The sequence below is a fragment of the Oncorhynchus clarkii genome, chromosome 2 (assembly GCF_045791955.1).
Source record: "Oncorhynchus clarkii lewisi isolate Uvic-CL-2024 chromosome 2, UVic_Ocla_1.0, whole genome shotgun sequence".
NCBI lineage: Eukaryota > Metazoa > Chordata > Actinopteri > Salmoniformes > Salmonidae > Oncorhynchus > Oncorhynchus clarkii.
In genome coordinates, this window is record NC_092148.1 from 28,735,324 (window position 1) to 28,790,484 (window position 55,161).

Below are 55,161 nucleotides of genomic sequence, written 5' to 3' on the forward strand. Positions count from 1 at the left end.
CAGTCTGCTTCTGAGCCTGCTAACCTTTCTCCTGTCAGAGCTCACACCTCAACCTCTATTACATGCAACACACTCACTCCCTCTACTTCTCAATGAGTGTTCCAGCAGTAAATCCCTTCCTCTCGCCACCCCTCTCTGCTTTTCACACTCTGTACTTTCCTCCAAGTGATTTAGCGGTACCCTCCCTCTCCCCCCTCCTCCTCCCTCATTAGCCAGTGAGCATTGTGTGTGTGTATATTCAGAAGAAAAAAACAGACAGATGAAAACAAATGAACCGCGTGGGTAAAAAGATCTCTAAAGCGCTCCAATTGGGCGACAAATTAAAATCATCCATATACGTTCGGCAGAGCTCGCAATGAGCAGAAGCAACAGAGGAGATCATCAGAGAGAAATGAGACGGGGAAGACAATTCGAAGGGGAAAACATATATGCTTCATCATTAATGCGTAAACGGGGATAGCAATGGATGAGGGCAGGCAGTATGAGATGGGCAGTGTTATCGAACTCACTTGAAAACGCAGTGAGAGTAAGACTCATATCTCATAATTATAAAAGATAGTTCAGTGAAGTTGGTTAGTGCCCAAGTACTGAATGAAGCCTATCCGCTCAGTTTGTTTTTCATCGTACAGACAAAGACACCTTCGGCCTACGAGTAATTTATTTTGGCCCCTCAAAGTTTTTTTTTGTCAAAAAGGACTGTAAAAATCAGCAGGAATTCAGATAAAAAATTATGTCAATTTAGGAAATCTGTTCAAGTATTCCCACAAATAAAAAGAGAGCCATACAGTATGTGATCGTATCTCAATGGAATCAAGGTATGAAATAATGACTTAATTTAAAAATCTATATTTTTGGGCTTACTTGGTCAATTTGCAGTGTACAAATTATTATAATTATGTAGTCCATCAGCTCTGACATCTAGTTGCCCACCCCTGCCTTAGAAGTTAAGATAAGACAGCACACTATCTGGAAAGGTTATTAAACCATCTCAAATGAAGCAGACCTTTAAGCCTCTCTGTGTCCATCAAAACCCCTTCATCCAACAGCAGTATCTCAGTAAATGACTCACTCAAAATGATCATGACTGCCAGTTTGTTCCGTTCCCAAAGCTCTCACCAATGTCCCTCATTGGGAGGATAATGTGATCTACACAGTATAGCTGAGCCCCAATTCTTCACCATTCTTCCAAAGTGTGCACACACTTTCTCTCATGGATTTTTACAATGGTGTAAACTCCTTCCAGCCAATGCTTACACTCCTATGCTTTAAAAAGGGCGAAGAATCGGGACATAGTCAATGAGAAAGCAAGCTTAGAAACTGTGGAAAAGGTACCTCAGGTGGTCCAGACAATGGTTCAGTCTACACATTGACAACTTGAGGAAGTAGAGCTGGATAAAAAGACTGTGAGAACTTTGATACACACAGCTCACTAACAGGAATTCTTAACTACGGTATGATACTCATAAAGTACATCAGAATGTAACCATTGAGCTATAAAATGTCAATATTTGACAAAGAAATTGCCTATCAGACTAAAGAAAAACAGTATAGACAACACTATGAAGTGAAAAGGGCCTTACTTTGCACAATTCTAAACTCTCAGATCTACCGGTCTCTCGATTTCGAGAACATGCCAAATATGTTAAAGGAATATGAGACCATAAAATGAATAAAAGCTTTTGAAACATCTATGAATCCATCTGGGGCTCCAAATGGAATTAAGTATACACTCCTAAAAGGCTTGTGAAAAATATTATAAATTGCATTTCAACTTTAACAATGTTGTGTCAGGTCAGGTAATGAATGTCTAAAACGGTATGCATTAATCTTACACCACTGACATACCCCCACCCAAAATTAAAATGATTTCTATTCAAAATAATCATGGCATAGAATTCAAACATTTGATCATAATTTCTCTTCTCCCTCTTGCTCTTCTTCCATTACTCTAATCCCCTTGACTGGAGAGGGAAACATGGGGAGAACTGAATTAGGGGGGGATGATAGAGAATGGAGGGATGGAAACAGAATATGAATAGAGGAAAGAAGGATGGGTTCCATTCAAATCCGCTTAAATCTGTCTAGTTGATCAATAAAAACACGCAGGGGGGTGTGCAATTCATTTAAAAATCAATTATTTTAATTGATCAAATATTTATTTTTGGGGGGGTAAATCTGAAAGCAAAGCTAAGATACTGTAATAAACAAGTCGAATCTAGACGGGATAAACAAGGATAATGAACACACATCATATACTTCCAGAAATAACCAAGCAAAAACAGGACTTATTGGATCCTCACACTTTTGCACACAATAGTCTCTGTGTACAGTTCAAACAGCATACAACATGAATAAAACAAAAGTACACGTAATTGTACAGCACTACATGCTACAAATTACACTACAATCCCATGTATTACGCCAAAGTGGACTTAATAAATAATAAGATGAGGAATACCAACCAATCCTTGAAGTCCATTTCCTATTCCTACCGAGCAACAAGGACAAAGGCCTTATTTTCTATTCATATTTCGTGGTCGTTGGCATCGAGTGTCAGTGACCTTAAAAAACGAACAAACACCTTTACGTCAGTAAACGGCACCCTCTTCCCTACGTAGTACACTACTATTGACCAGGGCACATAGGGCTCTTTAAGAGAATAGGGTGCCATTCCGGCTACACCTAGGACCCTCTATGTTGCTCCTAACACTAATACACCCTCCTCTATCAAAGCCAGTGGCCTTTCAGGACATGAGTTGTAACTGAAGTTTCCACATAGACCCTGAGGTAGTGGAGGTGAAGCAGAGAAATATAGTTTTAAAAGCCCTGAAAGAGAGGCAGATGGGGGAGTTATTTTTGTGCACCGGTAATGATAAGTCTACGAAGATATGCCATCTCTGGTAAGGAAACCATTTCATCCAGCTCTCTGGATGGCCTCAGGTAAAGTTAAGGCATTTGTACCAAAATGGCACAGGCTTGGTTTCATTTACCTGAGGATCTGAGAAGAGCTAGTGTCTATGGCTTCAATGTAAACCTCTCCTACCCTTTGGACAGGTACAATACTGTTGTGTGTGTGTTTGTGTGTGTGAGCACGTTAGCAAATGCAAGTCTCAAGGGACAACAGTGTAGGGCTGATATGGCAGCATCTTCTGTCGATCGTTGATGGCAAAAATCCATGTGGGTTTGACAAAGCTTAAATTACCATTCTCCATCAGTGCCTGTGGCAGAGAGGGAGAGAGAAAGCGAGAGGAAAATATGTCAGGAGGTGGGAATCTGTTTAATAATAAAGGGCTACAGAGACTGAACCAATATTTAAAATGGTACACCAAATAGGTCAACAACATATATACTGTATTTCAATAGCTCGTGACTTGGCAGAAGCACTTTCCATTGCAAATGAGCTGGCGTGGAACACAGATGTCTGTGTAACAGACCTACATCAAAAGGCAGCTAACCACGCATGTCCAATATCAAATCAAACATCAGTGATGCACAAAAAAGGCCCTGAGGTAGGTAAACAGCACATCAAAAGTATTCTTAACATAATCCATGTCCTAGAATCCGTCCTTTTGGGATATATTTTCTAAATATAAATAATACTTAGGCCGAACAAAGTTGAATTACTGTTTAACGGATGCCACGCCTCACTTTTCTCCACAACCCGAAAAAAATCAAACATAATAATAATCAGATGTGCTGTTTTTTGGACAATATACGCAGCTCTTTGTTAATCATGCACTGTCCGCTCTGCCTTGAGGCTTTTTTTGATGCCCAAGAGACCAAACAGACTCAGATCACGCGCTCAGATCATGTTCGAGCCTCATATTGGACAGTGGAACACACACGCTGGCACCTGCAGGCGACGTGCAGATGTTTCATTTCTCTCTCATGCGGTCATGGCTGAAGCCGGCGCAAATTCCTACTATTTGTGTGTCCAGGTTAAACATGGGACGTCCCGCATTATAAACAAACAGACGGTTAAATTCATGGTTATTGCATAATTTTCAGATCTATTAGAAGCGATTAATAGACAAAACAACAATGTCATTTAACCAATTAACTGGTAGTAGGCCAAACGATAACACCACGAAGGAATGTGTTTGAAGTGATGACGCGCCGCCTAGAACAGCTAGCGTGTCCAGCAAAGTACATCGCCAGTGGCACGCACATGCTTGTCGTGGCAGCCAGACGAGGCAGTCGAAGGAGGATGCGGTGAGCAAAGTTACTGGGCTCGAATTGAGTCACACTTCATCTATATAGATTGATGCTTCTAATTGTTGCATGTTATATGGATGATGATGAAAGGTTATACTCTATGGCTGGATTGATGTATTATTTTCCAGTCCCACATTCATTTGGCAGACCTAACTTGATTGACTCTTTCTACCAGGCCTATGAGAGGGTCTAATCGTATTTGTATGAATATTTTGTTAACGCCTGGGCTATAGAGATGCATTCAGATAATGAACTCATTATGCATCAACATTTCAATTTGATTACATTTATTTATTGTTAATCATTCCTGAATTTGGTAGGATATACAATTAAGTAGATTAATGAACTGATAATACATTCATACATTACTTTGTTTTCAATCATTTTTGAAAATGATAGAAAAATGCATTCTATTATACATCCGATGTGAATAATGTTAATTCATGTTAAATTGTGTATTTAATAATAATAATCTGAAAATCAGTCTGAAATGGAATATTTTGCCTATTGTTCATGTCCATATAGCCTATGTGTGGTAAAGTACTGTTATACCTTATCCACCTAATGATTATTATTTTTTTATTTTTTTACCCCACTCGCTCGCCTCACTTTTCTGGGGGGGAAATACGTTAAAACAGTGAATCAATTTTGTCTGGCCTCATTAGGAAAAATGTACTACTTATTTCACTTAAGATGATCACGTGATAGCTAGAGTGGCACCTCTATTTAATTCCAAGCCTTTCAAAAGGGGAAAATATCATTATACATGTCTCTGTCTCTTTTTTGGGCGCAGACTATGAATTGAGCACTTTACATAGATGACTAGCATTCTAACTCCCTGGAGTCATTACCTTTTAACAAAGAGATGAGACCTTTATAAGTGTGTGTGTTCCACAAATCATGTTCGTGGTGTGCGAGTGTGTGCCTGCCTGCTTGTGTATCGCACTCTCATATGTGTGTTTAACATCAATCAAGAGGTCTTTCGAAGGAAACAAAAGGGAGGTCACACTCACGTCTTCAAAGGAGTCGTGCCATCCCTCGCCGGTGACGACAAACTGGACCTTTTCACTCATGTAGTCCTCCACCTCCCTAAAGAGAGGGAGAGGAACAAAGAAGGAGAGCGAGAGATATGGGGAGGGGAAGAGGAGGAAGAGAGTGAGAAAGCTACACGTCTCGCCGGAGATCCCAAACACTGTACCTTTATAAAACAATGACACACAAGCCCTCATCCGCTGATCACTTGTATTACCTCTAAAAGTACTAGTAAAGTACTACTGTTACAGGAAAATCTGCCCTACTCTCATTCTGGAGTCGGTCTCTCTACTCCCTACCCGTTGAAGGCGATGATGTACCGCAGGAGTAGGCGCCTGTCATTGTTGGGGAACTTGCCATAGAGGAAGAATCGCTTTCCAGTTAGGAAATCTAAAGGGTCGTAAGAAAATGATAGATCAGCATGAGTGCAAGACTCCCTGTAAGAGCATTACAGTAATCCTCATTGTTCATCACTGATGGGAAAAAAAGAGAAGAAATGGTGTGCAATTTGACAACTTAACGTTTGCGAGTGTCGTGAAAAACCAGCGTGGCTTACAGAAAAGTTCTTTATTGATGTTGAATAACATGAACAATTAGCAAGAACAAACTGACACACACAGCCAGCACAGACCACACAGAGAGAGGCAGACAAGGTCAGACAGACAGAGACAGACCTGGTAACTCAGGGATGGGCTTGTCCTCCTCGGCCTCAGCGTCAGTGTTCTCGTCAGTCGACCCCCCAAAAGGGTCCTCCTCCTTCACTCCTTTTCTCTCCTTCTCTCCTTCCTTCTGCCGACTCGCGCTCTCCACCCTGCCGACGAGAGAGAAAAAAACTGTTTATGTAATGGGGGTTATGAAACTACTGATTGATGCTCTGCTGGTGTCCTTGAATGAAGAGACACCACACCTGTTCATTCTGTTGTGATGCAGCACAACAAATACAACTGACAGAACCAGACATTTCAGCCCACATACAAAAACCCACGCACTCTTCAGATTACTGAAAGAGCTCAAGAGCGAGGGGAATGTTTGATGCAAGACCATTTCAGTATGGCGGAGTTTAAGACTTGTATTGATGCTCTACAACAAAAATACTTTCCAACAACAAGCTCGGCAATTCATTTACATTCACGACGACAGCGCAATCCGACAACTAATTAATCAAAATGAGAACGGATGGAAAAATTATATGGCGAGTTGGTAACCACAGTAAAATAACAAATATGTGTAATAATAACCATGATGAGCAACAAGAGGATCAAGGTATCATGGACCCAGACCTTTGTGCTGTCTTGCCAACTCCTATGGTCATTGGGCAACTCCTATGGTCATTGGGCAACTCCTATGGTCATTGGGCAACTCCTATGGTCATTGGGCAACTCCTATGGTCATTGGGCAACTCCTATGGTCATTGGGCAACTCCTATGGTCATTGGGCAACTCCTATGGTCATTGGGCAACTCCTATGGTCATTGGGCAACTCCTATGGTCATTGGGCAACTCCTATGGTCATTGGGCAACTCCTATGGTCAAACCAGGCTAGGGCAGAGGCACTGTCAACCCAGAGGTCCTGCAGTAGGACATGGCTTCGACCCCCGCTACAGTCAAATATGAACACTATCCCATTCGTGTTCATTGGTGATGTTAGTTACCTCTTTAGCTCGTCCTCCGTGTCCATGCCAGACTCATCTTCTGTAGGAGACAGGAGAATAACAACATTATTACATCAGAAGAACATAACCTACATCAGAAGCATTCCATCTTACTAATCTACATTGGGTCATAACTTAAGTCTATACTACGCTGTAGAAACATGTAAGTGCTTCACCCATACCTCTCTAAGCTTTGCTCTTCCAAAATTAAAAGGCCTTGTACTTAGGCCCTAGTTAAAGGCTAGGTTTCCTTAATACTGTTCATATGTATTTTCCAACCAGTGCAGATGAAGGAGACAAGGAAAATAAGCTACTTCTAGACTATTGAGATCCACCCAGTCGCGATTCATTCTTCTTCCCTCTTTCCAGGCATGTGATGCGTTAGTAAAGACGTTCTCGGGCGCACTAATGCGCCCAGACCACTTACTCCTGGCCTTGCATTACCATAGAAATTAGAATCATGCACAAGTCTCTCGGCAGCGATTGCTCTACGCAAGTGCTTCTTTCACTCTCCTTGTCCTCTTGACACGCATCCCTCTCTTCCTGTCCTTTTTAATGGCGGCGTTGTCAATCCGTCCATCCCTCCACACAATTCATTAAAGCAGTCTTTTCCCAACTTCTCTCCCTCTGTCCATTTTACCCTCTTTCATGTCCATCCTCTTCAGTCTTTGTGGGGTTAGTATTTCTTTCTTCCTCGGCTAGCTACTAGAGCAAATGTATTAAGCCCATTGAGCGATTTCATTCACTACATGGCCATAGAAATACATTTACGGCAATAATGGCTGTCAGGTGATGAAACGAGTCTCTGGAAACGAGTATGGCCAGAGAGTATGTTCCTTTCTCCTATCCTTTCCAACACCATGTCAGGGTCCTTCTATTCTGACACATGTGATTCAGCTGCTATCAAAAGTGTGTAGTTGTCTGTTGTGAGAAAACTGGCAGCAATGATTTACACATAAATAAGTGGAGATAATAATGTCCGCTACGCAAATTAGTATCTGTTCTGTTGTTCGTTTCAAAAGCAATGCTGCACTGAATATCTGAAGTGATCCTGACTGGTTTAACTACAGCCTCAATGTTTAGGATGATAAACATGTCACCCTCAGAATCCTCTATCCCGCCCATCAGTCAAAATAACTCTTAGCTCATCTCTCCATTTCCTCTATCCTGGTTGTCCACTTACATTTACATTTGAGTCATTTAGCAGACACTCTTATGCAGAGCAACTTAATGTAGTGAGTTCATACATTTCCACACTTCCCCCTCCTTCCCAATCTGTTCATCCTTCCTCTCACCTCTGTCTCAGGTGTAGCAGGAATCTCTCTTAAGTAGTGATATATTTACACATTTTTTCTCTAACGATAAATAAGTGATAAATTACAGTAAAAAAACATTTGGGGAGGTGCTAGATAGAGCTGGGCTAAATGGACCAAAAAATATATTGCGATAAGGGAGTTTGCAAATCGCATGTTGAGTGCAGGAATGTCCACCAGAGCTATTGCCAGAAAATGTTATGTTCATTTCTGTAATATAAGCCATCTCCAACGTTGTTTTAGAGAATTTGGCAGTACGTCCAACCGGCATCACAACCGCAGACCATGTGTATGGCGTCGTGTGGGCGAGTTATTTGCAGATGTCAAAGTTGTAAACAGAGTGCCCCATGGTGGCAGGGGAGTTATGGCATGGGCAGGCATAAGCTACGGACAAAAAAAACGTGACGAGATCACGAGGCCCATTTTTTTAAGGCATATTAAAAAAAGTAATGTGAAATCCATAGATTAGGACCTAATGAATTTATTTAAATTGACTGATTTCCTCATACCAACTATAACTCAGTAAGATCAATTAAATGGTTGCATGGTGTGTTTACATTTTTGCAGTATAGAACAGTAGTATAGAACAGTAGTTCCTTTGAAAACTGTTGTTTCCGTATTAGCATTTTGAGCAATATGCTTGTGCTTCTCAGAATTCATCTCTCGCTCCTCCGTGCGCACAGTGGGGAGAGGGAGTGAGAGTCAGCAGCTGACAGCGAAACAAGGACAGGCAGATACTTTTATAACAGGAATTAAGATAATACATAGGGTATTACTGTTGACCAAATTATTTTAGAACAATCTACAGGAACACTGTGTAGCAAAATCAGTCATTTTAGGTTTATCGTCCCAGCTCCAATGGAGGTGTGTATAATGGAAACCTGGTTCATCTGCGTCTGTGGAGCCACCATACAGATCTTCCTCCTCTTTCTTGATGGGGGTCTTTTTGGGAGTGGGTTGCCTTTCTTCTTCTCTCCTCTTTTGTGGAGTCTGCCAACGACGGAGAGTGCAGTACCGGGGTGGGAAGAAAACAAATGCAATGCAATGTAAATCAGAACAATTACAGTTACTTGAAGCAGAATTGTGTTTTTTTTCTTTATTGGGTCATCATTTCATGTCATACTGCTAGGTCGTGGAACGGTTTAAGAAGCCCTTACCCTTCTCTCTTTTTCCTCCTCACTCTCTTCATCCTCCTCTACGTCGCTCCCCTCCGAGCTGGACGCCGCTCCGTGCATCAGGTACCTGGCAGTAAGAGGAATGCGGGAAAGAAGAGAAAGATCGCATTAAATAAAGAAATACAAAAAAAAGGGGGTGAAGGGAAAAGAAGCAAAACATCTGACTGGATAAACAAGAAGATTCCTACTAGATGGGCAGCAAAGGGATGATCACACTGGCTGGAATTCTGCGCAAAGGTTCCAATGTTGGAACAACACAAAATCCGAAGGGCGCAAAAAAGTTCCAGATGGACACAAAGGCTAGCCAGACACAGAACAGTAACAGAGTGCACACACGTCTCACACACAGTACCATAAATCAGCACCATGGACAGCACAGTCAATGCATCCACATACTTCCCTCTTCCTGTTAAGTGGATTTGTTTGACACCTGGGGGTGGTTCTGTCGCCTACAATTATGTATTTGCAGAATGTACATTTAACTGGGTGATATGGACAAAAAAAAATTAACTGATGCGATACGATAAATAGATTGATAAGTTTATAACATTAATGCGCACCAGTTTTTTGTATTACCCTTTAAACTACTACTACTAGTTTGATGGTTGTAGCATCACGTGTCCCATTAACAATCACACATATTAACAAAACGTATTACATTTCAAACTTCACATTTCTCTAGTATAGGCTACTTATCGTTATGAACGATATCAGCAAAATGCCTGCGATAAGTGATCGCTATGGTCGGTGTCGATCATTTTCGGTTTACCGTTCCAGCTCTAATGTAAAATATACATTTGACACACTACTGTAAATGTAATTGTACATGTCGTTTTGCAAACATTAGAAGTGCTACTACGCAAAGAAGAGAGGAAACACAAACATTTATGCACTACCTTGATTTCGATGTTTCGAGCTATGTTCTGTGAGGAATTCAAAGGCGGTCGAACTAAGTAAGTGTGTGGACGTTACGTTATTTTACTGGGCCTACATCTGCCTCCGTACCATCAATAGAACGTGACATACTGTCTACTGCAGTATCAAAGTCCTTTACTGACAAGACAAATGCCCTTGTTGGAATGGAACCAGGCCATTCACAACAGTAAATGGGTTTTGAGACACCTATCAAGGGGCGCCGGTGTGTCCGTGCCCTCCGAGCCACCCCACAGAGAGGGACTGAGAGGGTCCTATGACGGGCGAGCCTGGTGGCAGTGCCCTCTGAGCCACCCCACAGAGAGGGACTGAGAGGGTCCTATGACGGGCGAGCCTGGTGGCAGTGCCCTCTGAGCCACCCCACAGAGAGGGACTGAGAGGGTCCTATGATGGGCGAGCCTGGTGGCGGTGCCCTCTGAGCCACCCCACAGAGAGGGACTGAGAGGGTCCTATGACGGGCGAGCCTGGTGGCGGTGCCCTCCGAGCCACCCCACAGAGAGTGACTGAGAGGGTCCTATGACGGGCGAGCCTGGTGGCAGTGCCCTCTAAGCCACCCCACAGAGAGGGACTGAGAGGGTCCTATGATGGGCGAGCCTGGTGGCAGTGCCCTCTGAGCCACCCCACAGAGAGGGACTGAGAGGGTCCTATGACGGGCGAGCCTGGTGGCAGTGCCCTCTGAGCCACCCCACAGAGAGGGACTGAGAGGGTCCTATGACGGGTGAGCCTGGTGGCAGTGCCCTCTGAGCCACCCCACAGAGAGGGACTGAGAGGGTCCTATGACGGGCGAGCCTGGTGGCAGTGCCCTCTAAGCCACCCCACAGAGAGGGACTGAGAGGGTCCTATGACGGGCGAGCCTGGTGGCAGTGCCTTCTGAGCCACCCCACAGAGAGGGACTGAGAGGGTCCTATGACGGGCGAGCCTGGTGGCAGTGCCCTCTGAGCCACCCCACAGAGAGGGACTGAGAGGGTCCTATGACGGGTGAGCCTGGTGGCAGTGCCCTCTGAGCCACCCCACAGAGAGGGACTGAGAGGGTCCTATGACGGGCGAGCCTGGTGGCAGTGCCCTCTGAGCCACCCCACACAGAGGGACTGAGAGGGTCCTATGACGGGCGAGCCTGGTGGCAGTGCCCTCTGAGCCACCCCACAGAGAGGGACTGACAGGGTCCTATGACGGGCGAGCCTGGTGGCAGTGCCCTTGAGGAAAGTCCTTAACCTGGTCCACTCAGGCACGACTGAACGGCTAACGTTCACTATGAAAAATGTAAGTGGTTTAAATCGCATTAGTTTAGGCTGTCCGTGAAGCGAATATATGACAGAATAAAACAATACGTCTGGATGAGGAGAAAGAGGTGCGGCGGAAAAGCGTCTGGCTGTGGCACCCAGGTGAAACGAAGTTTCAGCCTCGACAGCGACAGTGCTAACCCTCTCACACACACACGCCACTTCATTCTCAATCAAAGATGCATTACCTTTTCCACACACACTCTCCAGCCCCTCAAGTCACCAAAACGACCGCTAAGATGAAATACGGCTATCAAGGGTCATCACTACTCACACTGTTACCGCACTATTCTGTGCATCGATTCCTCATATCCTACAGCACGGTTTAGATTGGAAAATGAAAAAGTAGAGGGTTTCCTAATGTAGTGTAGCAGGTGCACACAGGACTGGCTATATGCTTAGCTTACAGAGACGGGGTCTGAGACTCTAAGCTTCTCAATCCTCTTAGGGACACTTCACTTCATATGCAGTATGGCGAATTACCCAAAGAAATGTATTGAATTGAGTTAAGGAATAGAATTCTCAATGCTCTACCAGAGGGTAGGTCCTAAAGGAAAACGTATCCTCCCTCTATGGAGAGCAGTGCGCAAGAGTGATTTGTTTCCCTCTGCACTCAGAGGTCCCTGGAAGGCCATGTATTTAATCTGAATTGTGTGGGAAAATGAATATTAGTCTCGACTTCAGGGCCAAAAAAGAATGAATTACTTCTACAATACATCAGATTGAACAATATATCCAATTGTTGATTCGGGTAAGTTACGAGCCAAGGGCAGTCTAAATATCAAACAATAAAAGTAGAAAAATGATAGAGGACTAGCATTGTGGTTTTGAATAGGTAGCCACTGTGTTCCCTAGGCTACTGCATTCAAATGCACCTTTATTGGCGCCGTAACAATGACGACAGCACTGTAACCCGTTCATGGTCAATACGATCAGAATCGCTTCAATATTTTCTTATTTATTTAACTAGGCAAGTCAGTTAAGATCAAATTCTCATTTACAATGACGGCCTACCAAAAGGCCTCCTGGGGGGGACAGGGAATTACGCACAATCTGAGGGGAGGAATAAAGTTGTATTGGATCAGTTAAATTTGTCCTTTCATACGACAAATCCAATTATGAAAAGGTCAAGGGCTTTACTGGAGGAAAATGGTTATTTGCACAACACCAGTTCTTCATCACGATTTGTTGTCTCAGGTAATAATTGTAAAGAGAAAAAAAACTATTTAGGGAATAGAGTGCAATTTGCGACGCAACCTAGGTCTGTGATAACTAAAAGGGAATCTAAAAAGGTTTCCGAGGCACTTCAGATGTTACCAACGGACGGAACCTTCAATAATCTACACTAACGCAAAGTTTACTCATTTATTCCCCATTCATTCCATTGTGTTGCCGGTTTATCTTGATGCCACTTGAGGGAAGCGTGCGCCCCTCCTCTCCTCTTCTCTGTTCCTCCTTTCATTTTGAAGTGTTCTCTAAAGGACAAAAGGCCCAAAACATTTAGATGCATAGCAGTGTTCGTCTGGTTTGAGTTGGCCTGTGTGTTTGTGTACGAGCGTGCGACGACCGTCTCTCTGCGTTTGAGTATGTGTGTGTCTACGTCTCTCTCTGTGTGTGTGTGTGTGTGTGTGTGTGTGTGTATGAGCACTAGTGTTCTTCAAAGGAAGTGGACCCTTCAATTACCCATAGCAGATGCAGCTTTTAAATAAGGAATAAATCATTAGAGCTCCGCACTCCAAACAAGAGCTGCACAATAGAGACGAGATGGCTTGGATGGATGGATGGATGAGGAACGAGGGATGAGAGTGAGGATAGACGAGGAGGAGAGAGGGATTCTCTATACAAAAAGGAGAGTGGTTGAGGGAGATGGAGAGCAGTCTACAGCAGAAGGGGGTCAGTAAACACAGCCAAATAACGGCGGTAGTGGGTGTGTGTGTGTGTGTGCGCGTCCCAATGTAGAATTATGATGCCAACGCAGAGAAAAATACACACAATTAGTGTGTTAATACCTCAACAGTGTTAATTGGACTTATTTCCGCAACACCCCTTACAATAGTACTTTATAATTTCGCACACCGCTTTCAAATTAGATAAGCGGATATTCATTTGTTTCTGAGGGCCAATTACACAGACATGATGTCAATTCTGACTAAAGAAAATGAGCGCATTGTACAGGAGTAGGGAAATGTGTAGAAAAACATAGGTGACTGATGCAGGCAGCAATCACTGAGACCTGACCTAGCCTAGAAAGTACCAGACCTGCGTTCAAATACATGCATATTTTCACTGAACAAAAATATAAAACGCAACATGTAGTGTTGGTCCCATGTTTCATGAGCTGAAATAAAATAACCCCAAAAATGTTCAGACCCACAAAAAGCTTGTCTCTCTCAAATGTTGTGCATTTGTTTACATCCCTGTTAATGAGCATTTCTCCTTTGCCAAGGTAATCCATCCACCTGGCAGGTGTGGTATATTAAGAAGCTGATTAAACAGCATGATCATTACACAGGTGCACCAGTTGTGTCACACAACTACGCCAGCGCAGGACGTCCACATATGGCATCTTCACCTGCGAGATTGTCTGAGGGGGGTGCCGAGTTGTATTTATGTCTGTAATGAAGCACTTTTTGGGGATAAACTCATTCTGATTGGCTGGTCCTGGCTCCCAAGTGGGTGGGCCTAAGTCCGCCCAGGCACATCAATGGCTGCACCCCTGTCCAGTCGTGAAATCCATAGATTAGGGCCTAATGAATGTATTTTAATTGACAGATTTCCTTATATGAACTGTAACTCAGTAAAAGTATTTAAATTGTTGCATGTTTCGCTTATAAGTATTTTAAAATACACTTTTCTGTGTATTTGAGTAGTTTGAAATACACAGCCCAAAACAACAACTTTAAATATAAGTAGTTGTAAATGCATGTCAATACTTTCCAAAATTCAACTTGTATTTAAAAAAAACATTTTTTTTTGTCTAAACACATCGTTCAAAACGTATTTGAAATGAGGTCTTATTGATCTACAAATAGTATTTGAAACCAGGTCTTATTGATCTACAAATAGTATTTGAAACCAGGTCTCGAAACTACCCGTGGAAGCAGTGATTTCACCTCAGGTGACAGACGAGAAGTGAAGCCTTATGTGAAAGACATTTTCACTTTGAAGAAAGGTGCGGTAAGAAACCCTTTTCATATTATCTGAGGCCTTGCTTTGACTAACTCGAGATTCAGCCATATTCTTCAATGCACAGTTTTGATTGAAGAGAGATCTTCAATGAGTCCGCTTGTAGCGACAAGAATCATTAGTAGAAGTTAGACTGAATACATCTTCAGTGAGCTGCATGGGTACAGGTAAAGTCTTGGCAATAGGTGCTTATAAACACCATTAACTGCCAACTTCACTTAATTCACTGAATTCAAAGAAGCTTTCTGATAGAGAATGGGTGGCAATGAGTCAAAGGACCCATTTATTTGAAGCAGACTTAACAACACAGTCTAACTTCCTCCCCTCTCTCTCTGCCACCCTCCCCCTCGTTCTGCCTCCCTCAGTCTCCCCCTCGTTCTGCCACCCACAGTCTCCCCCTCCCTCCCCCTCGTTCTGCCACCCACAGTCTCCCCCTCCCTCCCCCCGTTCTGCCACCCACAGTCTCCCCCTCCCTCCCCCTCGTTCTGCCACCCACAGTCTCCCCCTCCCTCCCCCTCGTTCTGCCACCCAGTCTCCCCCTCCCTCCCCCCCACACACCCCCCCCCCCGTTCTGCCTTCTGCCACCCACAGCCTCCCCCTCCCTCGTTCTGCTTCCCACAGCCTCCCCCTCCCTCCCCTTACCGTTTGAAGGAGATCTTCTGCTTCCTCTTGTGACAGTCTAGCACCCACTCCTTCCGGACGATGACGCCCCCTGCTGACTTCACCTGGCTGTACTTGGGGGTGTTGGAGAAGGCACAGCTGGATAAAGCAGATGATAAACCCTTGGTTAGCACCGCTGCGTCCCAGATGGCATTCTATATCGTGCACTACTTTTGACCAGGGTCGAACGTGACCATGGCTACATCCAAAATATGGCACACTATTCCCTGTATAGTGCAATAAATAGGGTGCCATATGGGATGCAGGCACAGGAAGGAAGCCAGGGACAGCCCACTGCTACTATGGCAGAGTGTGATTAGGGTGATATGGTCTGCTTTGCTTTGCATGCTGTTATCGTGATACTCCTCTAGTTACACTAGTCTTGGTTGTATATGAGATGGAGAATATACTTGATAATATTACTCCTACAAACATTACTACCACTATAATACTAGCCCCATTGTTGGTTGTACTCCACACAATTCTTTTTGACCTGTTTCCAATATGTTCTTACCTCACTCTATTACCATTTTCATGCATCTTTAAATTACCAATAAGATTTCAGATTACAATGAGAACTCAACTTAAGAGTACTTCCCAAACTACTACCTCCCAGTATCTCCATCTCCTCCACTCACATGAGGTGTGTGGCGTCAGGGGTCCAGTCCGAGCGGTACTTGGCCCCCATGGCCAGGGCCTTGTCCCTCAGGTCCCCCCGAAAGGGGTTCTGGAAGCCACTCAGCACAAACACCACACCCTCCATGATCTTGTTGAGGGGAACGGTGGCCTCAGAGGAGCTGGACTGGGCTTTGGAGGGTTTGGCTCTGGGCTTGGCTTGTGGTTTGGACAGGCTCTCCTTCTTCTTGGTGTCTGGGGTTTTCTGGGCAGGGGAGACTGGGGTGAAAAGAATGACAGAGATGAGGAGAGGGGAAAATAAGAATATATAACTATCATGGTATTTGCATCGATTTATTAAACTTACTTTATTCACACAAGCATAGGTGAAAAATGTGTAGAGTGAGTCAGTGAGTGGCTAGCTGGATAGCTGACTGACTTGCAGGGTGTCTTTACCTTTGGCAGCGATGGGGCTGGGAGTACTGGCTGTGCTGGGTTTGGCCTTGGGTTTGGGGGTGGTAGTGCCCCGTTCAGGAGAGCCCATAGGGCTGGGTTTCTTTGAGGGGGGCGGAGCGAGGGCAGTCTGGCGCTCTTTAGTGAACTCAAACTTCCTCTTCACTGCTGCCTAGGAAAAAGGAGAGAGGATGGATAAAGCAATTTGTCCTTACGGTAAAACAATGAGAGAAATGCGTACTCAAAGAGCAAAGCAGATGAGAACACTCACTTTTCAATTAAGAAAACAATAAATTTAGAATGAAAACTGCTTATAATTTCTATAAGTGGGATAACTGACAGAAATGAGTAGAGAAAACAAACAAGCAAACAAATCGCAGGTCCTAATTATGTTTACACTTATGTAAATTAATGTGTAAGTGAGTAACATCGCCTCTCACTTGAAAGAATGTTCCATCTCCGAGCCTCTGGAAAAATGTACCACAAGCAAACATATGCCTCCATACTGTCATCTCTTTTCACTATCGATGATTTACAATGTTTACATTAAATCTATACTACATTAGCTACGAGGGCGCAGTCTACCGAACACAGCTGCAGGGCTAAAAAACAATCACCTTGTACCTCTTTTTAAAGAAATCAATATGGTGTCTGCCTCTCAAATGGCACCATATTCCCTATATTGTGCACTACTTTTGACCAAGGCCCATAAGGCGCTTGGCAAAACTAGTGCAATATATAGGAATAGAATAAGGTGCCATTTGGGACATAACTAGTATCATAGCCTGGAGATTCAGGTCAGTCCGCACTAGCATGGAAGGACTTAATGAATGATTCACCATCAGTTCTGGTCTTAGAGAAGCCAATGATGCATCACTATGGGCTCTGATCAAAAGTAGTGCACTATATAGGGATTACGGTGCCATTTGGGATGCAAACCAAGCCTTGGTCTTTACCTGTGGTGGGGGAGAGTTGGAGGACGGTGGGGCTGAGGAGTGGCCAGACCCTGATCCAGATTGCAGGGCGGCAGCTGCATAGCTGAGCTTCTCAGTCTGTGGCGAAACTGTGGGGGGAGAAGAGGTGACGAGACAGAGAGAGAAGTTGGTAAATATTGTTTCACATTTCTCACCCCACCAGCAGACCCTATGGTGCTTTTCGCTCACTCAATCACATCACATTAATGCGCACTAATAAACATGCAATCTGAAATTAGCTGTAACTAGGCCTTTAGCTTGAGTACAGTAGTAATACCCTTGAGCGCTGGGCTGGCTTTGGAGGTGCTCTCTCTGTTGAAGAAGAGGCTGCCTGGCTGTAGACTGGGGCAAGCCGATGGGGACTCATCCTTCACCCGGAACTGGCCCAGCTTGGTCAACTTCTGTCAGGGGGCAAGAAAGACAGTGTTGTGAGAGAGTCTGATCAGTCAGTCATGTTAGGAAAGCACAGGACAGTGCACATAAATATCATTTTTGATGGTATAAATTCCAGTTCACTCAAAATCAAAGAAAGTTTAGAAAAAAAGTTGTCTACTCTCTAGACTTAATCTAAAATTTATTTTTTGAATTGTATTCCTCAATCTATACACAATACCTCATAATGACAAAGCGAAAAACAGATTTTTGGAATTTTTTGCAGACATATTAAAAATTTAAAATAGAAATACCTTATTTACATAAGTATTCAGACCCTTTGCTATGAGACTTGAAATTGAGCTCAGGTGCATCCTGTTTCCATTGTGATCATCCTTGAGATTTTTCTACAACTTGCAGTCCAACTGCGGTAAATTCAATTGATTGGACATGATTTGGTAAGGCACACACCTAGTCTATATAGGTGTGTGCATGTCAGAGCAAAAACCGAGCCATGAGGTCAAAGGAATTGCCCGTAGAGCTCCGAGACAGGATTGTGTCTGCAGCATTAAAGGTCCCCAAGAAAACAGTGGCCTCCATCATTCTTAAACAAAAAGAGTTTGGAACCACCAAGACTTTTCCTGGGCTGGCTGCTGGGCCAAACTGATCATTCGGGGGGAGAAGGGCCTTGGTCAGGGAGATGACCAAGAACCCGATGTTCACTCTGACCGAGCTCCAGATTTCCTCTGTGGAGATGGGAGAACCTTCCAGATGGACAACCATCTCTTCAGCACTCCACCAATCAGGCCTTTATGGTAGAGTGTCCAGACGGAAGCCACTCCTCAGTAAAAGGCACAACAGCCTGCATGGAGTTCGATTTAAAAAAGAGACACCTAAAGGACTCAAACCATGAGAAACAAGATTCCCTTGTCTGATGAAACCAAGATTGAACTCTTTGGCCTGAATGCCAAGCATCACATCTGGAGGAAACCTGGCACCATCCCTACAGTGAAGCATAGTGAACAGGTCCCAGACGTGCTCAATGGGATTGAGATCCGGGCTCTTCGCTGGCCATGGCAGAACACTGACATTCCTGTCTTGCAGGAAATCACGCACAGAACGAGCAGTATGGCTGGTGGCATTGTCATGCTGGAGGGTCATGTCAGGATGAGCCTGCAGGAAGGGTACCACATGAGGGAGGAGGATGTCTTCCCTGTAACGCACAGCGTTGAGATTGCCTGCAATGACAACAAGCTCAGTCCGATGATGCTGTGACACACTGCCCCAGACCATGACAGACACTCCACCTCCAAATCGATAACGCTCCAGAGTACAGGCCTTGGTGTAACACTCATTCCTTCGACGATAAAAGCGTATCCGACCATCACCCCTGGTGAGACAAAACCGAGACTCTTCAGTGAAGAGCACTTTTTGCGAGTCCTGTCTGGTCCAGCGACTGTGGGTTTGTGCCCATAGGCAACGTTGTTGTCGGTGATGTCTGGTGAGGACCTGCCTTACAACAAACCTAATAGACCTCAGTCCAGCCTCTCTCAGCCTATTGCGGACAGTCTGAGCACTGATGGAGGGATTGTGCGTTCCTGGTGTAACTCGGGCAGTTGTTGTTGCCTTCCTGTACCTGTCCCGCAGGTGTGATGTTTGGATGTACCGATCCTGTGCAGGTGTTGTTACACGTGGTCTGCCACTGCGAGGACGATCAGCTGTCCGTCCGGTCTCCCTGAGGCGCTGTCTGAGGTGTCTCACAGTACAGACATCGCAATTTATTGCCCTGGCCACATCTGCAGTCCTCATGCCTCCTTGCAACATGCCTAAGGCACGTTCACGCAGATGAGCAGGGACCCTGGGCATCTTTCTTTTGGTGTTTTCCAGAGTCAGTAGAAAGGCCTCTTTAGTGTCCTAAGTTTTCAAAACTGTAGCCTTAATTGCCTACTGTCTGTAAGCTGTTAGTGTCTTAATGATTGTTCCACATGTGCATGTTGATTAATTGTTTATGGTTCATTGAACAAGCATGGGAAACAGTGTTTTAACCCTTTACAATGAAGATCCATGAAGTTATTATTTGGATTTTATTATTTGGATTTTTACAAATGATCTTTGAAAGACAGGGTCCTGAAACAGGGACGTTTCTTTTTTTGCTGAGTTTAGTTATATACTGAATGAGTCTATTGAGACTTAGTCTCAGTGGAGAGTGGGTGTCGTGGCAGAATCAGAATTATTTAGGTAACATTGATAAATAAGTATGCTTATGTGGGTGAAGTTACTTGGGCCCCAGAGAGGGGAGAGATCAGGCTTGTCTTCTTATGGGAATGTGTCTGTAACTATTGTATGTCCCCTCTGAGGTTGCCCTTATCTTGATCTACACTGCTCAAAAAAATAAACAACACAATGTAACTCCAAGTCAATCACACTTCTGTGAAATCAAACTGTCCACTTATGAAGCAACACTGATTGACAATAAATGTCACATGCTGTTGTGCAAATGGAATAGACAACAGGTGGAAATGATAGGCAATTAGCAAGACACCCTCAATAAGGGAGTGGTTCTGCAGGTGGGGACCACAGACCACTTCTCAGTTCCTATGCTTCCTGGCTGATGTTTTGGTCACTTCTGAATGCTGGCGGTGCTTTCACTCTAGTGGTAGCATGAGACGGAGTCTACAACCAACACAAGTGGCTCAGGAAGTGCAGCTCATCCAGGATGGCACATCAATGCGAGCTGTGGCAAGAAGGTTTGCTGTGTCTGTCAGCGTAGTGTCCAGAGCATGGAGGCGCTACCAGGAGACAGGTGCTCAAACGGTCAGAAACAGACTTCATGAGGGTGGTAATGAGGGCCCGACGTCCACAGGTGGGGGTTGTGCTTACAGCCCAACACTGTGCAGGACGTTTGGCATTTGCCAGAGAACACCAAGATTGGCAAATTCGTCACTGGCGCCCTTTGCTCTTCACAGATGAAAGCAGGTTCACACTGAGCACATGTGACAGACGTGACAGTCTGGAGACGCCATGGAGAACGTTCTGCTGCCTGCAACATCCTCCAGCATGACCGGTTTGGCGGTGGTTCAGTCTTGGTGTGGGGTGGCATTTCTTTGCGGGGCCGCACAGCCCTCCATGTGCTCGCCAGCGGTAGCCTGACTGCCATTAGGTACCGAGATGAGATCCTCAGACCCCTTGTGAGACCATATGCTGGTGCGGTTGGCCCTGGGTTCCTCCTAATACAAGACAATGCTAGACCTCATGTGGCTCGAGTGGAAGGCATTGATGCTATGGACTGGCCCGCCCGTTCCCCAGACCTGAATCCAATTGAGCACATCTGAGACATGATGTCTCGCTCCATCCACCAACGCCACGTTGCACCACAGACTGTCCAGGAGTTGGCGGATGCTTTAGTCCAGGTCTGGGAGGAGATCCCTAAGGAAGACCATCCGACACCTCATCAGGAGCATGCCCAGGCATTGTAGGGAGGTCATACAGGCACGGAGGCCACACACACTACTGAGCCTCATTTTGGCTTGTTTTAAGGACATTACATCAATGTTGGATCAGCCTGTAGTGTGGTTTTCCACTTTAATTTTGAGTATGACTCCAAATCCAGACCTCCATGGGTTGATAAATTTGATTTCCATTGATAATGTGTGATTTTGTTGTCAGCACATTCAACTATGTAAAGAAAAAATTATTTAATAAGAATATTTCATTCATTCAGATCTAGGATGTGTTATTTTAGTGTTCCCTTTATTTTTTTGATCAGTGTAGTATATGACCTAAGAGGCTCACTGTCTTTTCTTATCTTGTCCAGGAGGAAGTGTATTTGAGATGGGCGTATCTAGAATTGACAATTGATATATGCCATTGGATGAGGTAATGTTTTGGTCCTAAGTGGTACCAAGAACGACATAAGAACTTCGTTTAGGAGACCAAACTGAACGATAATTTATAGCTAAAGCTATCTGGCTATGGGATACTCCTCTTTCAAGTAAAATGTTCTTTGTGAACTGTTCCTAAGATCTGTGTTTCGTCATGTGAGTTGAGATGGGTGTGTCTTGGCTATAAATTATACTAAGAACTGTTTTGTAAGCACTCTCAGAGAATTCATTTATAGACACTGAATTGATCTAAGAGTCACAGGGCTATGGTGAAGCTCATATATAATTAAATATGGATTTTATAATATACTCTGACTTGTGTGTGGTTTGCTCTCTCAATGTTTAGTAATACAGGAAATTACCACGACATTGGCTATGTAGAAGAAGGTTAAAGATTGCGGCTGAGCTTCTCTTACCGGTGTTGTTGTGGTTGGTGGATCACTTTTGTCTGGTGGTGAATGGAACTTCACGAAGGCCACTCCGTATGCTATGTTCTGAGGGTGGAAAATGCCATTTGTCGTCATGTCGCTCCAACCTGAATCATTTTCATAAGTGTATACAATAGGAACTGTGCTGAGACTAGGGCTGTGACAGTCACTGAATAACTGTGTAGCTGACGGTTAAGGATGAAGACTGTCATCGACATTCATTTTTAGGATTTATAAAATGCAGATAAACTTTACCTAATAGCGGGAGTGTTCACTAATGATTCTAAGCAAATATTTTGCTAACGGTGTCTACAAAATGTTCTACATCTCCTCTTTCCAACTGTCCTTTGATGTTTGAGCAGCTAATCCCTAGAATAGTGGGGGTGTAGAGCGCTATAGGCTATGACACTTCAGTAAAAAAGCTTTGATGTGTTGACTTTCTTTTATACAATGCACATTTTCATTGCTTGCTAGTAAATAAATACATTGTTATTTAAAAAAAAAAAAATTGGATGTGTCTGACTATTCATTAATTATTCAACAGCGGTCGACAAGGTTGTTCTGGCTCCGAGGCCTACAATACACTCATGTGTCCAATGGACAATGCGCCAATCCTCTCCAACCTGACATGGTATAACTTCACATGTAATCTTTCCTTAATTTATAGACTAATCAATGCTGATCAGGCCCGTCCCTGGCCGATATGCTGCCCTAGGCGAGACTAAAAAAATTGCTGCCCCCCTATCCCACCAAAGTAGAATAGTAACCTGGGCAATATATACACACCGTGTCGTCCGAAATGCACTTTTATGAATACATATGTAGTAGCCTTCCATTTTTAAAACAAGCAATTTACCGTCAAACCCTGTCATTGTTACATTCATTTCTGTTAATGCATCTACTAATCACAGTAATTTACCGTTCACATTCCCGGAATAGAAACGTTTGCGGAGATCACAACTTGCTACACTTGTGAGAAATACGTTTTGGTTTATTTCATACGATCACATACACTCTCCATCTTAGAAATGAGCATGCGTCTGGTTTCTGTCCTGTTAATGTTGACGGAGCAAGCACGCCTGAGCACTGATAGAAAAACACTACATGACCAAAAGTATGTGGACACCTTTTCATTGAACATCTCATTCCAAAATCATGGGCATTAATATGTAGCCGGTCCCCCCTTTGCTGCTATAACAACCTCCACTCTTCTGGGAAGGCTTTCCATTAGATGTTGGAACATTGCTGCGGGGACTTGCTTCCATTCAGCCACAAGAGCATTAGTGAGGTCGGGCGACTAGGCCTGGCTCGCAGTCGGTGTTCCAATTCATCCCAAAGATGTTCGATGGGGTTGAGGTCAGGGCTCTGTGCAGGCCAGTCAGGTTATTCAACATAAATCTCAACAAAGCATCTCTGTATGGACCTCGCTTTGAGCACAGTGGCATTGCCATGCTGAAACAGGAAAGGGCCTGACCCAAACTGTTGCAACAAAGTTGGATGCACAGAATCGTCTAGAATGTCGTATTTCCCTTCACTGGAACTAAAAGAGCCTAGTCTGAACCATGAAAAACAGCCCCAGACCATTATTCCTCCTCCACCAAACTTTACAGATGGCACTATGCATTGGGGCAGGTAGCGTTCACCTGGCATCCGCCAAACCCAGATTCGTCCGTCGGACTGCCAGATGGTGAAGCTTGATTCATCACTCCAGAGAACTGCTCTAAAGTTCAATGGTGGCGAGCTTTACACCACTCCAGCTGACGCTTGGCATTACGCATGGTGATCATAGGCTTGTGTGTGGCTGCTCAGCCATGGAAACCCATTTCATGACGCTCCTGACGAACAGTTATTGTGCTGACATTGCTTCCAGAGGCAGTTTTTAACTCGCTAGTGAGTGTATCAGCACTCGTGGTCCTGTTCTGAGAGCTTGTGTTGGCCTACCACTTCGTGGCTGAGCCGTTGTTGCTCCTAGACGTTTTCACTTCACAATAACAGCACTTACAGTTGCCCAGGGCAGCTCTAGCAGGGCAGACATTTTACGAACAGATTTGTTGGAAAGGTGGCATTCTATGGCGGTGCCACGTTGAAAGTCACAGATCTTTTCAGTAAGGCCATTCTTCTGCCAATGTTTGTCTATGGAGATTGCATGCCTATGTGCTCGATTTCATACATCTGTCAACAACGGGTGTGGCTGAAATAGCCGAATCCTCTAAGGGGGTGTTCACATACTTTTGCATATATTGTGTACATGTCCTGCTTCTTGTAAATGTCAAATGTAGGTAAGTGCCCAGCTGGGCTTCTCAGTAATTTTTTCTTCACCTCCCACAGTAGGAAGTCAACAAAGTATTTTTTTTCTTTACATCCATTCAAATTATAATAGTTCCTCGCAATATTTGAGAAATCTTTCCAACTCTCCCCCTCGATAATCAGCTTTGTTGATAAATAGGCTGTTGTGTGTATTTGTTTCTATTTTAAGGATTGTCAATTTAATCGTCATATTATAGGATAGCTGTCCCCTTCATACTTCCCTTCATTCACTAGACAGGTAGCCTAATGTTTAGAGCGTTGGACTAGTAACCGAAAGGTTGCAAGATCAAATCCCGAGCTGACAAGGTAAAAACCTGTTATTCTGCCCCTGAACAAGGCAGGTAAACCCACTGTTCCTAGGCCGTCACTGGAAATAAGAACTTGTTCTTAACTGGCTTGCCTAGTTAAATAAAAGTAAATTAAAAAATATTATAGCCTACGTTTTAAGGCCAAGGTTATTTTATACGTTTTAAGTAAAGGAGAAATATTGTCTTGTGTCTGACATACACTGGTGGCTTTGAGTGACAGGTGCTTTTATGGGGGGGGGGGGGGGTATCACAGAATGAGTATAATATGAATGAGTCATAATACCCTTAAAACCTAGCGGTCAATGGTGGGAACATGAGAACATATGAAAGTTGGTGGTTCCTTTTAACATGAGACTTCAATATTCCAAGGTAAGAGGTTTTAGGTTGTAGTTAATATAGTATTTATAGGACTATTTCTCTCTGTACCATTTGTATTTCATATACCTTTGACTATTGAATGTTCTTATAGTATTGCCAGTGTAACAGTATAGCTTCCGTCCCCCTCCTCGCCCCTACCTGGGCTCGAACAAGGAACACATCGACAACAGCCACACTCGAAGCATCGTTACCCATCGCTCCACAAAAGCCGCGGCCCTTGCAGCACAATAGGAATAACTACTCCAAATCTAAAAGCGAGTGACTTTTGAAACAGTATTAGCGCAAACTTAGCTAACTAGCTAGCCATTTCACATTGGTTACACCAGCCATTAGGCTGATAGGCTTGAAGTCATAAACAGCGCTGTGCTTGCGAAGAGCTGCTGGCCAAACGCACGAAAGTGCTGTTTGAATGAATGATTACGGGCCTGCTGCTCTCAGTCAGACTGCTCTATCAAATCAAACTTAATTATAACATAATAACACACAGAAATACGAGCCTTTGGTCATTAATATGATCGAATCCGGAAACTATCATTTTGAAAACAAAACGTTTATTATTTCAGTGAAATACGGAACCGTTCGGTATTTTATCTAACGGGTGGCATCCCTAAGTCTAAATATTCTTGTTACATTGCACAACCTTCAATGTATGTCATAATTACGTAAAATTCTGGCAAATTAGTTCGCAATGAGCCAGGCAGCCCAAACTGTTGCATATACCCTGACTCTGCGTGCAATGAAAGCAAGAGAAGTGACAATTTCACCTGGTTAATATTGCCTGCTAAACTAGATTAGTAGTTATAACTAGTGATTATGATTGATTGTTTTTTATAAGATAAATTGAGCTGACAAGGTGAAAATCTGTCGTTCTGCCCCTGAACAAGGCAGTTAACCCACAGTTCCTAGGCAGACATTGAAAATAACAATGTGTTCTTAACTGACTTGCCTAGTTAAATAAAAAGGTATAAAAATAAATAATAAATAAAACATGCCCAAAAATACCGATTTCCGATTGTTATGAAAACTTGAAATAGGCCATTCCGATGAATCGGTCGACCTCTAGTTTTGATACCCGTGTAAATCTCTCTAGGACAAGGTGACTTATCAATATATTTGACAGTACTTCCCCCACTAAAAATGAAACGCTAATTAGTTGCTAATGTGGCTGTCATAAAGAACTACAAATGCCATGATGATCTGGACGAGAATGACAAATTGAGGCAAAGGTAAAAATCTCAGGATTAACTATATATTGTTAGCTAAATGTAGCAATGAATAAATTGGCTACATTTCTCAAAAAAATGTCAATTCTGTGAACTGTCTTGTGCAAGTTTCAAATTAACACAATAACTGTTAGCAAATGTGTCAGCTAGAGATGACATGTAGGAGCTTGGTAGTATAACATAACGGCAATTTTGAAATTAGAGAGTAAATAGAGCGGAATATATTGGAAAAAGTCCGAGAGAGATTTACATGGTTATCAAAACGTCACGCCAGGGTAAGCCTACACGAAACATAGCCCCTATTCTAAGTGTTTATAAAAAAAAAAACCTATGGGGAAAATGAATGGTGGAAAAACGATTGGAACAATTTCCCTGTTTGACCCCAAGTTTTTATGGGTATTATGGACACCGCCCCTGGGGGGGTTCTATAGGGCTATATGACCACTCAGAAAATGTCCTAAAGCAGCCTGTCTGGACTCCATCACTTTAATAAAATCAAACACTTCTGTCATGATGTAATCTTGTCAAGGCCTATTTTCAGTAGCTTAGGCTACATTATTTCTCTCATTACAGCGTCCTCTCTTTGAAGAACATATGCCAATGCCATCGAATGACAGCAGCACGGATTGTGACGTTATGCGACTATTTTGAGGGGAAAGTGGTAGAAAACCCACCAGACTTAATTTCAATGATTTTGTGTCGAAATAGGATCTGTATAGAATTTTATTATATGCAACAAAAACCAACAGCAACAAAAACCAACAGAAAAGGACACACATCTTTATTTTGACTCCGTTAATAAGTAATAACCTGAATAATAACAATGAAACGTCATGATAATAATGAAGTGTAATGGATTTTTTCAAATAGGTTTTATTAAGAAGCAGACCCCCCTTATGCCAGTGACCTTGGCCTGGCCAATTACCTTAACCTCAAATTCAATGACGTCAAAATCCTAGCTGAGACACTGAATGTAAGACATGTCAAAGGAAAACAAAAATGGACGTTTCTTATTGGACAAGTGTTGTTAGTCCCACCCTGTTTCAGTCTGTTTCCTGCCTAATGAATACGACCCTGGTTTACATTGATTTAGGTGGCATCACATAGACACACAATGCTCTCTGTCCACTAATGTTCGCTTTTAGTGCTGTGCAGCTCACCTTGTTGTACGGCTGGCTACACACAATCTTCACGCGGTCCCATTTCTCCTGGGCGTGAGCCTTCACCAGCTGGTTAGGGCCAAAGAAGCGCACGCGGTTGATGTTGGTGCCGTTACGGCTCTCCATGGGGGACATGAAGGAGGACGTGACCAGCAAAACCTGGGAGAGACAGTGAGAAGTTCTCTTAGGAATTAAGCAGCACACTATACCTGATGGTAGTAAAGCCACAACTATGCATTGTCCATAATAAAGAGCACACTCAGTGCATTCAGTGTGGTAGATATCAGCAAGGTATACAGGTGCTACAATACACAGTAAGGGGGTGGCATACCTCATAGTCCTGGTCTTTGACAGAGGTTGAGTGTCCCACAAGCACCTCGATAAAAGCAGACCCTTCATTTCCTATGTCTATGCTGTACACCTGCTCTTCTTTCTCAAACTGAAACGATGGGGGAAAGAGCATGGGTTATTTAGTACAAACTAGGGAAAAAAACAAACAGGGCAATGCAGTGTTACAATACATACAGTGCCTTCAGAAAAGTATTCAAAATGGATTACATAGATGTATTTCACATCCAACTACACACAATAACTCATAATGACAAAGTGAAAACATGATTTTAGAAATGTTTGCTAATTAAATACAGAAATATCTAATTTTCAATTAGATAATAATTAGTAATTAGTCATTCCTATTGGAATCAATCTTTAGGGAGTAGGGATGTGACAATTGGACATTTCTTGTCAGTTAACAGACATTTTTTATTGGTTTCCATTAAAACTATAAGAAACATTCCTCTAATTCCAAGTGAATTCACAATGTAGATGGTCTACATCGTGCTTCCTGCGGAGAGAAAGTTGTATCGCTACTGCTGCTCTTGCTTTTCACGTGTCGCATGTTGCTTGTTTTTGTCGTCCAATCACAAGTCATCATACCGGCACTAGGCTAAAGTCAGAGCTAGAACCTCCATGTGGCAAGTTATTAGCCACTGGGCTACCGAGTGGCGCAGCGGTCTAAAGCTCTGCGTCTCAGTGCTTGAGGTGTCTCTAAAGACACCCTGGACGTGATTGGGAGTCGTATAGGGTGGCGCACAATTGGCCCAGCATCGTCAGGTGTAGGCTGTAATTGTAAATAAGAATTTGTTCTTAACTGACTTGCCAAGTTAATGGTAAAAAAAAATATATATATCTATGGAAGAATTAAGATTACAGAATAAGAAATTAAATGAGAAGGACAGGCTACAACACCAAGAGCCAACAGGTAGGCTTCTACATAATAATCTGAATTGTTAGTGTAAGATTGAGAAGGGGAGAAAGTGTATAGTTAAAGTTAAATAGTTTCAATTAGCCTAGCTAACATTAGCTAGCTGGCTTAACTAGCTTCCCTTGGTTTGATGCAGTCAATACAGGTACTATGTAATCCAGGGCTCTCCAAAACTGTTCCTGGAGAGCTACTGTCCTGTAGGTTTTCGCTCTAACTATAATCTAGAGCACCTGATTATAATAATTATCTGGTTGATAAACCAAATCAGGTTAGATACAACTGGGGTTGGACCGAAAACCTATAGGAGGGTAGCTCTCCAACTGGGGTTGAAGAGCCCTGATGTAATCAGATGAGATGATAAATAACTAGCAATACGTAGTCTACCAGCACAAGTTGACATGGTCGCTATCCCCCCCCTCCCCTTGTCACTCACATTTGAGCTGCTGCTCTGATTTTTCCCTCCTACTAACGTTACAGCATTGGTTAGGGGCTCAGAAGTAAGCATTTCACTGTAAGGTCTACACTTGTTATAATATTTGATTTGATTTTTGTTGCGTTAGGTATTTATTCAACTTTTATTTTCCCTTTATGATGACGGCGATCGGGACCTGTTAGTGATAGTTATTCAGTTAGGTTTTTTTCTCTTAAGGTTGAAAATCACAATTTATTTTTAAAATGTTAACGTTTACTTACACCCCTAGTAGGGAAGATATTCAAAAATTGATTATCTACAATCTGCATTCAGAATAACTGCTATGGTGAAGAACTCATCAAACAAGACTACCTAAAACACCTAAACTGGAACAACTATCTCAGTACGGGTGCAATAAGTCCAACCACTTACAGATTGGAATATTTTAGGAAAGTGCACATTATTTGTCTCAGATCAATTAATTAATGTGCATGCAGAAATATACAGGATATATTAAAACAAACTATTCAAAAAAATCTACCTGCAAAAAAGCATGCCAAAGTATTTTTCATTCAGGGAATTAACAGAAATTAACTCAGTCGAGTAAAGACACCTGTAAATCCCACTGGTGTTAACCCCACTAGAATCAACACTAAGATATAACACTCACAACACTTTTGACCTCAAAATCGAGAATTTAACACCCACAAATTTTCTGTATGAATTGGAGTCAGTGAATTGTTACACAATCCCATGAAAACACAGAGCAGAGGAAAAGTAGCCTATTACCTGTATAATGACTGAGGTTTGTTTCTCCCCTGGCCTTGCTGCTTTCCATTTTCTGTATGTGTCTGAGCTCAGCAGGTTGTCAGCCTTGTGAGTCTGCAAGGAAACAACAAGAATAGCTAGGACCCCATGATCTTCAATTACCATCTGGTGTTGTCACCACTGGAAATGAGTGTTACTGTTTGCATTCAAGAAGATACATTTTTGACAACAAGAAATGACTGGGAAGTGTACTGTAGCTAGCTAGCTACTTCGAATGGAGCATGCAAATATTGTTCAGTACTATCACAATGATTTTGTTCTGGTGGGCTTAAAAAATAGCCATGGTCAGACTGTACTTATATACAGTAGAGGGCTAGACAGTCGACATTATCTATCAATCAGACAACAAGCAAACTTAGCTAGCTAACACGTTAGGAAGCTAGCAAGCGGGCTAACGAATACTGTATTAGCTAATGAGTCTAGATAGTAGTTGGACAACTTACATTGTCTTCGGTGCTGCAAGACACTACATGCTTGAGTTTTATCTCCGGCATTTTGCGCTAGTCACTTGACTTGTCAAAAAAGTGGTGCCGCTTTATTTGTGTTTTTTTTTCAGCTAATCAAAACCAAACCTCTACGCTTGCTAGCTAGTTAGCAATTGCCTGAGTAGCAAACAATGGAACACGTTCATAGCTAGTTTATAGAAAGCAAAACGCCTCTAAATGCTCAATAGAAGTACCCTGTCTGACATCTCTGTGTTTCATGCATTGTATTTGACTTCCCTGTGAATTTTATTCTAATGTAAAGGCAGACAAAAACAGCCGAAACGTATTTGGAGGTTGAACCGTGCCCCCTGAATTTCACACCAAAATCCCTCTCAATTCATAACCTCTGATGTGACTTCCGGTTGATATTTTATTTAGCCAATCAAAACAGTTGACGCTTCTTCTTATTATTCTTCGTGTAGTTTTACGGCCAACTAGACGCTTTGTTGCTTATTTCTGCCTTTTAACAGTTCGAAAAGAGCATTGCACATTGTTCACAACAAAAGGGAAATGGGGAGAAAAGGAAATCGCACCACCATCTAAACCTATATATACAATATATACCACTATCCCCACAAACCCCACCACCCCTTCCCACTACTTTGGCCCCAACTGTCAGCATGGGTACCTGGAACACATATGACACTTTCTGCCCAACTGTCGGCATGGGTACCTGGAACACATATGACACTTTCTGCACTAATTGCACCCTCGAAACGTCAACCTGTCTCAACCGCACAGGACATTTCTGATCCCTAGCAACATGGCCACCCCCACAATTGAAACACTCCACTTTTCCCACCGAAACTACACATTTCTTTGTCCCATGCCTTTCTGCACACTTTTCATACAACAGAATCTCCCTCCTACATACTGTTGCAACATGACCATCAACCTGGCACGCGAAACACCGTAGTGGGTTCTGAAACAACCAGCAAATACGTTTTTGGGGGTCAGAGATTTTAGGCAGAAGAACTACAGGGGGGTTTGAGAAGAGGTTCTGAGGCAATGAAGAAAGTAGAGGATGGTGGGGAAAGGGGGAGGGAGACTGAGAGGATCACTGTGAGTAGTAGGCCAGTACAGAGTGACCAGAACAACTCAATCGCTGGTTGAAAACTGTTTTCTGCCCCTCCCAAAAGATAGAATTTGTAGATAATTGGCCCTCTTTCTGGGACTCACCCACAAACAGGACCAAGCCTGACCTGCTGAGGAGTGACGGACTCCATCCTAGCTGGAGGGGTGCTCTCATTTTATCTACCAACATAGACAGGGCTCTAACTCCTCTAGCTCCACAATGAAATAGGGTGCAGGCCAGGCAGCAGGCTGTTAGCCAGCCTGCCAGCATAGTGGAGTCTGCCACTAGCACAGTCAGTGTAGTCAGCTCAGCTATCACCATTGAGACCGTGTCTGTGCCTCGACCTAGGTTGGGCAAAACTAAACATGGCGGTGTTCGCCTTAGCAATCTCACTAGGATAAATACCACCTCCATTCCTGTCATTATTGAAAGAGATCATGATACCTCACATCTCAAAATAGGGCTACTTAATGTTAGATCCCTTACTTCAAAGGCAATTATAGTCAATGAACTAATCACTGATCATAATCTTGATGTGATTGGCCTGACTGAAACATGGCTTAAGCCTGATGAATTTACTGTGTTAAATGAGGCCTCACCTCCTGGCTACACTAGTGACCATATCCCCCGTGCATCCCGCAAAGGCGGAGGTGTTGCTAACATTTACGATAGCAAATTTCAATTTACAAAAAAAAAAATGACGTTTTCGTCTTTTGAGCTTCTAGTCATGAAATCTATGCAGCCTACTCAATCACTTTTTATAGCTACTGTTTACAGGCCTCCTGGGCCATATACAGCGTTCCTCACTGAGTTCCCTGAATTCCTATCGGACCTTGTAGTCATAGCGGATAATATTCTAATCTTTGGTGATTTTAATATTCACATGGAAAAGTCCACAGACCCACTCCAAAAGGCTTTCGGAGCCATCATCGACTCAATGGGTTTTGTCCAACATGTCTCTGGACCCACTCACTGTCACAGTCATACGCTGGACCTAGTTTTGTCCCATGGAATAAATGTTGTGGATCTTAATGTTTTTCCTCATAATCCTGGACTATCGGACCACCATTTTATTACGTTTGCAATTGCAACAAATAATCTGCTCAGACCCCAACCAAGGATCATCAAAAGTCGTGCTATAAATTCACAGACAACACAAAGATTCCTTGATGTCCTTCCAGATTCCCTCTGTCTACCCAAGGACGCCAGAGGACAAAAATCAGTTAACCACCTAACTGAGGAACTCAATTTAACCTTGCGCAATACCCTAGATGCAGTTGCACCCCTAAAAACTAAAAACATTTCTCATAAGAAACTAGCTCCCTGGTACACAGAAAATACCCGAGCTTTGAAGCAAGCTTCCATAAAATTGGAACGGAAATGGCGCCACACCAAACTGGAAGTCTTCCGACTAGCTTGGAAAGACAGTACTGTGCAGTACCGAAGAGCCCTTACTGCTGCTCGATCATCCTATTTTTCTAACTTAATTGAGGAAAATAAGAACAATGCGAAATTCCTTTTTGATACTGTCGCAAAGCTAACTAAAAAGCAGCATTCCCCAAGAGAGGATGACTTTCACTTTAGCAGTGATAAATTCATGAACTTCTTTGAGGAAAAGATTATGATTATTAGAAAGCAAATTACGGACTCTTCCTTAAATCTGCATATTCCTTCAAAGCTCAGTTGTCCTGAGTCTGCACAACTCTGCCAGGACCTAGGATCAAGAGAGACGCTCAAGTGTTTTAGTACTATATCTCTTGACACAATGATGAAAATAATCATGGCCTCTAAACCTTCAAGCTGCATACTGGACCCTATTCCAACTAAACTACTGAAAGAGCTGCTTCCTGTGCTTGGCCCTCCTATGTTGAACATAATAAACGGCTCTCTATCCACCGGATGTGTACCAAACTCACTAAAAGTGGCAGTAATAAAGCCTCTCTTGAAAAAGCCAAACCTTGACCCAGAAAATATAAAAAACTATCGGCGTATATCGAATCTTCCATTCCTTTAAAACTTTTTAGAAAAGGCTGTTGCGCAACAACTCACTGCCTTCCTGAAGACAAACAATGTATACGAAATGCTTCAGTCTGGTTTTAGACCCCATCATAGCACTGAGACGGCACTTGTGAAGGTGGTAAATGACATTTTAATGGCATCGGACCGAGGCTCTGCATCTGTCCTCGTGCTCCTAGACCTTAGTGCTGCTTTTGATACCATCGATCACCACATTCTTTTGGAGAGATTGGAAACCCAAATTGGTCTACATGGACAAGTTCTGGCCTGGTTTAGATCTTATCTGTCGGAAAGATATCAGTTTGTCTCTGTGAATGGTTTGTCCTCTGACAAATCAACTGTAAATTTCGGTGTTCCTCAAGGTTCCGTTTTAGGACCACTATTGTTTTCACTATATATTTGACCTCTTGGGGATGTTATTCGAAAACATAATGTTAACTTTCACTGCTATGCGGATGACACACAGCTGTACATTTCAATGAAACATGGTGAAGCCCCAAAATTGCCCTTGCTAGAAGAATGTGTTTCAGACATAAGGAAGTGGATGGCTGCAAACTTTCTACTTTTAAACTCGGACAAAACAGAGATGCTTGTTCTAGGTCCCAAGAAACAAAGAGATCTTCTGTTGAATCTGACAATTAATCTTAATGGTTGTACAGTCGTCTCAAATAAAACTGTGAAGGACCTCGGCGTTACTCTGGACCCTGATCTCTCTTTTGAAGAACATATCAAGACCATTTCAAGGACAGCTTTTTTCCATCTACGTAACATTGCAAAAATCAGAAACTTTCTGTCCAAAAATGATGCAGAAAAATGAATCCATGCTTTTGTCACTTCTAGGTTAGACTACTGCAATGCTCTACTTTCCGGCTACCCGGATAAAGCACTAAATAAACTTCAGTTAGTGCTAAATACGGCTGCTAGAATCCTGACTAGAACCAAACAATTTGATCATATTACTCCAGTGCTAGCCTCTCTACACTGGCTTCCTGTCAAAGCAAGGGCTGATTTCAAGGTTTTACTGCTAACCTACAAAGCATTACATGGGCTTGCTCCTACCTATCTCTCTGATTTGGTCCTGCCGTACATACCTACACGTACGCTACGGTCACAAGACGCAGGCCTCCTAATTGTCCCTAGAATTTCTAAGCAAACAGCTGGAGGCAGGGCTTTCTCCTATAGAGCTCCATTTTTATGGAACTGTCTGCCTACCCATGTCAGAGACGCAAACTCGGTCTCAACCTTTAAGTCTCTACTGAAGACTCATCTCTTCAGTGGGTCATATGATTGAGTGTAGTCTGGCCCAGGAGTGGGAGGGTGAACGGAAAGGCTCTGGAGCAACGAACCGCCCTTGCTGTCTCTGCCTGGCCGGTTCCCCTCTTTCCACTGGGATTCTCTGCCTCTAACCCTATTACAGGGGCTGAGTCACTGGCTTACTGGGGCTCTCTCATGCCGTCCCTGGAGGGGGTGCGTCACCTGAGTGGGTTGAGTCACTGATGTGGTCATCCTGTCTGGGTTGGCGCCCCCCCCCCCCCCCCCCCCCCCTTGGGTTGTGCCGTGGCGGAGGTCTTTGTGGGCTATACTCAGCCTTGTCTCAGGATGGTAAGTTGGTGGTTGAAGATATCCCTCTAGTGGTGTGGGGGCTGTGCTTTGGCAAAGTGGGTGGAGTTATATCCTTCCTGTTTGGCCCTGTCCGGGGGTGTCCTCGGAGTGGGCCACAGTGTCTCCTGACCCCTCCTGTCTCAGCCTCCAGTATTTATGCTGCAGTAGTAGTTTATGTGTCGGGGGGCTAGGGTCAGTTTGTTATATCTGGAGTACTTCTCCTGTCCTATTCGGTGTCCTGTGTGAATCTAGGTGTGCGTTCTCTAATTCTCTCCTTCTCTCTTTCTCTCTCTCGGAGGACCTGAGCCCTAGGACCATGCCCCAGGACTACCTGACATGATGACTCCTTGCTGTCCCCAGTCCACCTGGCTGTGCTGCTGCTCCAGTTTCAACTGTTCTGCCTTAATATTATTCGACCATGCTGGTCATTTATGAACATTTGAACATCTTGGCCATGTTCTGTTATAATCCCCACCCGGCACAGCCAGAAGTGGACTGGCCATCCCACATATGCTCTCTCTAATTCTCTCTTTCTTTCTCTCTCTCGGAGGACCTGAGCCCTAGGACCATGCCCCAGGAATACCTGACATGATGACTCCTTGCTGTCCCCAGTCCACCTGACTGTGCTGCTGCTCCAGTTTCAACTGTTCTGCCTTATTATTATTCGACCATGCTGGTCATTTATGAACATTTGAACATCTTGACCATGTTTTGTTATAATCTCCACCCGGCACAGCCAGAAGAGGACTGGCCACCCCACATAGCCTGGTTCCTCTCTAGGTTTCTTCCTAGGTTTTGGCCTTTCTAGGGAGTTTTTCCTAGCCACCGTGCTTCTACACCTGCATTGCTTGCTGTTTGGGGTTTTAGGCTGGGTTTCTGTACAGCACTTTGAGATATCAGCTGATGTACAAAGGGCTATATAAATAAATTTGATTTGATTTTGATTTGATTTGTGCTTTAGTAAGGTTGGCTTCTTTGCATTTATTGCTATGGTCATTAATTGTACCGAACAGATGGAAAGGAAATCCCAGAAGATTGAATTGGTTGTAGTAGCAAAGCTCTTACGGGGTTATGTATGATAGTGTATATTGCAACCAGTATGTGGGTATATTCTGCCACTTATTGGATTGTATTTCATGTTGGTGGTAAAACAAAATATTAAAAATTCTTAACAACATTAAAAGCACAGAAAAAAGCTTTATTTTGTCACATGAATATAGAACCAGAACATACATATGGAAGAATATGAAATAGCTTTTTACTGTAGTGAAGAATGGCTTTTGGTTTAGTAACCATCAATCCTCTTGAGTACAAGGTCGGGATGGGAGGTGAAGAGAGGCACATTTATATAAAAAACATGCAAAAGTGATTGTTTAATAAGAGAGGTGTGTCCAACACCTTTATCATCATCACATCATACAATCATGTTCATCCCATCTAGAATATCATTATACAGACATTATACATGTAATGATGCAAAAATGTACTGCATGAAATAGGTGAATATCATGTGTGGACCATTATCTTCATCAGCCACAAACTACAGTGGCTTGCGAAAGTATTCACCACCTTGGCATTTTTCCTATTTTGTTGCCTTACAACCTGGATGCCTTACAATTTTGGGGGGTTCGTATCATTTGATTTACACAACATGCCTACCACTTTGAAGATGCAAAATATATGTTTTATATTGTGAAACAAACAAGAAATAAGACAAAAAATTCATACTTTGTAGAGACACCTTTTGCAGAAATGACAGCTGCAAGTCTCTTGGGGTATGTCTCTATACACTTGGTAAATCTAGCCACTGGGATTTTTGCCCATTCTTCAAGGCAAAACTGCTCCAGCTCCTTCAAGTTGGATGGGTTCTGCTGGTGTACAGCAATCTCAATTGGATTGATGTCTGGGCTTTGACTAAGACATTCCAAGACATTTAAATGTTTCCCCTTAAACCCCCTTAAATGGCTTTTTTTCTGGACACTCTTCCATAAAGCCCAGCTCTGTGGAGTGTACGGCTTAAAGTGGTCCTATGGACAGATACTCCAAGCTCCTCTGTGGAGTTTTGCAGCTCTGCAGCTCCTAGACCTGGTCCCTCAGTTTTGGTGGGCAGCACTCTCTTGGCAGGTTTGTTGTGGTGCCATATTCTTTCCATTTTTTAATAATGGATTTAATGTTGCTCCGTGGGATGTTCAAAGTTTTGGATATTTTTTTAATAACCCAACCCTAATCTGTACTTCTCCACAACTTTGTCCCTGACCTGTTTGGAGAGCTCATTGGTCTTCATAGTGCCGCTTGCTTGGTGGTGCCCCTTGCTTAGTGGTGTTGCAGACTCTGGGGCTCAGTAGACAATGGATCTGATCGGACAGCTCAGAGCCTCTGCTCTTTTCTGTCCGTAAAAAACAATTGGATTGGTGGGCGAGGCGAGGCAGGGCAGGCAGGCAGGAGCAAGGAGCAAGGAAGGAGGGTGTGGTCAAGCAAGGCATCCCCCAAAGCTAGACTCTGGGGCCTTTCAGAACAGGTGTATATATACTGAGATCATGTGACTGATCATGTGACACATAGATTGCACACAGGTGGACTTTATTTAACTAATTATGTGACTTCTGAAAGTAATTGGTTGCAACAGATCTTATTTAGGGGCTTCATAGCAAAGGGGGTGAATACATATGCACACACCCCTTTTTCATTTTTCATTCTTTCAACTTTTCTGAAAAAGTAATTAATTGTTTTTAAATTTCACCAATTTGAATTATTTTGTGAATGTCCATTACATGAAATCCAAATAAAAATCCATCTAAAATACAGGTTGTAATGCAACAAAATAGGAAAAACTCCAAGGGGGATGAAAACCTTTGCAAGGCACTGTATGTACACTAATGAAGTAGCTAGGACTGCTAAGCCTACAATTATGTACACAAAATATATTTATATATATACACTACCGTTCAAAAGTTTGGGGTCATTTAGAAATGTCCTTGTTTTTGAAAGAAAATCACTTTTTTTGTCCATTAAAATAACAGAAAATTGATCAGAAATACAGTGTAAACATTGTTAATGTTGTAAATGACTATTGTAGCTGGAAACAACTGATTTTTAATGGAATATCTACATAGGCGTACAGAGGCCCATTATCGCAACCTCCTGTGTTCCAATGACACGTTGTGTTAGCTAATCCAATAATATAATTTTAAAAGGCAAATTGATCATTAGAAAACCATTTGCAATTGTGTTAGCACAGCTGAAAACTGTTGTTTGGATTAAAGAAGCAATAAAACTGGCCTTCTTTAGACTAGTTGAGTATCTGGAGCATCGGCATTTGTCGGTTCGATTACAGGCTCAAAATGTCCAGAAACAAATAACTTTTTTCTGAAACTCATCAGTCTCTTCTTGTTCTGAGAAATGAAGGCTATTCCATGTGAGACATTGCCAAGAAATTGAAGATCTTGTACAACGCCGTGTACTACTCCCTTCATGGAACAGTGCAAATTGGCTCTAACCAGAATAGAAAGAGGAGTGGGAGGCCCCGGTGCACAACTGAGCAAGAGGACAAGTACATTAGAGTGTCTAGTTTGAGAAACAGATGCCTCACCAGTTGTCAACTGGCAGCTTCATTAAATAGTACCTGCAAAACACCAGTCTCAACGTCAACATTGAAGAGGCGATTGGGAAGACTGAATCTGCAATAGGTAAGCAGCTTGGTTTGAAGAAATCAACTGTGGGAGCAATTATTAGGAAATGGAAGACATACAAGACCACTGATAATCTCCCTCGATCTGGGGCTCCACGCACGATCTCACCCCGTGGGGTCAAAATGATCACAAGAACGGTGAGCAAAAATCCCAGAAACCACAGTGAATGACCTGCAGAGAGCTGGGACCAAAGTAACAAAGTAACAAAATAATGCTGAGTTGTGAAGCATGGGGGTGGAAACATCATGCTTTGGGGCTGTTTTTCTGCAAAGGGACCAGGACGACTGGTCCGTTTAAAGGAAATAATCAATGGGGCCATGTATCGTGAGATTTTGAGTGAAAACCTCCTTCCATCAGCAAGGGCATTGAAGATGAAACGTGGCTGGGTCTTTCAGCATGACAATGATCCCAAACACACCGCCCGGGTAACAAAGGAGTGGCTTCGTAAGAAGCATTTCAAGGTCCTGGAGTGGCCTAGCCAGTCTCCAGATCTCAACCCCATAGAAAATCTTTGGAGGGAGATGAAAGTCTGTGTTGCCTAGCAACAGCCTCAAAACATCACTGCTCTAGAGGAGATCTGCATGGAGGAATGGGCCAAAATACCAGCAACAGTGTGTGAAAACCTTGTGAAGACTTACAGAAAATGTTTGGCCTCTGTCATTGCCAACAAAGGGTATATAACAAAGTATTGAGATAAACTTTTGTTATTGACCAAATACTTATTTTCCACCATAATATGCAAATAAATTCATTACAAATCCTACAATGTGATTTTCTGGATTTTATTTCTCCTTTTGTCTGTTATAGTTGAAGTGTGCCTATGATGATAATTACAGGCCTCTCTCATCTTTTTAAGTGGGAGAACTTGCACAATTGGTGGCTGACTAAATACTTTTTTGCCCCAATGTACTTTGTGCAAGTCAAACAAGTCATTTTTCAAAAATTGTTTACAGACAGATTATTTAACTTATAATTCACTTTATCACAATTCCAGTGGGTCAGAAGTTAACATACACTAAGTTGACTGTGCCTTTAAACAGCTTGGAAAATTCCTGAAAATTATGTCATGGCTTTAGAAGTTCTGATAGGCTAATTTACATAATTTGAATCAATTGGAGGTATACCTGTGGATGTATTTCAAGGCCTACCTTCAAACTCAGTGCCTCTTTGCTTGACATCATTGGAAAATCGAAAGAAATCAGCCATTACCTCAGAAAACAAATTGTAGACCTCCACAAGTCTGGTTTATCCTTGGGAACATCTGTACAAACAATAGTACGCAAGTATAAACAACCATGGGACCACGCAGCCGTCATACCGCTCAGGAAGGAGACGCGTTCTGTCTCCTAGAAATGAACGTACTTTGGTGCGAAAAGTGCAAATCAATCCCAGAACAACAGCAAAGGACCTTGTGAAGATGCTGGAGGAAACAGGTACAAAAGTATCTATATCCACAGTAAAATAAGTCCTATATTGACATAAACCTGATAGGTCCGCTCAGAAAGGAAGAAGCCACTGCTCCAAAACCGCCATAAAAAAGCCAGACTACGGTTTGCAACTGCACATGGGGGCAAAGATCATCATTTTTGGAGAAATGTCCTCTGGTCTGATGAAACAAAAATAGAACTGTTTGGCCATAATGACCATTGTTATGTTTGGATGAAAAAGGGGGAGGCTTGCAAGCACGGGGTGGCTGAATCATGTTGTCGGGGTTCTTTGCTGCAGGAGGAACTGGTGCACTTCAGAAAATAGATGGCATCATGAGGGTGGAAAATTATGTGGATATATTGAAGCAACATATCAAGACACCAGTCAGAATGTTAAAGCTTGGTCGCAAATGGGTCTTCCAAACGGACAATGAACCCAAGCATACTTCCAAAGTTGTGGCAAAATGGCTTAAGGACAACAAAGTCAAGGTATTGGAGAGGCCATCACAAAGCCTGACCTCAATCCAATAGAAAATGTGTGGGCAGAACTGAAAAAGCGTGTGCGAGCAAGGAGGCACACAAACCTGACTCAGTTACACCAGCTCTGTCAGGAGGAATGGACCAAAATTCACCCAACTTATTGTGGGAAGCTTGTGGAACGCGACCCAAAATGTTTGAACCAAGTTAAACTATTTAAAGGCAATGCTACCAAATACTAATTGAGTGTATGTAAACTTCTGACCCACCGGGAATGTGATGAAAGAAAAAAAAACTGAAATAAATCATTCTCTCTACTATTATTCTGACATTTCACATTCTTAAAGTAAAGTGGTGATCCTAACTGACCTAAGACAAGGAATTTTTACTAGGATTAAAAGTCAGGAATATTGAAAAACTGAGTTTAAATGTTTTTGGCAAAGGTGTATGTCAACTTCTGACTTCAACTGTATATATAATTTTAAAGGAGAGAAGGATCATCTTAATGTGCCACTTAACCCATTTTGTATAATTTTGCCTAACAGTATGTATAATCATGCAAAATGATATCAAATGGATATGATATCATTGTGCCATTATCTTCATCAGTCAAGCAGTACGTTCGTGCTTGTATTGTTATACACTGCAAGAGCTTTCTTCCACTCCATGACATAGCTCTAGTCCAAGCCGTTACGTGCTAACGATCTGGACCAGAGCTATCCATGACATACCTCACTGAGAGATGAACTCAGATGATCTCCAGGTAGATAGCTGTTTCAGTATTATTGTCATTGGAGGCAGGGCTTTGTCTGTCTCTTGTTCCTCTGTCCATCGTTCCCCCTTGACTCTCTCCTCCTCTTCTCTCCCCTCCTCGTCTTTCACCTCTTCTTCTCTCTCCCCCTCTCCTCTCTCCACCTCGTCTCCCCCCATCTCGCCTCCCCATCGGATGTGTCTGAGACACAACATAATGTGGTCAATCAGCCATTCAATTGGATATTTATGTTTCAATGGATAATAAAGCTACTGTATTGCATTGTATTGTAACATACCCATTTACAAGCAAAAATATATTTTTGGTACAATAGTAAGTAGGTGTACCTGTTTGGTCTGGACGAAAAGAGGGGTGCAGTTCTGGTAAACCAGCTGGTAACTGCCATTGTTGTAGATGTTGGTGACCTCAGTGCAGTTGATGTAGAGGGGCATCCGATCCTGGTAGATCCCCATGTCTCCAGGATACACCGGAGGTCTGCAGGTAAGCACACGCCTTTAAGGAATGAAGTTAAAGACAAGAGTTTGGATTAGAGAGGACATGATCATGAAACATCTACTTTTAAGATGTAATATTTCTACTCTTGCAACGGTTTTGTATGTTCCTCTTTCATAATTCTATTCAATGTTATCTTAAATAAAACAACATATGTTTGATGTACTGGTATGTCATTTGGTTATTCCAAGTTTGTAAGACATCTGAAGTAACTGAGGCACAATGGTGGCAGACGTTAGAGAAGTCAGAGAAAGCAACTCTCAGAAAATATGTTTCTTACTTTCCTGACCTCTTTCGACAGCAGAACAGGAGGAGTAGAGAGAGGAGGAAGGTGGCCAAAGAGATGCATACTGCAGGTATCACTTTCCACAGCAGAGAACCTGTCAGTCAACAACAAAAACACAGCCATGTAAACTAAAGATACCACCTTTTTTGCTCTTCAACTTTCAGCCAACAGATGATCTTATCTTATATTATACTGTATTATTATATTATATTAATGGAACAGGTCAACCCCCAGTGACATTGCAGGAATCATTCATACATTTGTAAGGATAATCTGAAAGAATAGGCCTTAGCGACCTTGAACGATTCATGCTTAGTATTTCGCCCTCATATTTTACTCACAGTACAGATGCTTCCTACAATACACCATGTATAATGTGTGTGCATCTCAATTGTGTTTCCCTGTTTCCACATGTCCTCGCCTTCTTCTCAATATATATTGGAGGACAAGGTCAGAGGATCCTTTCCTCTGACCTTCTCCTCCAATGCGTTTTGAGAAGGAAGCGAGGAAAGGGGATGTGAGGAGTAAAGGAAATACAATTAATATGCACCCATGTATTTCTCTTGTGTGGTGTGGTGCCCCGATGCTTACCATCCTCTGCCTGAAGCAGTGTGTGGGAGTCATTGCCCAGTGCATTGATGGCGAAGCAGACTACCCTCAGTGGAGTGTCCATGTGGCCCTTCAGCATGGCTGTTAGTGTACCATTCTCTGAGCCCACTGATGTGTTGTATCTGTATGGTGGAACACTACCGTTGACACTCCAGGTGACGGCAGGCCGGGGGTTGGCGTCTACAGAACAGCGACACAGAACCTCCAACCTTTCCACAACACAGTAGGAGGAGAGATGGAGGATGACAGGCTTGTCTGGGGGATAGAAGAAGGGAGAACGAGAGAGAGAGAGAGAGCAATAGAAAGAGAGAGAGCATCATGGAAGTATCAGGGACGTTAGAGTACCAAAATATATTGTTCTTGTATCACAATGTAAAGTGTACAAACAGCAGCCGTTTAAATCCATACGCAGGAATTGGAAGTAAAATAATCAATCAAACATTGACTGTATAAAATGCTTACATTGAATGTTTAAGGAAGTCAATTTGGACTCTGCCCGTCCAATTAGGTTCTGGGCTGTGCAGCGGACCCTCATGTCTCGGGTCACATTGTACACCCGGACCGTAAATGTGCGCTGGTGAAGGTCTACAGTTAGCCCATGTTGGGTGTATGACCACCTGTACTCTGTCACAGGCGGGTCAGCTTTACAGGAGCAGGCCAGTAACACGTTCAACCCCTCCTGGACAGTCAAGGTATGGACCTGGACTGTGACATCTTTTGGAGGGACTAGAGGAGAGATACAATAGCAATCAAGGCCAGTATTCATAAAACATCTCTGAGTTGGAGTCCTGATCTAGGATCAGCTCCCCCAGCCTATAAAATATTTTGAATTAAGTAAAATCTGATCCTAGATCAGCAGTCTGAAACACTATGAATATGGGCCCTAGCTTAGCATTGCAAACAATCATACATTTATATAGAAAGTACTTACATGTCACATGGAGCTCCTTTACGGTGTATACTCTTCTTCCTCCTGGATATACTGCCTCACACCTCATTCTGGGTTTGATGCGATACGATGCGATAAAGGTGAGAGAGGTCCGTAGTGTAGGCCCCTGACCCTGGGGCTGGAGTACATGCGGCTCCCCGTACTCGCTGCTGTTCTCCTGAGCTCCTCTCTCCCACCGCCACTGGAGGGTGGGGGCCTGGGAGGGACAGGAGTAACTGATGCTGCAGTTTAGTGACACCATCTGTCCTTCTGTAGCTGCCCTCACACCGCTGATCACTGGGAGCTCTGGGAACTCTGTCAGTGATGGGGACAAAGAGAGATAAGAACTGACTTGATGAACATAGTCTAAATGGGGATAAAGTAAATGTTTAGTCCATTAGCATTAGCGATAATTCAACTCAGTATGTGTAAAAATTGGTGTATTAACATGAGCCATATAAAATAACCCTCTTATCACGTATTAAACATGTTAACAACAAAAATGATAGCAGTTACTTTATCTCTATATAATAACAGATGAGAGGCAGAGATTCTGTTAAGTAACAATAGATTATAAAACATTTTGAACATCTGCTCTTCCAGTGACATAGACTGACCAGGTGACCAGGTGAAAGCTATGATCCCATATTGATGTCACCGGTTAAATCCACTTCAATCAGTGTAGATGAAGGGGAGGATTTTTAAGCCTTGAGACATGGATTGTGTATGTGTGCCATTTAGAGGGTGAATTGGCAAGACAAACGTTTTTGAACGGGGTATAGTAGTTTGTGTGAAGAACTGCAACGCTGCCGGGTTTTTCAAGCTCAACAGTTTCCCACAGTTTCCCGTGTGCATCAAGAATGGTCCACCACCCAAACGACATCCAGCCAACTTGACACAACTGTGGGAAGCATTGGAGTCAACACGGGCCAGCATCCCTGTGGAACGCTTTTGACACCTTGCAGAGTCCATGCCCTGATGAATTGAGACTGTTCTGAATGCAAAGGGGGGATGCAACTCAATATTAGGATGGTGTTCCTAATATTTGGTATACTCAGTGTATGTAATTCTGTGCAATGAGATCCCTCTCACCTGACACAATGATGTTGACACTCCTCTCCTTCCCCCAGTCTTTCTGTCCATGGCCCTTCAGCGCCAGCTGATAGACATTGGAGTCAGCCAGGTGGACCTTGTCAATCATTACAGAGCAGTCTCCATCGTCCGTGTTTCCCTGGAGGGATGTCCGGCCCTGGAACTCCTTGCTGACCGTGGATTTGTCATCCGAACTGAAAGCTGTACTCCGCAGGAGGAAGGTGTGACCAGTCCTGTAGCGCAGCCTCACGCCCACCACCTTCCCCATGGAGTGAGAGGCTGGAGGAGTGAAGGAGCAGGGGATGACCACGCAGGAGCCTGCCAAGGCAGGGACATAGTTTGGGACAGAGGGCACTGGGGACACAGCATAGGTGTCCTTCCAGAAGCCTGTTGGGATGAAGTAGCAGAGAAACATGAGCTATACCGAAAGTTAAAGCCCCATAGTGCAACAATATGACTTGGCAACAATGTGACTTTGCAACTATGTCACTGTCTGGTAGATGTGAAGAAGATACTGTACAAGTAAAAATAGTAGCACCACACTATAACAGAACAGAAGTAACAAATAGCATCCTACAGACAATTAATCCTAGCTAAAACTAAATCTTAAAGTCATGCTATGGAGGAAGAACATTGTGTTCACAGTACAATCAATTATCAATGAACAATGAAATTAAATAGAATTGTACAAAATTAAAAGAATGACTCTCTGTCCAGCTGTTTGTTGCCGGGTAGTCTGGTACAATGTGGCATGGTGGGACATTTCACAATAGAGATAAATTAAGAAAAGGGGAAGGGGCATGCTTCGTTTTGCTTTGCTTGCATTATCATCCTACTGTACCAACGTGGTCTCTGCGCTTTAACTCCTTATTCTGTCCCCTTTTATATGGTTGATTACACAATTGCATCAGTGAATGGATAGAATTGTACAGAAGTAATTTTCCCTCTTTTTATAATAGTCCTGAGCCTCAATACATGGGGCAAACTGCTCTGCAGCTCATTTTTGTCATATCTAAAAAATAGATATATATTTGTCAATATATCCCTTACTTTATGTTAAAATGCCACAATATAAAACTGGATTACTAGTCAAATCTCCATGTTGCATCATATGTAATGTTATGTCAATGTAAGCAAGTGACCAACTTACAGTTAGTTGAGGAGTTGTTAATTAAGATAAACAATTTTGACTATCCCTATTATCCTAGTGATAAGGCTCTTCACATTTTAAAACATGGCAGTTAGTATTTAAATATAACATCATAAGCAACTCACCAAAGATCACAGTACACAGCAGGAGCATTCTGTCCAGACACATGACTAGAAGCATGCTCAACAGACACAACAGAGGGAAGGATGGTGTGATGGAAGAAGAGGCGAGGAGGAAGTTGTTTTGGTTTCATAATGTCACGGTGACATTAACTTATTTTAAGACCCCTAACAATTTCCCCAATAGTTTAAAATACTATACAGTTACGCTAACACATTTCAAAGTACGTCTCATATAATATCGGAATTTGTATTATTGTAACACATAGGCCTATAAAACACTCCTTGGCTGGCACACCACTTGCTGGCTTATGATCTTGCGTATGTTACTTGGTCATCGCTCATCCATATGTACATATTCTTATTCCATTCCTTTACCTAGATTTGTGTGTATTAGGTAGTTGTAGTGGAATTGTTAGACTACTTGTTAGATATAATTGAACTGTCGGAACTGGAAACACAAGCATTTCGCTACACTCGCATTAACATCTGCTTGCCATGTGTATGTGACCAATGAAATTGAATTTGATTTGATTTTGATACATTGTGAGTCTGCGCATTGCACGGGCCAAGGTGAAAATACAGTAAGTGATAATCCTACAATCGTATGAGAAGAATAACTTTTAATACAGTCAGCCATTTTAAAAGAGGCCCATCACCCCTGAGACGGAGGAATCCATTGCCTAAGTGCCTAAGGAAAGAGAGACATCAGCAGTTATGTGTGTGAGGAGATGCATGAGGACAGGTGTGACTCACACCCATGCTGCTAGCTGTTTCCTAACATCACTAAATCTCTTCCCATTGACTCCCACTCATTATTAGCTGTAGGCCGTTGCATTCATGCAGGGAAAACAATCTTATTTTGGCATAAATGTAGGTTGATAATGTCGATTGTAAAATTCTATAGAAAGTTCATAATTAATCAGATAAATAAACAGTGTGACCTGAATTTTAGCCACTGACGTTTCATAGGTGGGCTACAGAAAATGATTTTGAACCTTCCAACAAAGTCCCTATTCCTAGTTTTAAATAAATATACTGAATAATGTTAGTGCACAAGCCAAGACAAACATTGCATGGAATGTTTTTCACGTAAAGCTGTAGTTCTGAAAATATCTATGAAAAACAATGTGAGGTCAAGAACAAGGTGAATAAAATGAATAAATGTCAGAAAAACTCTGCATGACTAAAGGTCAAGAGTGTCACGGTCGTCCTCCTCTTCATCTGAAGAGGAGAGGCGAGAAGGATCAGAGGACCAAAATGCGGCGTGGTATGTGTTCATGATGAATATTTAATAAAAGAAAGCACTGAATACAAAAACAACAAATAAACGACCGTGAAGCTATAAATGAGACCTGTGCTGACACAAGCAACTAACATAGACAGTCACCCACAAACAAACAGTGCAACCCAGGCTACCTAAGTATGATTCTCAATCAGAGACAACTAATGACACCTGCCTCTGATTGAGAACCATACAAGGCCGAAACATACAAATCCCAAAATCATAGAAAAACAAACATAGACTGCCTACCCCAACTCACGCCCTGACCATAAATAAATAAATACAAAACAAAGGAAATAAAGGTCAGAACGTGACAAAGAGGGAGAAGGTTCAACCCATGTTAAAGGTGCAAAATAAGCAGTTACTTGGAAATTAAAAAGTAAATATATATATTTTTAATCGACCAGCCAGGCTGCAGACAAAACAAAAAGAAAGGAAAAGATCACTATTTTACTTGTTTATCTTTATTGTGCATGTAGAGTGAGATTGTAGACTGGAGCAAATGGTATCATTCCAAGCACAATACAATCAGTTTTGGGAAAGGGGCCAAAATCAGAGGAGGCTTTCACAATCACAAAGTTGACTCATGGGTATTCTGTATACCCCTTATATTCTACATATGAATTTACCTTGGTAAATGAGTCTGACCAATCGGAATCCGCGCTTCAAGATTGTTTTGACTCAGTGGGTGAGTTTATAAGGAAGTGCATTGTAGATGTTGTACCCACTGTGGCTACTAAAACCTACCCTAACCAGAAACCGTGGATGGATGGCGGCTCTTGCGCAAAACTGAAAGCGCGAACCACCACATTTAACCATGGAAAGAGGACTGGAAATATGGCTAAATATAAACAGTGTAGTTATTCCGGGGCCGCAGGGTAGCCTAGTGGTTAGAGCATTGGGCTAGTAACCGAAAAGTTGCAAGTTCAAATCCCCGAGCTGACAAGGTACAAATCTGTCGTTCTACCCCTGAACAAGGCAGTTAACCCACTGTTCCTAGGCCGTCATTGAAAATAAGAATTTGTTCTTAACTGACTTGCCTAGTTAAAAAAATAAAAAAATTCCCCCTGCAAGGCAGTCAAACAAGCAAAATGTCGGCATGGGGACAAAGTGGAGTCACAATTCAACGGCTCAGACACGAGATATATGTGGCAGGGCCTACAGGAAATCACAGACTACAAAAAGAAAACCAGCCACGTTATGGACACTGACGTCTCGCTTCTTTGCCTGCTTTAAGGACAATACAGTGCCATGGCCTGCTATGCCCCCCCCCTTCTCTGTGGCTTATGTGAGTAACCTTAGCAAGGCTGCTGGCCCAGATGGCATCCCTAGCCGCATGCTCAGACCAGCCAGCTGGTGTTTATGGACATATTCAATCACTCCCTATCCCAGTCTGCTTCAAGATGGCCACCATTGTTCCTGTTCCCAAGAAGGGACAAGAAAACCGAATTAAATGAATACCGCCCCATAGCAATCACTTCTGTCATCATGAAGTGCTTTGAGATACCTTCACCTTCACCTTACCTGCCACCCTACACCCACTTCAGTTTGCATACCGCCCCAACAGGTCCACAGATGATGCAATCGACATTAAACTGCATACGCCTGCCCTATCCCATCTGGCCAAAATAATGCTTTTCATTGACCACAGCTCAGCATTCAACACCATAGTACCCTCGAAGCTCATCATTAAGCTGGAGGCCCTGATTCTCAACCCCGCCCTGTGCAATTGGGTCCTGGACTTCCTGACAAGCTTCCCCTAGGTGGTGAAGGTAGGAAACAAAATCTCCACTTCGCTGACCCTCAACACTGGGGACCCACAAGAGTGCGTGCTCAGCCTCCTCCTGTACTCTCTGTTCACCCATGAATGCGTGGCCATGCACGCCTCCAGCTCAATCATCAAGTTTGCAGAGAACACAACAGTAGTGGGCTTGATTACCAACAACGACGAGACAGCCTACAGGGAGGAGGTGAGGGCACTCAGAGTGTGGTGTCAGGAAAACAACTTCTCACTCAACATCAACAGAACAAAGGAGTGAATCGTGGACTTCAGCAAACAGCAGAGGGAGCACCCCCCTATCCTCATCAAAGGGACAGTAGTGGAGAAGGTGGAAATGTTGAAGTTTTTCTGTGTACACATCACAGACAAACTGAAATGGTCCACCCACACAGACAGTGTGGCGAAGAAGGTGCAACAGTGCCTCTTCGACCTCAGGAGGCTGAAGAAAGTTGGCTTGTCACCTAAAATCCTGACAAACCTTTACAGATGCACAATCAAGAGCATCCTGTCAGGCTGTATCACCATTTGGTTCGGCAACTGCACCACCCTCACCCGCAAGGCTCCCCAGAGGGTGGTGCGGTCTGCACAATACATCACCGGGGGCAAACTACCTGCCCTCCAAGACACCTATAGCACCCGATGTCACAGGAAGGCCAAAAAGGTAATCAAGGACAACAACCACCCAAGCCACTGCTTGTACATATTCTTATTCCTCCCTTTGGATTTGTATGTATTAGGTAGTTGTTGGGAAATTGTTTGATTACTTGTTAGATATTACTGCACTGTCGGAACTAGAAGCACAAATATTTCACTACACTCGCATTAACATCTGCTAACCATGTGTATGTGACCAATAACATTTTATTTTATTTTATTTTATTTGGTTACTGTACTTTTCAGTGTTCTGGGCACTGTTGTCGTGAAATGGAAAAGAATCATGAAGATCAAATAAGAGTTTTTGTACAAAAATCTAATACGTAATCTAATAAGGATCTGGTAAGATTGTACATGTTTTGCATTATATTTCAGTGTTGTACAGTATTTGTACATGTGTTGACTTAAAGAATATGCCTTATATGACATACACAATTTAGTACATGATTTTGGGGAATTTCCCCAAAAGATATGGTATGCCATATTTTAGAAACAATATATAAATTACATGAGTATTTTATGAATATTATAAGAACATGTGATGTTCTGAGAATGCAACCTCTTCAAAATAAACCCTTTCCTTATAAGTTTTACTTTTTTTTAAACATGCCAAATACTAAAAGAAAAATATAATATTTGTATATACATTTTCATTTAAAGGCATGGATTTCCATGGTTAAGCATGGGCAGCACTTCCCATTGGACAGTTGATTTATCTTCAACTATGCCTTTTGTTCTTCCATCAAGGTTTTTCACCATGCCCAGCCCTGCTTAGCTTAGATATTTGTCACTGACTACTGTACCAATGTGCTTTCATGAGAATGATTGCTGAAAGATCTCCACTTAATAACCAAATAGATTCACTGCTGCTATCAAAGTCATTCCTCATCCTCTTCCTCCCCTCATCCTCTCATCCTCCCCCTACTCCTACCTCTCCTCCTTTCCACCACCTCCTTCTCTCCTCCTCCTGCTCCTCCTGCTCCTCCTCTCCTCCTTCTGCTTTCACCCTTCCTCCTCCTCCTCCTGCTCCTCCTCCTTTCCTCCTTCTGCTTTCAACCTTCCTCCTTCTCCTCCTCTCCTCCTTCTGCTTTCACCCTTCCTCCTCCTCCTCCTCCTGCTTTCACCCTTCCTCCTCCTCCTCCTCCTCCTGCTTTCACCCTTCCTCCTCCTACTCCTCCTCCTCGAGGCGGACTTTGCTTATTTTTCAATAAGTGTTACATTGCATGTGTGAATGACGTCAGGCGGTGGTATACAAGTGCTTTGAAATGTGTATGTTCCATGTATGTGAGACCTTAGAGGTCACATGCAACAGCTTTTTATTAACATTATTCAAGTGCTTTGACATTTGTGTCCCATGTATGTGAGACCTTACATATCTCTTGCATGTTTTTTTATCCAATACATGCAACATTTCTGTTGTCTAAACGTAAACCTCCCACATAAGTCAGATATTACAAGAATCTTCTATGAATCTTGTAAGTGTATTTGCTGCCATATGTGCTACTTACAAGTTCCAGGTAGAATTCATAAGAATCTTGTTAAATTCTTCTATATGTTTTCCATGTGGGCAGCGTTATTATCATAGCCATGAGAAGCGGTCTATCTAACACATTATAGAGTGATAAAACCGGTTCATAGACACATGATTGAACTGTGGACTATGGACTCCTTGAGCTGCTCTGTATTCGTAGTTCTGGGCGTGTCACTACCATTCCCACCATCTAACAGGTAAGACCGAGTATTCATACAATCCCTGCATACAGTCAACAGTATTTGGTCTAAAGAGTGCAGGGTGCAGTAGTGAATGTAGGCATATCTTCTGTTCAGGTAAGGGTTCTTACTGGCATCTCTTGCTGTTTTTTGTACCTCAGGGTTTTTGGCTTCAGTGTGGATGTTATGTTCTACAAAGTCGAATAACCAACTTTTTTTCTTAAACAATTCGAATGCGCTGTATAAGGATCCATATAAGCGGGCTCCCGAGTGGCGCATTGGTCTAAGACACTACATCTCAGTGCAAGACGCCTCACTGCAGTACCTGGTTTGAATCTAGGCTGCATCACATCCGACTGTGATTGGGAGTCCCATAGGGCGGCGCACAATTGGCCCAGCGTCGTCCGGGTTTGGCCGGGTTAGGACATCATTGTAAATAAGAATTAGTTCGTAACTGACTTGCCTAGTTAAATAAAGGTTCAATAAAAAAATATAAGATCTGATTTCTATCTCACTTTTCAAATAGGATGTGCTGTAGCTCTTACTAGCTGGTCTTCTTTAATGATTATATACAGTACATGGATGTCCAAAACAATCGATCATGTGACACCATTCATTCCTATGTGAAGACTCAATAGAGCATTGAAGCCAAATGAAGTAGGTTAAGATGAAGTCTCATTGAGACATAACATGTGCAGTTTGAGCTACTCCAGGAAGTGACGTCGCAGGCTAGCTCAGTGCTACCCCGTCTCATACGATAACTAAAGTTGAAGGCCGACCGGGGTACTGCAGGCTGCTATTAGCAACTAAATTATCCTTATAACTTCTTCTGTGTGCAATTTTGTAAATAATCAGTTCTAGGACATACATTTGGTGTTGCAGATGCAATTACTGGTACCATGATTGTCTCCAAAAAAATGTTGTATTTATATGAAGATTGACCAAAAAAATTGCAATTTTTCCATTCCCTATAATGGGGGATCCCAATGCCTGCAGTTCCGCAGTCGGGCTAGAACTTCCGTGACTTTAATGAGAGAGGGCAGTCTTCTCCCCAGTCTTTTTATTAGTACAATATAAAATACTTTGCAACCTAATTAATGAATGTTGCAATATACAGTAAATAAAAGTAATTCAGATTCATCATTAATTCATAACCATACACTAACATATCTGCAGCACCAGCAGCACCACACCTCCATTGGATAATGACCTCTACAGCCCAGCAGCTGCTGCACTCCCAGCGGGATGTGCTCCTGGAGTGGACACGTGTCCACCCTGCCCCCCTACTACGCTGGCTATGTGACGCCAGGGTACTTTCTCACGCCCACTACTTGTCCCTGCTGGAGCGTTCACCCTCCAATGCCGTTGCGCAGGCCCTGGAGACGGTGTGCGCAAGTGAGGAGAGCAGCCGCGGCTTCCTGCAGGTCCTGAGGGAGGTGTGTATGTTGATGAACCACAGTACTTACAGTATAATAACCTGATATGTTACTTACGTTAAGCAGGGCATCGTCGTAATTCTGTTCCTGTATCTAACATAATGGTGTCCTGTGACTGTTTCCTTGTCTATATAAGGTGCAGGACTACTACTGTGAGGAGCTGCAGGTCTGGGTGGAGAGACACTGCAGGGAGAGGACAGAAGGGATGAAGGAGGCCAAACCGGTTAGAGTGGAGGGTGAGCCTGGCTGCAGGGGAGTTGTAGCCTGGTCGCAGATCTGTTTGTACCGTCTGCCAACTCCTATTTTCATTGGTTAGCAGAGCACAAACAGATCTGCGACCAGGATAGGTGGCAAGGCAGTGTTGATGTTTGTAAAAAAAAATACTGATGGTTGTAATAGTGTTGTCATTGAGGTTTAGCCAAAGGCAGGCTTCTGAAAGAGCTGCGAAGTGAAAGAGCTGATAAAGAATAATTATGTCAGATGTACTTATTGAACTATAGAACATTATGGGGAAATGATTAACAGTCAATTCAGGCTTGCAGTATTCAACTGAAGTGCAGTTCCCTGAACTGTGGCAAAGCCTCTAATGTCTTGCCAAGGTCTTATCTACTGCAGATTGGACTGGCAAGCGGTTTGCATACATGCTCATCCTTGCACAGCGATAGAAAGTCATTCATTGTAGCCTGTATATAGTAGTCAATAAAATACTCTGTCAATGTGGCAAAACATTCTGTTGAGTTTCCATCTGAGATGGCATTTACATAACAATGGCTAACTGTGAACTTTAACACCTTCTCACAAAGCAACAGTCTTGATGATGCGAAGGTTGTTGATCATGCTCGCCCAAAGTCTTTAGTGTTACACTCCTAATGGAAAAACACTTACACTCGTGCTTACATTAATATAAAACACTGGCGACACACTGGTATAAGGTAAGTCTTAGGTGGAAGTACAGATAGTGTCAAAGACCTTTTCATTATCAACAAAGTCTGGGACAACATCTCACCTGATGCCGAGTTATGTTTTTCTAGTTTACGTCCATGCATTTTTTTCTCATCTCTACAGAGAAGAAAAAGCCAAAAAGCCCCATTTCAAAACTGTTCAAAGGCAAGAGTAAATTCACTGTGACCCCTGAGGTCAAAGGTAATGAATTCCATTATAATCCACCATCAATAGTAAAGATATGAGATGATGAATCAATTATCACTAACATGCTTTCTAGTGTGCCCAAATGACACACATCAGTAATATGACACAATTAAATGTATTCAATCTCCAGGTAGGGAAAATGTATCTTTCAAACGTGTCAAATGTATAATTTAAATCGTTGTCTTGATAATTTAGTTGAGGAAGGGTTGAAACCTTGGCGGAGTGTAAAATCTTCTCATCTCAGAGGTAGGTTGATAACATTAAGAGTTGGGCCAAACTGTGTAACACTGACATTGAATTGACTGTTGAATCAATATTTGCTTATAAAGACATTATAATACACGAATTGCAGCAACATTTCTCATAGATATGACTTGAGTATCTTATTGTAATGTGTTAGGTATGTGTGCCCATGTTGCGTGTAATTTACTTGTCTCTCTTCTATTGCAGTTCCCCTTTCAGCTCACAGAAATACCCTTCTGGAACGTACAGAACGACTTACATCTTACGCAGAAGGGGGAAGACAGGCCGCCAACTCTGCTTCTCACATTGAGATCCGATACACTGATCTCTTCGTGACCGAGGACAACGAGTCATTTGACAGCAGCCAGCATGAGTACTTCACCCTGGCCAGTCGACGGGCATGCATCTACGCCCACCAGGCCTGCCAACGCATCTGCCCTCGCCACCTCCTGAGCCCCCAAGGCACCACAGGGCGCCCACCTAAGCGGGTAAAGGTGAAGGGCATCGCTGGCATCGGCAAGAGCGTGGCAGTGCAGAGGCTGGTCTATGAGTGGGCGCTGGGGAAGCACATGCGTGAGTTCACCTGTGTGTTTGACCTCCGCTTCCGCGAGCTGAACCTGATCAAAGCCCCGCTGAG

General features: G+C 43.0%; 2 protein-coding genes across 2 annotated transcripts; both read right to left on the bottom strand.

Moving 5' to 3' along the window:
- Positions 1-2,118: 2,118 nt before the first annotated feature.
- On the bottom strand, positions 2,119-30,991 carry LOC139366199 (DNA repair protein XRCC1-like). Its single transcript, XM_071103426.1, has 17 exons — positions 30,492-30,991; positions 30,010-30,102; positions 27,876-27,983; positions 27,545-27,703; positions 22,157-22,234; positions 17,765-17,888; positions 17,470-17,576; positions 16,517-16,685; positions 16,084-16,339; positions 15,428-15,544; positions 9,369-9,453; positions 9,093-9,201; positions 6,899-6,938; positions 5,922-6,058; positions 5,547-5,637; positions 5,229-5,304; positions 2,119-3,218 (listed from the first exon to the last, which is right to left on the bottom strand). Exons 1-17 carry the CDS (start codon positions 30,540-30,542, stop codon positions 3,111-3,113), a joined length of 1,908 nt encoding a protein of 635 aa, XP_070959527.1. The 5' UTR covers positions 30,543-30,991; the 3' UTR covers positions 2,119-3,110.
- Positions 30,992-41,567: 10,576 nt separating this feature from the next.
- Positions 41,568-46,328, bottom strand: LOC139380782 (sialic acid-binding Ig-like lectin 5). The gene is made up of 8 exons (XM_071123801.1): positions 46,274-46,328; positions 44,999-45,385; positions 43,910-44,221; positions 43,441-43,704; positions 42,961-43,233; positions 42,364-42,463; positions 41,918-42,083; positions 41,568-41,771 (listed from the first exon to the last, which is right to left on the bottom strand). The coding sequence occupies exons 1-8, from the start codon at positions 46,326-46,328 to the stop codon at positions 41,568-41,570; spliced, it is 1,761 nt and encodes a 586-aa protein (XP_070979902.1).
- Positions 46,329-55,161: the final 8,833 nt, after the last annotated feature.

Coding starts and splice junctions, on each gene's coding strand:
- LOC139380782 (XM_071123801.1), bottom strand. CDS start 46,328: ATGCTTCTAGTCATGTGTCTGGACAGAATGCTCCTGCTGTGTACTGTG. Junction 43,234..43,440: donor GACTTCCTTAAACATTCAAT/GTAAGCATTTTA, acceptor TCTATCCCCCAG/ACAAGCCTGTCATCCTCCAT. Junction 41,772..41,917: donor TTTTCGTCCAGACCAAACAG/GTACACCTACTT, acceptor GTTGTGTCTCAG/ACACATCCGATGGGGAGGCG.
- LOC139366199 (XM_071103426.1), bottom strand. CDS start 30,542: ATGCCGGAGATAAAACTCAAGCATGTAGTGTCTTGCAGCACCGAAGAC. Junction 5,638..5,921: donor GCCCATCCCTGAGTTACCAG/GTCTGTCTCTGT, acceptor ACGACCCTTTAG/ATTTCCTAACTGGAAAGCGA. Junction 5,305..5,546: donor TACATCATCGCCTTCAACGG/GTAGGGAGTAGA, acceptor CCCTCTCTTTAG/GGAGGTGGAGGACTACATGA.